This window comes from Pan paniscus, chromosome 1, assembly GCF_029289425.2.
Source record: "Pan paniscus chromosome 1, NHGRI_mPanPan1-v2.0_pri, whole genome shotgun sequence".
Lineage (NCBI taxonomy): Eukaryota > Metazoa > Chordata > Mammalia > Primates > Hominidae > Pan > Pan paniscus.
The window spans coordinates 102167318-102228436 of record NC_073249.2 but is presented as its reverse complement, the minus strand read 5'-3'; the positions used below and the strand labels follow the sequence as shown (position 1 = coordinate 102228436).

Genomic DNA, 61119 nt, shown 5'->3' with positions numbered 1-61119 from the left:
TCACTTAAGATGCTCTCTGTACATTTTCATTATGGTTTATTTTTTCTCATTGTTTTGTAGGTGTGATGCCATTTGAGTAAACAATCAATCACATGTCAACAAATTTGTCTTCTTGGGATTTTCCAACATCCAACCTATAGGGCTTTTTCTTCTTGGTCTTCCTGGTCATTTACCTGACTACTCTTCTGGGGAACAGCCATAATAAGACAAGACTGACCCTGGTAGCCACTATAATAACAGCCACCAGGGTCAGTCCTGTCCTCCACACTGCAATGGGTTATTTCCCCAGCAACCTGAGGTTCTTACACATCTTCTGTATGTGCACCACTGACCCAGTCTGCATTGAATATTCCACATATATAAGGTCAATATCTGCTTCACCTTCTTTAATATTACAGGGTTAGAGATTTACAAATAAAACTAAGAAGTGTACCATGTGCCCTACAAGAGGGGATGTCAACTTTTAGTACTTCAGTCACCCTTTTAGGAGTGCTTTATCCATTCTTATAACTTTAAAACTCTTATGTCTGCAACTCCCAAATTTATTTTTCCAGTCTATACATCTCTCCTCGGCTTAAGACTTAGAGATGTGACTGCCTCCTTGACATCTCCTCCTGAATGTCTAGTAGGCATTACAAATTTACTATGTTCGAAATGAAGTTTTTGGTTTTCCCTGCTCTTTATCTGATCCCCTATTCATCTTCCACCAATTCTCAAACTATATTCAGCATGCAATCCGTGACCTAATGCTGTATTTCTGAAGACTATCCCTTCTACCCTACCACAAACCTGGGCAAGCCACTAACAGTCTTTGCTCAGATTCCTGTAATATTTTTCCCATGGTGGTCAGGCGCAGTGGCCTGTAATCCCAGAACTTTGGGAGGCCAAGGCGGGCAGGATCACCTGACATCAGGAGTTTGAGACCAGCCTGGCCAACATAGGGAAATCCCATCTCTACTAAAAATATAAAAGTTAGCCAGGTGTGGTGGTGGGCACCTGTAATCCCAGATACTTGGGAGGCTGAGACAGGAGAATTGTTTGAACCTAGGAGGCAGAGGTTGCAGTGAGCCAAGATTGTACCACTGCACTTCAGCCTGGGCAACAAGAGTGAGACTCTGTCTTGAAAAATATATATATATAGAGAGAGAGATATATATGTGTGTGTGTGTGTATGTATATATAATGTGTGTATATATACATATACACACACACACACATATATATACACACACACATATATATATTCCCCTCATAGGTTTTTCTGATTCCACTTTTACGTCATTCTAATTCATTTTCTACAAGGTAGCCAAAATGATATTTCAAGAATATCAACCGGAAATCACATCACCAACATCAACACCAACACCAACGCCACCAAGGTACATTATAATCAAATTGTTTAAAAAGAAAAACCTCTGATAAACAAAGTATTGAAAGCAATCATAGGAAAAGACATTATATACAGAGGAACAAAGATAAGAATTATCACAGAGTTCTTGTCAGAAACAGTGCAAGCCAGTAGGCAATGGAATGATATATTTAAAGTTCTGAGGGGAAATGGTCAGCCCAGAAATCTACATCCAGTGAAAACATTAAGCACTTTGGGAGGCCAAAGCAGGTGAATCACCTGAGGTCAGGAGTTCAAGACCAGCCTGGCCAACATGGCGAAACCCCATCTCTACAAAAAAATACAAAAATTAGCTGGGCATGGTGGCTCGTACCTGTAATCCCAGCTACTAGGGAGGCTGAGACAGGAGAATCACTTGAACCCGGGAGACAGAGGTTGCAGTGAGCTGAGGTCATGCCACTGCACTCCAGCCTGGGCAACAGAGCAAGACTCTGCCTCAAAAAAAAAATGCAGCTGTAGTGAGTTTTACTTGGAACTTTATTACATATTCTTGGTTTTAGGGCCAGAACATGCATAATTCAGTGAAATCACGTATGTGAAGTATTGTAGCCTACTAAGCCTAAAGTTCTGCAAACTCTCCTTCTCTCTACAATAGAGCCAGCAGATTTTGTTTTAGTGAGTAAATAAGAAAACAATACAATCTTATGTGTCTAGAGCCTCATAACATTTTTGAATTTCTTTACTTTAAAATATTCCCATTTTTATAATATTAAAATACAGCACTATTAGCCGTAATTTAATGAGCCAAATACTTTGAAAGCACTTCCCCCAAATCATCTCATGTACTCATCAATAATAAGTTTGTGAATTTATTATGAGCTCTCATAGAAGGCATTTCGATGTCCATACTTAGGCATATGGGCTCTGTCCTGGAGATGAAGTTCAGAAGCACTTAGACTGTTAGTAGCCTTATTATCTCACAAGGTTAAGTTAGTGAAATTTAGCATGATTGTAACTGAGCTATGTTCTGGCTCTGGGGGGACTCCAGATGATTCCTGAGGTTATTGTTCCTCCTGTCTGGTGCCTGCAAGCCTCTCAAGCCAGGGAGATAATTCCTTATTATAAATGGTCGAGGTACCTGCATTCCACCAATCAGAGCTCCAGCTTCCTTCCTTTTTGTGTGCATTCCAATCCATAGTGAAAGAAATAAGAAAGGCCAGGGCTGAGAATGGGGAAGATTGACTAGAAAGAGAAAGGAGGGAGCTTTTTGGGCAATGGAAGTGTGAGAGAGAGAGAGAGAGAGAGTGTGTGTGTATGTGTGTATGTGTGTGTGTGTGTGTCTACGTATATATAAAATACAACATATGTAATATATTATATATATTTTATTATAATAATGTAGCCCCAATAAAGTTGATTTTAAAACTATGCTTCTTACCTTAGGTTGTAGGGTTCTATATAATCTGGCTCCTGCCTCTGTCTCCAACCACTCCTGTCTCCTGCCACTCTCCATCTATCTCATACTGGTCTTCTCTTTGTTCTGTCTCAGTTACAGGGGGTCGCTCTTTTTTGACAAAGCAAGGCCTTTCTTGCTTCAAGGACTTGGCACTTGATGTTCCTTCAGCCTGGAGTGCTTTCTCCTAGCTCTTCCTATAGCTGGCTCATTCTCATTCTTAAGATTAATCTCAAATACTCCTTTCTCAAAGAGGTTGCCTTTGCCATTTTAATATAGCCACCCCTTCCCCCATACCACTCCTCCTAATGCCTTGCTTGGCCTTCACTATCATGAAGATGAACATGTAAATATAGATCTTCCAAACACGACCAAATGATTTTGAGACTCTGTTTATCAATAATTCGTTACTTTTTAATGCTGATTAGTATTCCATTGTATAAATAAACCACACTATTTTTATCCATTCACCTTTTTTGATAGAAATTTGGGTCATTTCCAGTTTGGGACAATTACAAATAAAACTACAATAAACATTTGTGTGTTTTGGGGGACACATTTTTCATTTCTCTTGCAACATTGTCACTCAGAAAAGACAGATATTTGCAAAGTTTCTCATGTTACAGAACACTGTTACCATATTCTGAACTGCCAAGTACTTTTGATGGGAGATGCTTGTCTTTAAATAACATTAAACAAATAATAATATTTGAATATCCAAGAAATATCCAGATTGAAATGGTGAAAGACAGAATAATTTATAGACTTCGTCATTTTTCCTAGAAACATGACCTCACAATTTTAACTGTTAGTATAACCTGATAGTATAAACAAGCATTTTAAAGATCACTTTAAATATCATTTTAAAGTAACAGTGTTCCATATGGATATCTACAGAAAAATACATAAATTGTGGTATATTCATACAATGCAATATTAAATAAGATGTGAACAAACTAAAGCTACATGCAAAAAATATAGATAAATTTTACAAACATAAGAGAGATCATGTGATATTTCAGGTTCACCTTATATTTTTTCACCAATGGTATACAGCATATAAAGTTCTCTATTTTCAATTAAAGAAATGGCACATCTATAGGCACTAACAAAGAGGTAGCTCTAAACAACCATATTATATCACATGACCCTTCATCCCCCACCACATATTTTGGACAGTAGATGTGTGTCTGACCCAAGAGCAGTCAATCCATAATTAAAGCAAACACATGTAATCCATGCTTAGTAAAATGAAAACAAACACAAGCAATTTGCGCCCAGTGGACTCCATGCTTAGTACAAACACTAGAAATAATAACAAGTTCTGTCTTGAGAAGTTTCATAGAGAAGATGTTTCTAAAGGGGCCTTGAACAAAGGACAAAAGAAACGTAAATATGACGGAGGCTGAAAATGAAATATATTGACTCACATCAGTAAACTAGCAAAAGGGAAACAAAGTATACTTCAGAATAAAACATATAACCAGGAATAAAGAAGGGTATTTATAAGGACAGAAAGGTCAATTCTTCGAGAAGTTATACCTAAGCCTAAATGTTTATGTACTTTAAAGAGCATCAAAAACTGACAGACCTGAATGAAGAAACAGATAAATCCATAATCATAATAGCGATTTCAACATCCTTTTTAATCGCTGATAGAAAAACAGGTGATGATAGCTTTAAAAACTACTACAGAACACCAAAGGCTGTGAGTATTCCAGCTACCAACCAGTAGTGGATCTTTCATTCCCAGCAATGGGCTGGCGATCCAGTTCCAAAATCCTTTTTAGAGTCTGTTTCCTAGGACTATTCTCAATATTTACTATCTTAAGTCAGGTTCCTCAGGAAAAAGTCAGACAGAGATTGGTGTTCCCAGAGACCCATCTCTGGAACATCATGGTAAAGGCAGTGAGACAGGTAGGGTTGGGCAGACAGAGATGCAGCGCTGAGCATCACTCCACTGTGATGGAGCCGCGACAGAAGCCTCTGCTGATCCGACATGGAGCTGCAATGACTCTTCAGAGTTGTCTCAAACTGAGGCAATGGGGCTGGGCCTTTTTTCTGTCACATCAACCACGCATTGGAGAGGAAGTGCCTCAAGTAAGACTGTTATCTTAAGCAAGATAGGTCCCTGAGGGCAATTCTTAAAGAGGGACTTTGCTGTGAGCTGGCAGAGAACTGCCTCAGTTCTGAGGGGGATGTGGCCAGCACATCACAGCAGTCACTACATAAAGATCTGAAGTTTAGCTTTATTATGTTTGAAATGCCTATTAAACATCTAACTAGAAATGTTAAGTAGCCAGTTGAGTATAAGAACTTGGAGCTCAAAAGAAAGGGCTGGGCTAGAGACAAAGTTGCAGTCAACAATATTTGGGTGACACTTTCAAAACCTTGAGGCTAGGTGAGATCACCAAGGGAATTCAAAGAGAAGCAGTTCAAAACCTGAACCTTGGAGCACTTCAAAGTTAAGAGTTAAGGAAGAGTAGGAGCCACCTAAGGTAAATGAGAAGGAGGAGCCAGTGAGGCAGGAAGAAAGCTAAGAGTACGGTGACCAGGAAGCCAAGTACAAAAAGTGTTTCCAGAAAAGAGGAACAATCAATGATGTCAAATGTGGCAGACAGGTCAAGGGAGATGAGGACTGAGACTTGACCATTGGATCTAAACATGTGAAAGTCACTGGCCGTCTTGACAAGAACAGTTTTGGTAGAGTAGTGGGGGTGCAAGCCTGACTGGAGTGAGTTTACAAGAGAATGAAAAGAGAGGAATTGGAAGTATTAAGAATAAATGAGCTGCTGGGTGCCGTAGCTCACGCCTGTAATCCCAGCACTTTGGGAGGCCGAGGCAGATGGATCACCTGAGGTCAGGAGTTCGAGACCAACCTGGCCAATATGGTGAAACCCTGTCTCTACTAAAAAAATTTTTTAAAAATTAGCCAGGCATGGTGGCAGATGCCTGTAATCCCAGCTACTCGTGAGGCTGAGGCAGGATAATCGCTTGAACCCGGGAGGTGGAGGCTGCAGTGAGCTGAGATGGCGCCACTGCACTCCAGCCTGGCGACATAGCAAGACTCCGACTCAAAAAAAAAAAAAAAAAGAAAAAAGAATGACTAAGCTGGTTGTGGCATTTGCTCTAAAGGGAAGCAAATAAATGTGATGTAGCTGGAAGGGGAATGAGATTAGAAAAGAAGTTTTACAAAGGATAAATAACAAGAGGAAAATAATTAGTCAAAAGAAACAAATTGATAATGTGGGAGAAAGGGGATAATGCTATAGTGATGGCCTTGAGTGGAGGACAGTGTATGAGATGGTGCATACTTGGAGAGGTTGGTCTAGTTAGGGGCATAGACACCAGGTGGGGAGGCAGAATATATGGCAGTTAGTAGGAGTATTGGGTAAGTTCTTTGATTACTTTGATTTTCTCTTCAATGTTGGAAGCACTAGGATCAGCTGAAAGTGAGGATGGGGAGGTGTTGGAGATTTGAGGAGACGAGAGAGAGTATACAATCATCTTGGAGAGTGAGAAAGTAAATGGAAGAGAGATATAGTATGATAGGCGGGCAGCTTTAGGCCCACTTGAGGTTTGTGGTCATTAATTGAAAATGGGAGGAATAAGCATGATTGTGCTTCTCCACTGCAGTTATTCATCTGTAAAATGGGGCTATCAGTGCCTTTCTCCGTGGGGTTGTTGGAGGATGTGAGGATTAAACATCTTAGTACAGGTAACATGCCTGGTACATATCACTTAATGAGTGTTAATTATTGTCCTGTAGAGTACATTGTTATCTTGTGTACATATCTCTGTTTTGATCACAAATAAGTGGACTCATAGAACTAAAGGTTAAAAATCATCGAGTCCAACCACTTACTTGATAACCTGAATTTCATCTGCATCCTCATTCGGCCTTTGTTTGAGCTGCTTAGGGTAGGGCACATATTCTGTCCCAAAGCAGTCATTTCATCTTTGGACATCTCAAATAACTGGAATGGTCTTCCTTCTTTCATAGTGAAATTTGCCCTGTGGTAACTTTCACCAAAACTTACCCATTGGGCCACACTGAAAAAATCATCCTTGTCTATGGTTCCATCTCTCCTACAAACGGTCCTCTTCATATTTGACTATAGAGCAGACAGCATTCTGTGCAGCCGGTCTCAACCTTTTCAATACACCCTCCAACCTTTCCTTCCTTATCAGTATCATTTGCATTTGCAGAAGAAAAAAAAAGTCTATTTTTCAATACTTTCACCCCCTGGAGCCACATTCTTGTTAAAGTGTCTGACTTTGTTACCTTGCTTGTTTCTGCAGAGAAAAGTGGATAATCTGCTTTTTTCTAGTCTGGAACAATTTTCCTTTACTGCGTTTTGTAGAACACTGTAAGATTCTCATGATTGTTTCACTTAAAGACGGTTTAACACAAGCAAATAATTTTGAAAAACTGTAGTCAAAATTGCAGTTTTCTCATGTTGAAATAGCTAACATGTACTATCAATTCCCAAAAAGGTAGCTGTAGTGCATTTCCTAAATGTATTTGTTAACAAAACATTTTGTTGTTGTTGCTGCTCATTTCTTGGAACTAGCATTCCACAGAATAATCTTTGGGAAACACTCATTCAGAAAAACGTCTCTTAAACTTAACTAACACATGACATATAAAATGTTGGCTTATATTACATGTATTATAAAGTTGCATAAATACGCACAATCATAAAACTAGGTGTTAACGCCACTCTTTATGCTTATAGTTCTTATATAAGCAACTATATAACTATAAAACCAAATCAATTTATAAAATAAATATAAGTAAAACAAATGAACTTCAAATCGACCACATTAAGTTAATGTGATATGTAATATTGCTTTGTTTAAACAAAATCACCAATGCAGAGTTTATTGATAACGACATAACATATTATTAACTTGGTTCTTTTTTATTTTGTACATGATACACTTGCATTTGAATCAATAATATGATTGCTGATCATTTCAGTTTTTTAAAAAGAAACTCATAACCACAAATTTATTTTTGGATAGGTCAATCAATTAAGGATTCACTTCCAAATAAAATACTATAATTTTTAAAAACTTTTTTAACAAAAAAAATTATTGTATATTTATTTTCTTCTGTTGAACTGTATCAAGTTGGTATGAACAAAGAATACAAGTAAAACATTTAAAATATTAATACCATGTGAATGTACTCACTATATGCACAGATTCTTTTTTTTTTTTTTTTTTTTTTTGAGACGGGGTCTCTGTTGCCCAGGCTGGAGTGCAGTGGAGCAATCTTGGCTCACTGCAACCTCCACCTCCCAGGTTCAAGCGATTCTCCTGCCTCAGCCTCTTTTGTAGCTGGGATTACAGGTGCCTGCCACCACACCCAGCTAATTTTTGTATTTTTACTAGAGATGGGGTTTCACTGTGTTGGCCAGGGTGGTCTCAAACTCCTGACCTCTTGATCCACCCGCCTTGGCCTCCCAAAGTACTGGGATTACAAGCGTGAGCCATCGCACCCAGCCAGATTCTTTAAAGTCTGACATTTCTATTCTTCTGTCACGTGGTTGTGACAGTCGTTCTCCCAGCGCTTTTACTTTCTTGACCTAGTGCAAAACCTTCATTCACAGGACACTCTAGGATATTATTTAGACTTCACTTGGCAGAAAATATAATAATAGACGCAAACTCAGGCACTAAAACTGGGTGACCATACTCAGTTTTTAAGATAATTATCTATAACCCAGAAAATTTTTATATTATTTTCAGAAATTATTATAAAAGTGGAACCAATAACGGGAAAATAGAGATGAGGAGCTGCTGAAATGTCCATAATGATCTTTGTAGAGAGAGTGGATTGGCAGCCTCTCTTTTTTTGCACAGGGATGAAGAGAAACAGCTCAGCCGAAGTCTCCAGCACTCCCTTTTCTCCTCTACAGTTCTCCACCCACCCAGCGGCCCAAAACAAACAGGAAAGAAAACTGTCAGGTATATTTTTACATTCCTCACACCAGTGTGTTTCTTCCATTTGAAGCTGTAAGGCTTTTTAATCTATTATTGTAGAAGAAAGGCTTTTCCTCTCATTAAAGAGAATTCAAGTTCAGACTCCCTGGACTGATAGAGGATTCTGGATTTGGGGCTGGAGAAGATATATAGTGTGATTTTCTCCTTAGAATTTAAGCTATAGTTAGGGATAAAATCTAAGCTAATGCTAATCTGAACTCTAACCTGCATTTGCAGGTGTAGGGAGTGTGATCTGCCACAAGACACCCCAAGTTCCTTTTTCACAGTGCCCTGTCCCCTGTACCAGAGTTGGCTCCAGCCTGGTGCTTTCTCCCTGCTTGCCTCTCCTGTTTCCTCTAGGGGCCCCCCCTTAGTCCTCCTCTTCTCACCCTTCACCCTTCCTGCCCAAGGAGGAAGAAATTCCTCTAGGACCATGCTTCTGTGGAACTGGGAAGTGGTGGGCTGGCATGAAAAAGAAATGAAAGGAACCTCATCTAAAGAGAAGCTCAACTCCTAAGAAATAACATGCTTGCTTTTTGTCTTTCAACTCTTGGATGATAATAAACACACTAGGACGTTGAAGATTACAAAACACAGAACGTGGTCTCCAGGTCCACACTGATGATCTTTAACTACAAAAAAAAATAGTGGGCAACTCTGGTTCAGCTAAATGGGAATATGTCTTAATGGTTTTCTCTGGATAGTAACCTCTTTCATTTACCTGCATTTCCTAATCTGAAAATCTCTAAGAGGTCAATATTCCACTGAAGTCAGGCATGGAAGGATTCTTGCCTCTTCTTCAAGAAAAAAGAAGGAAAGATAAATAAAACTGCACTCTGGGACTAAGAGCATGCAACTCAGATACTTGATACAAGGCATGCTCCGAATTCCTTTCTGTATAGTAGTGTTCACAGTTTTTTCTTCTCATTTTTACTTTTTAATTTCTTAACTTTTTTCTCAGTTGTTCAACAAACATTTATTAAGCCCCTTTCATGTGATGGGCTCCCTGCTAAGTGTTTCCGGATTTAAAGAAGAAAAAGATTGGTGCCTGCCTTCGAAGGACTTTCAGTCTAGAGACAGACACTATACTATAAACTATAAATAGCCAAGTTAACAAATAATTTGCAATACATAATCATTCCTTAACTTGTTCAGAGCTGGTATGCCCATCTACATTTCCTTTATTTTTTATTTTCTATTATAATCTCCACAGAGCAAGGCTCACCCTGGCCTGCTCAGGTTCTGCAGAGCTTGCTTACAATCTTTCAGAGAAGGGCATTCAGCATAGCTGCTTTTGATAATGAAGATATGGAGCTTTATATAATGACAACTGATCCATCTATAGATTGCAAGCTCTTTGTGCAGGCCTGTGTCTAATTGTCCATTTTGTATAGCAGCTAATCCACTGGGAAAATACCTTAAGAGTTTAAAAAAAAAATGTGTAGCAATATTCCCCTGCTGCCACCTGGTGCTTTATTTACACTAAGTTACACTCTGAATTCTAGGTAAGGCAGCTTAAAATCATTTACCACACTCAACTATAAAATGAAATCCCAGCCCCTCAATACACACGCAAGCACATACAAATACATACTGATCACACATACATACACTCCTTCATTCCTTCCATCTCTGCTAGCCCAGAGCAGACATTTCTTCATGTTTTGAAGAAATGCTACCATGATAGCCAGAATTGAATCTTGAGAACTATGTTCAGTTAAGACTAGAGAATAGGACTAAGATAGTGTAATTGAAAAAACTTTCTGCTAGGCCGGGTGCGGTGGCTCACGCCTATAATCCCAGCACTTTGGGAGGTCAAAGCAGGTGGATCACCTGAGGTCAGGAGTTTGACACCAGCCTGGCCAACATGGTGAAACCCCATCTCTACTAAAAATACAAAAATTAGCTGAGCATGGTGGCATGCACCTGTAATCCTAACTACCCGGGAGGCTGAGGCACAAGACTCCCTTGAACCCGGGATGTGGAGGTTGCAGTGAGCGAAGATCGCACCACTGCACTACAGCCTTGGAGACAGAGTGAGACCCTCTCATAAAACAAACAAACAAACAAAATATAACTTTCTTCTTTCTTCTGGATGACAAAATTGTGTGCTATAATGACGAGCCTGTGTAAAGAGTTAATGAAGCAGGCCGGGATCATCAGCTGTCAGTTAATTCATCATGAAATATTTTTGAAGACCCATAATTCAAAGCTCTGGACAATCAGTGGTGAGCAAGAAGAATACCTTCTATGCTCAAAAGGAAGTTATATTCTAGTGTGGAGAGTGCTGTTAAGCTCCTAAACAAATTTTTAAAAATCAGGCAGGAGTAAGGGATAAAAAATACATAAAATATGGGGCTGTGACTCAGGCGCTTCTTCCGTTAGTGGGGGCAGGGATGGCCCCTCAGAGGAGGTCACATTTGGGACTCGAGGCAATATTGATTATGAGGAAGACAGCTGTGTTAAAATCTAAAGGAAGAGCATTTCAAGCAAAAAAATGACAGCACAGGCCCCACGAAGAGAAAGACTTTGGTATCTTCAGGGAAGGCGGGAAGGCCGGGGTGGCCAGAGCAATGTGAGATGAAGGAGGGGTGGGTGGAGAAAGACTGGCTGGTGAGCGTGGGAGGGTTGGAGCAGGAGTGCCAATAGATTAGGGATTTGATTTGGTTCTGTAAGCAAAGGCAAAACCACTAGAGGGATTTAAGTAAGGGGGCAACACAATCTGTGCTGCTCTTCTGAATAATCACTCTGAAGGATGAATTCCAGGGGGAAGAGTAGAAGTCCAAGACCTGTTAAGAGGCTATGGCTGGCTGGGCGTGGTGGCTCACGCCTGTAATCCTAACACTTTGGGAGGCCGAGGCAGGCGGTTCACAAGGTCAGGAGTTCTAGACCAGCCTGGAAAACATGGTGAAACCCCGTCTCTACTAAAAATACAAAAATTAGCTGGGCGTGGTGGCACACACCTGTAATCCCAGCTACTCAGGAGGCTGAGGCAGGAGAATCACTTGAACCCGGGAGGCAGAAGTTGCAGTGAGCCAAGATCGCACCACTGTACTCCAGCCTAGGTGACAGAATGAGACTAGGTCTCAAAAAAAAAAAAAAAAAAAAAAAAAAAGAGGCTATGGCTGTCATGTCATCCAGGTGGAAAGAGAGTAATGTGTTACAGTAGCAGACAGTAGAGATGGAAGAAATTGTCAGCTTTGAGATATATTTTATAGGTAGAGCGAAGGGGTTTTTGGAAGACCTAGACATGGGGATATAACTGAAAGAAGAAAAGTAAATAGGGCTCCTAGAGCAACTAGGTACATAGTGGTACCATTCACTAAGGTGGGAAAGGCCAGGGTTGGGGAATAGACCTAGGAGGAATGGGGAATAAATAGCTCTATTTGGCCATGTTAAGTTTGAAATAGCTGTTAGATTTCCAAATGGAGCAGACAGGTAGATACTAAGTCTGGATCTCAGGGAAGAGGCCCAGGTCATATGTGTAAGAACTGTCAGCATGTAGGTGGCTCCTAAGGCCATGCTTGTTCACCTTACTCTACCTTAAGCTCTAGATAATATCTTTTCCTAACACCTCTGTCCCAGCTTCACTGAAAGGCATGTTCCCATCAGCAAAAATCTCAAAGACTGAATGGAATGGTAAAACTCTGCCATTCTAAAGAATCAGCTCCATGCACATGCATAAGACAGATTTGCAAGGCCTCTTCCACCAAACCCCTCATTTACCCATGATAAGTTTGGGGTGCAGAGAGGTGAGAGACCCAGTGGTGTCAATGCCTAGCATTACCAGGGCTTAAACCCGATGTGCTGGTCCACAACACAGCATCCCTTCAGCAATCCTGTTGCCACCAAGATGGCCTGATTATAGTAGGGCTGTGGGATATGAACAAAGTCAGGTACGTGCACATACCATGACTAAATTTAAAATTACAATTTTAATCTATGGGGAGGGTTCATTCTTTATCATTCAAAGGTGAGTGAGAGTCCTAGGCATGGTATAGAACAAACAGAAAGCAAAGTTTTAAAAATAATAATCCTTCTGAGGACCAATGAGGCTCACGTCTATCTCCAGGGCTCCTCTGAGCCCTGCTTGTCTGTAATTCATGGTCAGTGAATGTGAACAGGCATTGAGGCCCCAGGTGCCCTGGCAGTCTGCATCAACCCTTTGTGAATAACTGCCCTGGAAAGGTTAGGTACCACTTGGTTCCTGCAAAGCACCACTAGAGGGCTGCAGACACTAGCAGTGGCTGGTACAGACAGCCACTGAAACCGAATTTGAGAACCGCGCCATCGCCTAGTGGTCCAACCCTCCCTGTAGGTTGAGGAAATTAGAGCCTCAGAAACATTAAGTGGCTCTCCCAAGGCCTCCCGGCTGGTTAGTGGCAGAGTCACAATTCCACCACAGTTCCTCTGATGCAAAATTCAGTGTGATATAATGGAAAGTATATGGGTTTTAGAGCCAAGAATCCCATTTTGCTGTGTCTTATCTTGGGTGCTCAGTGAAACTTCCTAACTTCTCTGAACTTCAGCATCTTGATCTGTTTTATGGGTGATGAGTGCTTCTGCCGTGCCATGTGTTCTGTTGGTACGTTGCCATAGTTGAGGGGCCCGGCACTTAGTGAACACTCAGCCAATGCTGTGGTCTTCACCTCTTTCTGCTGAGGCCAGGTTCTTCTCTAAGATGGCTCAACCTCAAGAAGCAACTTTCAGGAATGAACTCAAATGATGCAGTCTGGTTACAATACTTTGCTGCATGTTGGAGTACACATAAAGAGAACTATATATTGCTTTAAAAGACACAACAAATAAATACAACCATAGGAGGTATATATAGCTTTAGTTGAACAAGGAGGCATGGAAATGAAAGGGGCTTCCTTGCTCTGTCCTAAGGTTTAGATTCCCAGCATGTCCTTTCATGCACCCCCATTCAGTGGATGTTTGTTGAGTGCCCATTGAAGGAGGGACCTGGGCATTTGGGGAGGACACACACGAATCCTACCCTCAGCAAGAAACAACAATTTCATGCCAGGCTTTTCCCTGTAACTTTATTTATCTTACCTCTTGGATTCTCACGATAGTCACGCCAGTGATTATTAGTCCTTAAGGATTCATCAACAGTCCCTCATGATTTTAGAGATGAGAAAATTGAGTCTCCGAAAAGTTAAATAACTTGTCCAAGGTCTTTCAGAAAATACGGAGAAGCTCTGGAGTTTAAGCCCAGCTCTGCCTGAGCTTTCACAGCACTGCCTGTGCCCTATTCCTGGAGGTGTAAGGATTGAGGATGTGGGAAGTGCTGCAACAGGAAGGCTGCTGGGAATTCTGAGCAGCGGCCCCTAACTGAGGGGATCCAAGATGGCTTCAGGGGAAGCTCACACTGGCCTGGGGAGGTGGGAAGAAGAAATTCCTGCCACAACTGTATATGGTAAATCAGATGCATCAAAACATGGTGTGTTTGGTGGATGAAGGAGAACACACACACACACACACACACACACACACACACACACACAGAGTTAGGGCTGGTTGAATTCCATAAAAGAATTCTTCCTGAAAGGAAGTACAGTCAAAAGCTGAAGTAAAAAATCTAAAGTTAGATTTGTAACACCAGTATACCTCACTACCAGCTTGCCCAGAAAATTAATTTCATGTTGCACTGTTCTATTAAAAAACTCTGACTGAAATGTCTTCACAAGGTAAACAATGGGAAAGGGTCCAGGAACTTCCTAAAGCATTTAACACAGCCAAAGGCTGACCTGACCTAATTGGTGGGAAGTAGGAGGGAGGCCAGGGAATCCCAGCTCCCTTCCGCCTACCCAAGGCCTGGCACACTGCCACTTAAAAATACTAACTAGCCCAGTGGCCACGTTCAGCAACTGCAGGGCCGCCCCATCTGGCCCCTTGAGGTGCTGCCCACCAGCATGTTTGTCATTGTGAGCATCTTCTGAACATGAATGTCCAGATGCTCTTCCAAAGCAGTTCTAGAAATAGCCAGGCGCCTGAATAAAGCCTGACACAGGAAACATCTTTCCATCCAGGACAAAGCACACTCCTCCAGGGAAAGGAGAGAGGAAGTCATAATTAGAATCATTCATTCATCCAACAGAACTGAGCCTCCAGCAAAGAGCCAAATGTAATTTTTCACTCTGACTGCACATTGGAATCACCTGGGAACTTTTAAAAATACCAATGCCGCAGCTCCACCCTAAAACAATTAAGTAAGAATATCTGGGAGTGCAGCCCAGGCCTTTGTATTTTTTAAAAGCTCTCTGGATGATTCTTATGTAGTTGAGAACTACTGCGTTAAATATTATATACAACAAAAAACAGAGTCACTGACCAGGCCTCAAGGAGCTCACAGTTTCACAGAGCCCTACAGTTTGCAATATGTTTATTCCTGCCAGTGACCTTGGTTGATAGTCACAACCAGTCTGGGAGGGTGTTGTTATTGCCTGTTTTGCAGATGAGGCAGCTAAGCCTCAGAGAGAGTATACAGCCACCCAATATTGCACAGCAGGTAGGCAGCAAGTGAGCACAAGAACCAGGTTTTCTAATTCCATGACTCCTGCTCTCACATCACAGACCAACATGTAGAGGAATCAGACCGAGGAGAGGCTCAAAACACTTCATAACTGCAGCATGGCAAGAGTCAAGAGCCAAAGGAATAAATCGAGGAGAGTCTTAGGTGGACCTACCTGCCCTAACTAATGTCCACCAACCAGCTGATGTCCATTAGTGTTCCTAAAACTGTGCCTGCGTTGATCAACTACTTATTTAACTCTTCTCATTAAGAATTTTCTAGGCAACAGAACCTTGTGGATAGAATTTTAAGCAGACACTTAAAAGATCACCTTGCCAGGCTCCACAATTGGCCTTCGGATATGCTAACAACCCCTAAGAAGAATACAATTTATTGCATAAATTCTGAGACTGTGAACAGTAAGTACTTAGTACAGTGTCTCAACTGATTTGTTGGCCATTAATTAATGGTCAGTAGGTGTTAGAGGGAGAGCCCATGTTAGTAAAAAGAAAAAGGGAAACAGGTGCAGCATGTGGCTAAGCAGTGGGCCAGAACTCAGAGGCTTTGAAATCTAATTCCCTTCTGGGTGGCTGTTTAGCCTTATGTAAACCCTTGCCTCTTTAGGTTACATACACAGTTTTGCCTAACCCGAAGTGGGCTGTACATTCCCATGGCCTCAGAGATATTTAGTCTAGTTTCCCAAGTGCTGGTCCTTTGGGAAGCAGGAATTACTCTTCTCAAACAGATTTTCTACCCCTGCCCTTTCCCCTTCAGCAACTGTGATCTGGCTCTTCTCTGTCTGCTCTTCTAACCCCTTTTCTTCCTCACTCCTGGTGTTTGTCAAAGGGCAGTTTCCCTGTTCACCACTTGGAAATCACCAATAAAATGCAACCCTTCCATTTTGCAGATGAAGAGACTGACATCCAAAGAGAGACCCTGGCCAAAGCCACCTAGACAGTGACAGAGCTAGGACCAGCCCAGCCTCCTGGTCCCACCCCAGTACTCTGTCAGGACAGAAACAACCAGGACCATAAAGCATTTGCGAGTGTAGGTTCCATTCCCAATGCTAACTAGAGCAACTCACAGTTACTAGACTCAGCTTAATGGCCTTTGGATATGGGTCCAACCGTGGGTAAAATCACAATGAAAGGAAATGTAGTCTGATAACCCCTTGCCTCTTTCAGGTCAAGATGAAAGTACTTAGATGGGTTACTAATGTATGTTACTAACACCTCAGTATATGCAAAATCCATATCTGTTTTTTAAAAGAGGATCCACCGGGAGAAGAACCCAAAGAAGTAAGTCTCTGATAACAGCATTTATGGTCTGTGATATCTGGATTCAGTTGACCTTCTTGGTTCCTTCCATAACAGTAGTAAGGATAATAATAATAATACCCTACCTACCATTTACTGAGTGCCCAATATATTCCAGTGGCTCTGAAACAGGCTTCATGTATCATTTAATGCTCATGTGAAGCAGGTCTTATTTTCTCCTTATACAGTTGAGGAAAGTGAAACTCAGAGTGGGTAATAACATGCCCACGTTTCCACAGTTTGTAAGCACCTGAGCCAGGGTCAAGTCTGGGTCTTTATACCACATACATAAACCCCTCCTCAGAGGACCTCAGTCCTAAACAAACATCCAGAAATTTTGGACATGGCAAAGGCCATACATAGATCCAAGGATGCATAAGAGAGAGAAATATCAGTCCTCAAAGGCTGAGCATTCTGCAGTTGGCTTTGAACTGGTTGCCCACCCACCCCCTGGACCATTCATCTTCCCCTCAGTCATGGACCCTGGAGGCTGTGAGGGAAGCAAGCAGCTTGAGCACTGTCTGGTCCAACACTGGAGGGAAGCCTGATGGCTGTGACATTCATCAACTGGTTAATTTCAGAAAGGCATCCATTTGCACCAGCTGCTTAAAAAGCTCCTGGCCCTCAGGAGACACTCAACCAATCACAAAGCAAAGGCAGGGAGTGTTTCTGGTAACCATATTCAATTGGGTGTCTGTCTGCTGCTTGATGGGTTGTATAATTTCAGCAAAGCAAAGGACAGTGGAGAATAGAGCTAAAATGAATGATCTTATTTCTTTTAAATTATTATTTTTATATTTATGACTCACATTTGTCCTTAATGCACAAGTGCCCTATTAACCTATCATGATGATGATGGTCATGATGAAAATGACTGCTGTTGCTCTTTACACGGCGAGAGATGCTTGGCTGTTTCTGACAAATTCTCCCTAGGTGGCTGCATCTTGTGTGTGTGTTTGGAGGGAGAGGTGAGGGAAAGTCACCACAGGTCCAGGGTCTCCTCCTGAACTCAGTCAGTTCAAGTTAAAGTCTCAAGTAAGAAATGTCTTATAAAAATGATTGGTAAACCAGAAGGCAAACACATTCACATAGACAAGGAGAGATTTCCCACCACTTCCCAGAGTTGGTGTTGAGGAATGGGGCACTTCCTCCTAGTTGTCAGTTCCCCTCATGAGAGCAAACGCTCTATGATCACAGATTTGAAATAAAGTGCATGGGATGTTCTTAAGAAACCATTTCTCCTCGTTGGGGTGAAGATGAATGAAGAGAAAAGCAGTATGATTATTTCAATCAATGCATAAAATGGATATGACAAAATACTGCTCCCTCTTATGATAAAAACTCACAGCACACTAGGAATACAAGGGAATGTCCTCACTCTGATAAGTATCCACAAACAAATTAAAACTAATCATATTAAGTGGAAAAACACTGAACGTTATCATTTCTATTCAACATTGTACTGGTCTGTGCCATATACTGTTAATGTCAGAAAAATAATTAAAATGCATTGCAATTGGAAAGGAAAAAATAAAATAGTAATTATTTGCAGTGACATGATTGTGTGTGTTGACCCTTCACAGCCTCACTCTACAGTTAATTCTTATCGGGACCTCTCAATGTGGCAAACACTGGACAACAATGATCTCACTTGGTCCTGCACTGGTTATCTCTTTCATTTTACTAGTGGTGAAGGAGAAGCCTAGAGTGGGCAGTACCCTCATTCAACTCCAGGTTTGTCTACCTACAAAGCTGAAGCTCTCAACTGCCCCCTTTGTCCCATCTCTGTAGGTTTAGAGCTACTTAAAGAGTTAGCACTGTGTGTCTATACTCAAAAGTACCTTCTCCCTCTGTAGTATTGAGCACTTCTGACTAATTTTTGCTTACTCATTCCTTTTATAGTCTCTATGTAATCAATCCACCAGTCTGGCTGCATTTGAGAGTTTATATGTTTGTTTTAAACTCAATGGTTTATTAAAGTTAAGAATGAAGACTCAGTCCAGAAAAATAAAATATATATACACATATATATACACGTATATATATACGTGTACATATATACACACGTATATATACGTATATATACACGTATATAGATACACACATACACACACAATAGTAGAAAGAAGTTGGGGATTATGGTAACAGGGCAAGTAGGTAGGAGAGGACAGAACATAAATCTGAAGATGCTACATTCACTCATTCAACAATAAATAAGTGTGGAACATTTACTGTGTGCCAGCTACTGAATGCTTAGAACTGACAATAAAAAGATGAGGTCTCAGCCTTAGCGCCATCTTCTTGGAAACCTCTGTGCCATGAGAGCCAAGTGGAGGAAGAAGTGAATGTGCAGGCTGAAGCGCAAAAGAAAGATGAGGCAAAGGTTCAAGTAAATCACTAGTCTGTGCACCAGTGGAGGCCGCAGGAGTAGAAACATGGAATGGCAGAGGCTGGAAATGCTGGTACAAGTTGTTGAACTGCATGGATCTAGAGCTTCTCTCAATGGATCTAGAACTTCATCGCCATCTGATCACCGAGACTACCTCTGAGGCTCACCTTGCTCATAACAAAAACTGTCCATGTTGGTCCTTTGCCCCAGACCTGTGACATTCTGGACTATTTCTGTGTTCACTTGTGGCTGAAAGAGCCATACGATAAATTACCTCTTACTCTGTCTTAGCTGAAGAGTTAACAAAAAAATTAAAAAAACAAAAAGATGAACAGGACTAAGCTATACCCTCAAGCTTCCCGCAGCATAGTACGGGTAGAAGCGGGAAATAGTTATGATCCAATGGGTATTTTGGAAGCAAAGGAAAATGCATGACCCGACTGCCAAAGTCCCTGAGTAGGGAAGCAGGGCTGGGAAGATTTCACTTGCCCTTTAAAATTATACATAATATCTTCTATTAGCTCATTAGTAGCACCATAAGATGAAAAAAAGTTCATTTTTTTAAGTCCATGCTTAGGACAAAAAAGTCTTAACACAAGTATTTAGAAATATCGCCTTATAAATGAATAATGAAATATGCTGAGGTGGAATAAAAAATAATAATAAACTAACTATATTAGTCCATTTTCACACTGCTATAAAGAATACCACCTGAGCCTGGGTAATTTATAAAGAAAGGAGGTTTAATTGACTCACAGTTCCACATGGCTGGGAAGACCTCAGCAAACTTACAATCATGGCAGAAGGTGAAGGAGAGGCAGGCACCTTCTTCACCAGGCGGCAGGAAGGAGGAAAGAAGGGGAAACTGCCATTTATAGAACCATCAGATTTCATGAGAATTCACTCGCTATCACAACAACAGCATGGGGGAAACTGCCCCATGATCCAATCGCCTCCCACCTGGTCCCTCCCTCTGCACCTGGGGATTATAATTCAGATTACAATCCAAGATGAGATTTGGGTGGGGACACAGAGTCAAGTCATATCACTAACATTTATTAATGCAGGCACTAGTCCAAGCTCTTTACATGTATTAACTCATTTAAGCCTCACTAGAACCCTAAGGGATAAATATCAATACTATTCCCATTTTACAAACTAAAAATTGACTCACAGGTTGCTACACATGGCCAAATAACACTTATTATCTATTATGTAACTGATCCTAAAATGAGGTAGCAAGGAGTAGAGAGAAGAGAACAAACTTTAATTAGAACAAGGCTCTGCCACAGTTAGCTCTGTTGATTTGGGTCTTTATGGGTAAGCGAGTGGGTTGGTAGATAACTTATGAGGCTCTTTCAATTTCAAGCCTTGAAAATCCTTCTTAACTTTATTTTCTATGGGAATAAGGTAAGGAAGGACAAAAGATGAGCAGAGGTGAGAAGCAAACTGAAGCCACCAGGGCTTTGGAAAGTGTCACTGGAACTGCAGCAGAGTTAATACAACAGAACTGATGCCCAGTAGGTGGTCAGGAAATAGATGCTGAACAAAATGAATGTATGAAGGGAATAACTAGTGAAGGAAAAACAAAATCTTCACTCAGAGATGTTAAAGATTGATGCCATACAATATAGCAGAAAAGAATGTAAACACTGTGTTTATAATAGAACCCCCAGTGGGACTGCAGAGGAAGAAGAATGACAGACACTGATCCTGTGGTTTCATGGCAGGGTTGTCAAGAGCATGAGTTCTGGCATCAGACTACTTCAAGTCCAGACTCTGCCACTCTTTAGTGTGGCCTTGGGCAAGTCACTCAATCTCTCTGTACCTTGTTTTCCTTATGTATAATTCAGGAATACTATTAGCACTTTCATCATAGAGTCGCTGAAAGATAAATTGAGATAATATACGTATAGCCCTGGCACATGGTGAGCGCACTATTAATTTAGGCATTGTTATTAATTCTGAATTGGTGTGAGTGAGACAGACAAGTAGGAAATAATGATTGCACCAGTATTGGTATCTTCTTATCATATCCAGCCTGATTTCTCCTTGAAAGAAGTTGTGGCAGGGGCAAAAGGATGATGTAAATATTTGGTTAATGAGATTACTGACAAACATGGAAGGAAATAAGACTAGGAATTGCAGACAAAGGGGGCTGAGGCATTACATGGATTGGTGCATAAAGGGCTCCTTAAAAAAGCCAGCGAGGCCGGGCACAGTGGCTCACACCTGTAATCCCAGCACTTTGGGAGGCCAAGGTGGGCAGATCACGATGTCAGGAAATCGAGACCATCATGGCCAACATGGTGAAACCCTGTCTCTACTAAAAATACAAAAATTAGCTGGGCATGGTGGCACATGCCTGTAATCCCAGCTACTCAGGAGGCTGAGGTAGGAGAATCACTTGAACTAAGGAGTCAAAGGTTGAAGTGAACCGAGATCACGCCACTACACTCCAGCCTGGTGAAAGAGCAACACTCCGTCTCAAAAAAAAAAAAAAAAAAAAAAAAAAAAGACAGCGAACTGGAGCTCTCCATCTCCTCCAAGGGCAGGTCCAGAAGAAATGAGCTTGCTTCCCAACAGAGGGGAAGACTGTCCTAATAAAAAATTAAGAATAGAGTTCTAAAGGAGGAAGAAAGGTGCCTGTTTGCTACTTTGTGGAGCTTTATAATGTAAATAGAAACATATTTTGGAGCTTTACATACATTCTTATCCTACTGAAATAAGGACTTAACTAAGGCCAAGGATGAGTTGGAACGAATCAGTATTCCAAGCCTCAGGCCTAAGAACCTAGCATTGTTGGCATTCTTTTTTTTTTTTTTTTTTTTGAGATGGAGTCTCGCTCTGTTGCCCAGGCTGAACTGCAGTGGCGCGATCTTGGCTCACTGCAAGCTCCACCCGCCGGGTTCACACCATTCTCCTGCCTCAGCCTCCCGACTAGCTGGGACTACAGGTGCCCACCACCATGCCCGGCTAATTTTTTGTATTTTTTAGTAGAGATGGGGTTTCACCGTGTTAGCCAGGATGGTCTCGATGATCCGCCCACCTCGGCCTCCCAAAGTGCTGGGATAACAGGCGTGAGCCACCACGCCCTGCTGCATTGTTGGCATTCTTGCCATAGCTCTGGTTCTACTTTGTCACATTCAGCCCCCACTCGCTGAGCACCTACTGTGTGCCAAGCACCCTCCAAGGCCTCACACCTGGTTTATATTCCAGACCTCCTAGCTGGCCTTTCTAAAGCACCATAATTGTGTACATGGGCGTGCAATCCCCATTCAACCTTAATTCTCCTGCTCTTCTCCAGGAGCTGATTTCTGACTCACAAACTCATACCCAAGTCCGCCATAACGCCGATGTACTTCCCTGGTGTGTGCGCTGAAGGATGGGTTGGAGGAGGCAACAGTGACACTGGTTCAGATATTGAAAGCCTCCTTAGGGTCTGGGCCTCTGCCCTCGCACCTAGCAACCAGGGCCACAGAAATCATTAGCACAGTGCACTGATTTCCTTCTATTTCTCGGGTGCTGAGAAATGAAGGTAAATTAAAGAGAAGACGCGTATAAATAGGCCACTTTAACAAGTGATCATATTCACACCCAGGAACCACAATAACAAATCAGAACAACAGAGAAACATAGCGCGCTAATGAGACCGGAAGGCTGTTTCAGTTTCTGGGCTCTGCTCACTTGTGTTTTGAAAGGGCGAAGCAACTCAGTTGCAGGAATGTCCTGGGGAGAAAATTCCACCAGGATGGACTATTATCAAGTTGTCACGGAGGAGGTGGGAAAAGGCTGCCAAAGAGAGTCTGACTCGTAGACTGCTCTCAGAAGGAATCAATGCTGGGTCTGATCAGAGCTCATCCTCTTTCATGCTGCCTGATTTTTTGAGAAATAATGCCCAGGGTTACACTGCATCATTGCAAACTCACCAGCCAGCCCCAGTCAGAGCTAGAGACCAGGCAGGGGAGAGCAAATGTAATCTGACCCTACCACCTGCTGGCTGGCTGGCTGGAGGGCGGGTAGGGAAGGCAGGCCATGTTTGAGAATCTTTGTTGAGGCTTTGCTTCATCCTCCTCCCTCCCCCATCCTCCCACAGAATTGCTTATTCCTCTGGCAAAACCCTGATTCTCAGTGCCAAGCTTCTCCATGCATAAAATAAGGATGATAACATTTGTTTTCCACTTTTTCAGTGTCTTGTGAGACTTCATCTGCTAATATTTATAAAGCAACTCAAACTTCTTCAGTGAAAGGTGACAATCTGTAAGCACCTTGAACTGCCATTGACAACTGACATTTATTGAGCATGGACTTCGGATCAGACCGTGTACCAGGTAATTTATATACATGTTATTCAATTCAGTCCTGGTACAACAGCCTGGTAAAGTAGATGTTGCTATTCCTGTCTGGCAAAGAAAAGGAAACCCAGAAATGTCAAGTAACCTTGCCTAAATGCACACAGGTAAAAAGAGTCATGATTGAGTCTGATTCAAAGATTTCCCAATATGTGGCTCAGCCTCTCTCATACACTTTGCTTTGAATCTCCTTTGATTGTGTGTTCATTTATCCAATGAGCCGCTATGTGCCAGGCATTCTTTCCCTATATTTCATCATCTACCCTTTTCCATGTCTCTGTGTGTATGTATGTTTCTATGTGTCTTTCTCCAATTTTTGTCTCACTCACACACACACACACACACACACCCTGAGCCAGGTGGAGACCAGTGTTCTCATCCTATAGCCCAGTTATAGGGCACCCAGCTTTTCTGGGCCTACGCCACAAGGTTTATTACTCTCCACTAGCAGGGGCAGCCCCATCTCTTGGCACAAATCCCAGGGACCCCCATACCTGGCGCTGCTTAGGGGTCCAGTTCATCTACCTGAAACTGAGTGAGCTTTCCTTGGCAAATTCTGAAGAAGTTTTTTCATTCATTGTTTGCTACAATTCATTTGACAATAAATCATATATTGCTTTGTGGCAGCTCTTCCATTGTTGCCTTAAACAACTGTTCAGCACTTAAATTTTTCTCATGTCTATGTCTTGTTCCTGGAAGCAAGAGTTGTGTCTTATGTCTCTGTTTCATCTGCAGTCCCCACATGCTTGACACGTGAGAGGCATTCAAGAAACATTTGTTGATTTTATATTCAACTTCCTCCCGTTCCTGGGAATGGGTCTGCCTAATTACCCTTCCTGACAAATTCTGTGCCTTGCTATATATTCCTATCTCCCCATACCCCATCCTTTCTTTCTATTTTTATTTTTTTCATTCCTTCCTCTCCTCAGTTAACTAAGCAGAAATCATGGAGTTATGTTTATTTGTTAAATTATCTTCCTTGGGTCCTATAGGTGGAAAGAAAACAAAATTTGGAGTCTGACAATCTGAGTTCGGGTCACTATGTGACAATAGAGTTTACTGGCTGTGTGACCTCAGCCTAACTACCGAACTCGTCTGAAAATCCATTTCGCCCAAAATTACTATCTCCAGGTCTTCCTCATCTCAGACCATGCTCCTGAAACATACCTTGCAAAGATCATCAATGTCCTACCTACAGCCAAATCCAATAGACTGTTTTCAGCCTTTTTATTTTGACCTCAGCACATTTGTCTTTATTTATATATTTATTTTTTGCAGAGACAAGGTCTCACTTTGTTGCCCAGGCTGGCCTTGAACTCCTGGGCTCAAGAGATCCTGCCATCTCAAGTCTCCCAAAGTGCTGGGATTACAGGCGTGACCCACTTCACCTGGCCCATTTGTCCTTATTGACCAGTTTTTTCTTGTCTCAACACTCTTCCCTCATGCCATCACCTTCATCTCATGTTCTTCTGAGTTCTCTACTTGGTTTTTTTCATTGTTATCATTCTTCTTACTAAAACATGAGCTAACCTTAATTGATGCTTACTATGTGCCAGAATTGCGATAAACTTTCTAGGTACTGCTCCATAAGGTAGGTGCTATTACTGTCCTTGTTAGAGATAAAAAGACCATGGCTCAGAGAGGTGACCTAACTTGCCCAGAGACATATGGCCAGAATATACTCTCTCAACAGAACAACATGCTTCTTCAACTCCTTTATGGGTTCTCCTTCTCTTCTTTTTACTTTTGAAGTTCCTTAGAGCTCTATCCTGGGCCTGTTTCTCCTCTGTCTACTCTCCCTGGCAATCTCAGCTACTTCTTTGTCTTTAATAACCAACCATGTGGCAATAGTTCCATATTGCCATCTTCAGCCCATGCTCCTCTCCTGAGATCCAGATCTTTGTCTTCAACTACTTACTGGACAGTGTGATACATGATGTTTCCGACATGACATGTCTTGAACTGCATTAGTCATCTCTCCCTCAAAACCTGCTTTTCCTCTCAGGCTTCCTACCTCAGTAAAGTCATCCACCAACTGCCATCCACCAACTGCCATCTGCCAACTGCCCAAGTGAGAAAGCTCAATGTCGTCTTCTTTACCTCTCATTCATCCTTCTTAACATGGCTTCCAAGACCCTTCAAGACTCGGTTCCTTCCTCTTTCCAGTTTCATTTCTTCCGATTCATCCCCTGACATTCTTCATCCAGCTGTGGTCACCAAAGTGTGGGTCCTAGAGTAAGGCAAATTCACTTGCTTGCTTTCTCTGACTTTCTCTGACCTTCTCGTGTCTGGGTCTGCAATAAATTGTACCTCTAGCTGTAACATGCTTCCATCTCTTACCCCTCACCTAAGCTCATCTTTACTAGGTCTCATCTTAAATGTCGCTTCTTTTGAAAATACTTGCCTAGACCACCTCAGATCTTCCTGCTGGCTGTGCCCAGCTACCCTTACCGAAGCATAATCCTGTCAATGGCAATTACTTTTCAACTGTTGATATAGTCTTGTCTATTGTAGTATCTCCAGTATCCAGCACAGTGCCTTGTGCATAAAAGGCTCTCAAAATATGTTGAGCAAATGAATGAATTATAAAATAGAGTTAGCTAAAACCACTTCTCAGTAACATTAGGTAACTGTGGAAATTATGAGATATTATGTGTGATTATACTTTGTAAACTGTAAAATTCTAGAACAAACTCCATAGTGATAAAAAGAATTATGCATGGTTGATCTCCCACACTTTTCCAGATTCTTCATCCCCTTTCTGGACCCACTATCTCCTCAATAGCCAAGAGATCTTGATGTATCAAAGTCCCATAAGGGGACTCCAGCTGAGATTCGCCCCAGGTTCTCTCACTTTGAGGCTTCTTTCTGATCCAGGAGCTACTTAGGTAAGTTGTCTTCCATATCATCTCTGTCAGTTCCATGCTGAACTTGGCTCTATCAGCAGCTACTGACAAAACCACTCTTCCATACCTATACCTCTGCTCTGGCCCAATCCAATTTGGTTCTTTAAGCTGATTCTCCCCACTCACTTTACCCTCTAATCTGCCAGGACACTTAGTGACTGAGGATTAGACTTTTCACTGAGGATTAGTGTCTTGCCCTACCACCCCAATGGTCCCTCTTGCTTTCACTTGCTACAGAAACTTTACGAGAGAAGGACATCCTAACCTAAGGTTCTCCTGGCCATAGAGAAGCTAATTTGGAGAAGATTAGTATGTTGATACATTTTTAAAGCAAACCCTCAATGAGTTGATTACTGAGTGAGGGAGGTTGATGTGGGTATGAGGAAAGGGAGACAAGGAGAAACAAGGAGTATCTGTGAGGGTACGAGAGTTGTTGGGGGAGGAGGAGCATGAATTCGATCCTCCCTGGTGATGCACTGTTTCCTCAGTGATAGCCCGTCTCTCCAACAGCAGGGTAACTTCTCTGGCTGGCTCCCAGAGAATGGGTGTCCCATTCTCAACCAGCATCACCTAAGACACACTTGGATACAGGGTTGCTTATCCTGAACCATCCCTGAGTTTAGAGGCCCAAATCGGGGATAATCTCAGTGATTTTTTTTTTTTTAATCATCACCAGGGATATTTGGGAAAGTCAATCACTGTATCAGCTAGTGGTTTCAACTTATAAAAACAACCACAATTGCAACAGCAAAAACCTCTGATTCACTCACATAAAGAGAGTGTGTAGACGGGCCTTCCTTTCTACTTCAACACCTGCTCCTCAGACTCACCCCCTTTGTGACTTCTTGAAAAATGCCTTGGGTGTTCATTAACCTGATGTAACCAATATAAATATGTTAGAGGAAAGCACTCAACGTTATCTGTCCTGGACCATCCTTGCCAGAGAAGGACAAGCTCTTAATACCATAGGAGATTGTTTATCTGAAAAATCTAACCACTGGAAGCATCCAAGGACTGTTTATACGCTAAATTTATTTTCTTTTTTTTAGGCAATATGTTCACACGTGGAATTAACATTATCTAAATTCCAGAGAAAGTGCTGATTGGACATTCAAGGTGAACAGTCCTCCTTTACAGTCCCTGAGCTCAGGCACCTTCCCTTCCCTCAGGCCCTTAATGTCTCTCTCCCCTATAGGCTCTTCTTCCCTTCTGGCTTCTGTTGCAGCACCTCTTTCTACCACACACCCTCATCCTCAGCCCAACACAGCATTGCTTACAAAACACTCAAGGTGCTAAACTTACCTGCACCTTTGTGTGTTTTTACTGCGTAATTTAAGGAAGTGACAGAACTGTCATAATGTGTGAGTTTAAGTCTCTGAGTTTTAAATTCAACACAAAAGTAAAACAAGGGGCTCATGAAGATGAGAAAGGTAGCAGACATATTTCATAATTTTTCAAGATATTACTCCTGGAGCCTTATGTTTTCTTCCTCCCGAAATCCTTGCATAACAACTAGACAGAATGATGAGCAGTGGCACCTTGGAAGGCAGCCAGTCTCACAGTATTAGAGAGATAATACAATTTTAGAACTGGAGGGGACCTCAGACCTGATTTAGTCCAACATTCTCATGTTAAGATTAGGACAGTGGGGCCCAGGGAAGTGTTGTGATTTGCTCAAGGTCGCATAGGGGATTTGGTTGAGCAAAAGCCCTCTGGGCACGCAAGGCCATACTATGCAGATTCAGGCAGGGCTTGACTGGCAGCAATGGCGCCTGTGCAGAGAGCCAGAAAGAGGCAGTGATAAAGAAAGTGAGGCTGCAGGGTGCCTGGGGAAAAGAAGCCGGGAAGGATCACACAGGAAGATGCCTTTGAAGCACAATTTCAAACTAAGTGGTCAAGCTTGCAACATTTGGAGCATGAGGTTTACCAGATGGGCCTGGGATGGGCAGCAATCAGGCACTGGGGGATTCAATGGGAGTCAAGGCAACCACAAGAAGCTGAGTCAAAGAGACTGATGTGCAAACCACATATGGCTCTCCATATAGTAGCTACAGCTGCAAACCCAAGGTCAGTGTTTAGATTTACAGGTGTGTGGATAAGACTTTTGGTTAGGGCCGGGTGCAGTGGCTCATGCCTGTAATCCCAGCACTTTGGGAGGCCGAGGCAGGTGGATCACGAGGTCAGGAGATCAAAACCATCCTGGCTAACACAGTGAAACCCCGTCTCTACTAAAAATACAAAAAATTAGCCTCGCGTGGTGGCGGGTGCCTGTAGTCCCAGCTAGTCGGGAGGCTGAGGCAGGAGAATGGTGTGAACCCGGGAGGCGGAGCTTGCAGTGAGCCGAGATCATACCACTGCACTCCAGCCTGGGTGACAGAGCGAGACTCCATCCCAAAAAAAAAAAAAAAAATGACTTTTGGTCAGCATCAGTCACCTCAGCCAGGTCCCTGAATCACAGCCAAGCCTAGATGAGTGGTATTATTGACCATGATAATGGGAGGATGAATGGTGGCTATGACTGCCTGCTGCAATCAACCTTTAGGATGGCCAGAAATTCTGATTTGGCCAGCCCTTGGCCCAGACAGCAATGTCCCCAAGATACAGTGATCACTGTGAACAGAAGCAGCTTCCATGACAAAGGCCACATACACAGCCCTGTGATCGAGGAGACCACTTTGTCATGGGTCAGAGCTCAGGTTAAGATAGACCTTTGGGGGTGTGGGGGATGGAGACAGTGAGGAGAGCACAGAGCTGCAGAGTGGAGACAACTGAATTGACTATTTTCAAATCTTATGGATTCAGAAGCTGTCGATGGGGCAGTAGCAAAACATTCGTGCCACTGATACTAAAATGGCAAATCTCTCAACAACTTTATTGCCAGTATATTCAGAAGGTTTTGTCAGAAATCTTGAGTAAGTGACTTAACTTTGCTGTGTGTCAGGCTAAATCAATGCAATGCAAAAACATCTGGATGAAAATGAAGCATCTCTGTCAGTTGTCTGGGTGTTTCGTCTACCTGACATCAAACAGCTGGATTCTTGTAAACATTTGGATGATGCACTACATTTTTCATTTTTCATTCAGATCACAAAATCATAGACTCTCCAGCTTGACAGGAACTTAAAGGTCATCTAATCCCTGATATTTGGCATAGCCTCAAATGACCTATTTTGTATTATCATGCAAATCAAACACTAAGATAGGGGTATGTGTTCTAATTACACACATTGTATCTTATTTGAAAACATGTTTATTTTAACATTTGGTTCTCCTTGGCTGTTTAATTGAATTGTAAATGAATCATTTACAGGGGAAACTAGATTATTATATGTATAAAAATACAATGAAATCCTATAATTAGGCCAGACCTGATCTACAAAAAAAGAAAAAAAACTGCAGGTGTGTAAATGCTTGTGAACTTTGGTGCTATGTTCAACACAAAGCCAAGAGGCTATGTGAGTTACCGTCACTCATAGAACTACCTGCTTAGTTTCACAAGGAGAGCAGTTTGCAAAGAAGTTTGCTTTAGCTCTTTTTCACTTCTTACTTATTCCTGCCATTTAACAAGCTTACACCAGGTGTCTGTTTCTAGACTGAGACAAGCAAAGTAAGGGCAAAGGACTGTGAAATTCATTAACTCCAGAGATCTGTTTCAGCATCTGAATCTTTCTCATCCAGATGGCCAAGGCTTCATCCCACCCCAACCCCCTTTCATATTCAGAGAGTTCCTTTAAAAACATTCACCCAATTACAGCTTCATAGAGAAGACAGCTAAGGAAGCTTTCTTACCCATAGATTGAGCTCCTGGTCTAAAGTATGTGTTTAATTTCCCTGAAAGTCTGCACAGAGTTTTTCATTTTTTACAAATTGTTCTTTGAGCTATTGTCTCATTTATACTAGTAGGCAGCATAGAAATGGGGACAGCCAAATTAAGATATAGGAGCAAATAGGAAGTATTTTCCAAAACTAGATAATGTGCGCATGCTGAGTGAAAAAAAAAATGGTAATCTGGGGAGAAAAACAAAGTTAGAAGGTCCAGAAAAAGGAAGAAAGGGTGAAATGAGGTGATGAGTCAATGAGGCAGGGAGATCTATGAAGACTGTTCTGGATGGCAGGAGATGTAGAAAAGAAGGTTCTTACATTTGCAGTGATGAAAGCTTATAATGGGCAAGGGGGAGGCATAGTAAATCAGCCAGCCAGCCAGCAGCATGTGCTGGGTGCCCACAGTGTACAGAGCATTCTTGGTACTAATAACTGCAAGGCGTTATCGAGGTTGTAAAAGACCTTCCAAGATGAGCTTGAAAAGTAGTGGAGGAGAACATCACAGAAAAACCACACCTCACTAAACTTCAGAGGAAACCAGAATCATATTGAATAATGAAGATGGCTATTACCTAAGCAGGCATCAATACAGCCACATGCACAAAAAATAATTCAAGCAATCTAGCTAGTATAGATTTAATATATATGTATGTCAGAGTTAACATTTATGGAGTGCTTACTATGCAGCAGACATTGTATTAAGCACTTTATACACATTACATCTTATATATGGGAGATGTGGACAAGCCTAGAAAATCTAAACATGTAATGGGTCTGTTCATTTTGGTATGAAATGAAATAGATGAAAGGATATGGGTAAAGATGTAAACACAGACTCCAGCATTTAAGGATTTGACATAACTAGCTATGACTATTCATGGGCAACCCTTGAAGTAAAGGGGTTAAGTTGTAATTTTCTCAGATTTGGATTGACTTATGGTGGGCAATGACTCTCCTTCAGCTTTGGGTAGAGAATTGTTCACTACCACTGTCTACATCTCTGTACACCTTGATTGTTCTATGTGTTTCATTGAGTTTGTCTTTTTTTTTTTTTTTTTTTGAGACGGAGTTTCACTCTTGTCGCCCAGGCTGGAGTGCAGTGGCGTTATCTCGGCTAACTGCAAGCTCCACCTCCCAGGTTCAAGTGATTCTCCTGCCACAGCCTCCCCAGTAGCTGGGATTACAGGTGCCCGCCACCATGCCTGGCTAATTTTTTATATGTTTAGTAGAGACGAGGTTTCGCCATGTTGGGTAGGCTAATCTCAAACTCCTGACCTCAGGTGATCCGCCCGCCTCGGCCTCCCAAAGTGCTGGGATTACAGGCATCAGCCACCACGCCCGGCCAAGTTTGTCATCATTCTTTTGAAGTTATGCTTTTCTGAATTATAGGGGGACAGTATAAACTATTCTTTAACCAAGAGTTTAAAGATTTGCAAATGTCTTCAGAAGTATAAATATTCACAAAGGGAAAGTGTCTCCTGACTTCAGAGAAATGTAGAAGTACCCCACTGGGTATGAGTAAGTTCTCCAGAGTCTCTCTTTAATCTAGCTCTAGGGTAGGATAGAGGTGGAGCCAGAAGGGTCTGTGTCTGCAGTTTTGACAGTGTTACCCTTCTTCAGCCTCCTGCACAGTGAGTGACCTCCAAGGATTATTCAGGGTTTGGGAACAGAGAATTGTAAAATATATTAGATGGGCCAACCTTTTCTCAAAATCCTCTTCAAAGGAAAATTAGCCTCTTCCTCACCATTGCCTTCTGTGCTGAGGAAGAGGATCTGCTGCTCCTTGAAGGAGGGTGGCCATTTCGATACCACAAGAGCCTACTCTGCCCTTTGACTGGATGCCTGGCCAACCCCTGACATTAAGGCAGCAAGCAACCCCAGTACTGCACAAAGTTCTGCAGCAACAGAAGTGATGATTAAATAGGGCAATGGGTTCTCTTGGGAATATGAACTGGGAAATTCCAAAAAACAATCAATCAGTATCATGAGAAACATCAGGAAGAACACAGGACAGCAGCCCAGGCATGCTCGTGGTGAACAGCACAGAGATGAAGGGCCACCTCAGTGTTAGATCCTTCCAGTGTCCATATGACATTTCACTCACCAGGATGCCACTGGTGCCAGATGCTCCTGTGATGTGCCTCTCTCTCTCATCGCCACAGGTATGCTGCAATAAGCCCCCACTGACTAAGGTAGCCTGAGGGAGTGTCAGCTCCTGGAAAACAAAAAATCACCATACTGTCAGAGCTGGTCACTTAGTCAGTGCTACTCAAAGTGTGGTCCAAGGACCAGTGGAATCCACCACTGTTCCAGTGTGCAGAAACAAAGCATAGAAACAAAATATGCATTTGGAAATCTTTAAATAGGAATTTGACCTTGCCCCAGCATCCAATTTTATGTCTGTTAAATCTAATAAAAAGTTGAGCTTGCATTTCATAAGTCTATGGGAGTTTTTTTCACTTCATTTTTCTAATAATTTATTTTTATTGTGTTTTACAAAAGCATCAGTCAGTATGTGAAGGACTGAAAACTGTCAAATATTTAAAAACTGGTGCTTCACAACAGACAGTTTGAGGAGCACTGATCTAGTCCCCTGTTTACAAACTGTGAATCCTTGACCCATTCGTGGGTAGTAACCCATTAAGGAGTCACGAAATTAATTTGTGTGGATACCAGCATTAACAAAGAATAGAATAAAAAGTATCAGGGTACATTGCATGAATACAGGATTAAGTTCTTTTTTGTGAAATTTTTATTTTAAAAAGCATGTGCAAATACATATGCACATACACACTTGTATATTTTTGCATGTATATAAAACAGAAAAAGGAACCTGGGATGCCCATGTTTTATTGTAAAAGATACTTCTGCTTTTCTAATAGTTGTAAGGAAAATGTCTGCACATATTTGGAAAACTATGTGTTGTCCATCACACACCCTTCTGCTATCTTTTATCTCATTTGGATTCTATGGGAGCTATTTCACAACTTTGTAAACTGTAGCTAGCTGATAGCATTGCAAAATAATTATTCTCTGTAAACATTCAAGTTTTGTCCTTTCTGGTAGAGGTTCAATTGATTCCCACTCCCTCTGTGGAAGCAGTCAGTTTTGCCCTTTTTTTGTGCATTCAATATTCTTGATCTATACATGTTCTTTGTATTCTCTTTTGATCCAGTTATAATATCTGCCTAGTTCTCTCATAGATTGAGTTAAATAAAATCTCTAACACATGTTCATGTTCAATCTATATGAGTCATGATTCTACGTTTCGTTTTTTTTTTAAATTACCTTTTAACGTAGGTCACAGTAGAGCTTTCATGCATCAGGTGGCAGTGTTTGTTCAAACTTAGGTCAACTGTAATGAAATGGGATACCTCAACAGGAAGGCAAACCTGGATCCCTAGCAAGGCAGAGGGACTTCCTGGTTTAACTTTGTGCTGTTGCCTAGAGGAATCAAAAGGAAGGGGAGAATTTTATTGTGAAAGACCACATGCCAGCAATGATTTTAATTGCTGCTCTGTAAGATCCCTCCCACGCCTTGTTCTCATGATGTTTCAAATACACATCTCTTTTACTACAGTTCAGAAAAATCTGAAGATACAAATGAATATGGACTAGGCAAATTAGAAGTATGAGGTCTCAGACATGGCAAGAAAGAACACCAGCCTGAGAACAAAAAATTTAGGTTCTAGGCCCAACTTGATCCCTAATTAGCTGTATGATTTGATTTTAAGCATGTGACTTAGCTTCTCTGGGCCTCTTATTCTTTATCTGTACATTAATTAAGTTGGTAGTTTTCGATTCTTTTTCAGGCATAACTACTTTTTTTTTTTTCAAAACAAAGCTTGTACACAGTTTTAATGTGCAAAACAAGACAACAACTCTGGTTTAGTAGGGTGTCTGCTTGGTTTCAACTCCTCCACTATGGTGGCCTCTAATTATAGGGGCCCCTCAGAACTGTGAGGATTCCAAGATAGCACGGTCTGAGAAGCATGGAATCCAAGAGCACTAACATTCTTCCTAACGCTGCGATGTTCCAGTCAATTACTTTGTCTCTGGTTTAAGAGCATTCAAAATCTTTTCCAAGTTGTTCCACCACCCTTTCCTTCCTTGCCCCATCCCCACCCTGTTGAGTATTTCCAATTTTAGCTCTGACCTTTAGAGTCCTTGTTCTATCTTCATTCAGTTCCTTCAACTGCTGGGATCCACCCCACAGGTTTGGTCCAAAACAACCTATAGGGCGTATTCCACTGTATTCTAATTATCTGTTTAATTATCTGCTTCCCCAACCAGACTGAATTTCCTGAGAGTGGGTGTCTTGTCTTCTCACCTTTGTCTCCCAGGTCCAGTGCGGTGCCTCGCCCTCTTCTCTATTCTCAGTACACACTGTCTGAGTTCTTCTCTCTACCTTACCTATGTATGTTCTACCCAGATCTCTCTCCTCAACTTCAGCCTCTCGTGTACAACTACTTTCCAGACAATTCCACTTTGCGTATCTCATAGGCTCTTCAAAAGCAGCACATCCAGTTCTACAGCTTCCATTCAGAATATTTACCTCCTCCTCAAGTCCTATCTCAAGAAAAGATGCTGCAACCTACCTGCTGCCCAAGCCAGAAACCCTTGACACCTCACTTTCTTTCATTTCCACTTCCACATCCAACCCTTTAATTCCACCTCCTACCATTTTTTTATCCATCTACACTTTTTTTAGAGATGGAGTCTTGCTATGTTGCCCAAGCTAGACTTAAGTGATCCCCATCTCAGCCTCCTGAAAAGCTGGAGCTACAGGTGTGTGCCACAGCACCAACGATCTGTCTTTCCATTTCCACTACTGTTGCCCAAGTTAAGATCACATAGATAATAACAGATCATTTTGATGGTGCTTCCAGGGTGCCAACTGTTGCAAAAATGATAAAACCCTTTTCATACATTAGATCCTTGAATGTGCATATCTGCTCTGGTTATTACTGTAGCCCCATTTTACCATTAAGGAAATTGAAATTTAAAGAGAATAAATAACTTACCCAAGCTGGTAAGTGTTGGAGCTGAGAATTTAGTCCCTGTCTCTCCAATGCCAATACTCTAGCCCTTACCTATAATATAACAACTGAAATATTAACTGGTGTTGTATCCCTACTATCAGCTTTGCCTTCTAAGTCTTTTTTTTTCCATTCTACAGCCCAGAGATTTTTTAAAACTAGAACTCTTACTGTGTCCGGAATTTATTCCTTCTGGTGGGTTCTCGATCTCGCTGTCTTCAAGAACAAAGCCACGGAGACTCCCGGTGAGTGTTACAGTTCTTAAAGATGGTGTGTCCGGAGTTTGTTCCTTCAGATGTTCAGATGTGTCCGGAGTTTCTTCCTTCTGGTGGGTTCGCGGTCTCACTGACTCCAGGAATGAAGCCGCAGACCCTGGCGGTGAGTGTTATAACTCTTAAAGGTGGCGCATCACAGTTCTTTGTTCCTCCCGGTGGGTTCGTGGTCTCCCTGACTTCAAAAACGAAGGCACAGAACCTCGCGGTGAGTGTTGCAGCTCACAGAGACAGCGCGGACCCAAAGAGTGAGCAGCAGCAAGACTTATTACGAGAGTGAAAGAACAATGCTTCCACAGCAGCAAACCCGACGGCAGCGGGTTGCAGTAGGGGCCCGAGTGCTCCGCGTGGCCAGCTTTTATTCCCTTATTTGCCCCGCCCACATCCTGCTGATTGGTCCATTTTACAGAGAGCTGATTGGTCCATTTTACAGAGTGCTGATTGGTCCATTTTACAGAGAGCTGATTGGTCCATTTTACAGAGTGCTGATTGGTCCATTTTTACAGAGTGCTGATTGGTGTGTTTACAATCCTCTAGCTAGACAGAAAATTTCTCCAAGTCCCCCACTCGACACAGGAAGTCCAGCTGGCTTCACCTCTCCTTATCATGTGTCCTCCACTTAAAATTCTTCATTATTTTTCCTTTGCCCAGGGATACAATAGAAATGTGTTAATATCTCACTATGCCCTTCATAATCTGTATCTGGTGTCTTTTCTTGCTACTGTCACCCTTGGCTTCAGTCATACTGAACCATTTATGATTTGGGGGGCATATATTGCAGTATTTTCCATTCATCCTCAATATCTTCTTTTTCCTCTGCTTGAGAAATTCTTTATTTCCCCCACCTCTTTACCCAGCCAGCTCCTAGTTATACTTCAGTTCTCAGCTCAGAAATGTTCAACTCTAAAGAAACACTCTGTGACCATTCCTGTTCCCAGAGCACCGTGAATCTTCTGAAGCTACCATTGTGACTCTACATTATAAATGCTTGCGTATTTGTCTGTATCCTACCCCAGTACAAGTTCCCAGAGGGAGACTACTTCTGATTTATTCAGCATTGCCCATTGTCTTAACCTGGGTTCCTTAGAAGCAGACCCTGAGATGAGAATTCTTCTTACTCAAGTGATTTATTGAGGATGAAATTCATATGAGTGAGGGAAACTGGATAGGGCTGGGGAGATCAGTCAAGCTGTGGGTCTAGCCTCAGCCTGATTCCAGGGGGCACTTTGGAGCTTGAATAACATCACAGAGTCAGCCCACTTGAGACAAGGGGACTGTGCTTTTACCCCCATCCCCAACAACTGGGCATTGGCTGCAAGCTGCTCCTAGAGTGTGTGTGTGGGGGATGAAGGCAGCATAATCTCCCAGGCATAGCTGGGGGGAGTGCTTCCCTGCTTCAGGGCTCCAGAGAAGGGTGCAGCTGTGAGTCCTTAGTAACTGGGGGATGCGTGCTCCACCAGACAACAGGGGTCTACTACATACCCCAGCTGCTAGAACATGTCCTACCACATCATACTCAATACATGCCAAAGAAAGAAATGAGAGAATTTTTTCATTCATCTATTTCTCATTTATTCCCAGCTGAATGATTTTTCTAGTGGATTAGATTCTCTAATATTCCCAATCTTGATTTTTTTTAAAGCCTCTCAATTTTCTTCCACCTTTCCTGAACACTAACCACTTTATAAGATTTCCAAACTTGGGTAACTCTAGTTTCTCACCTCATGTGCTTCGTTTAGTTCTAGTTTCTCACCTCATGTGCTTCATTAAGTTCTAGACAAACATGAGCACGGCCATTAATATTTCTACAACTTAATTAGTTGTTTAAGGTCTGACTGGTTACCGGTCAAAATGTACACATCTCCTCAAATTGAGTGGGACTTATGGGGAGAAGGTTTCTGTCAATTAGGAGAAAATTTGATTTTTTTTTCTTTTTTTTTTGATGGAGTCTTGCTCTGTCGCCCAGACTGGAGTGCAGTGGCACGATCTCGGCTCACTGCAAACTCTGCCTCCCAGGTTCACGCCATTCTCCTGCCTCAGCCTCCCGAGTAGCTGGGACTACAGGCGACCGCCACCAAGCCCAGCTAACTTTTTTTGTATTTTTTGTAGAGATGGGGTTTCACCATGTTAGCCAGGATGGTCTCAATCTCCTGACCTTGTGATCTGCCTGCCTCAGCCTCCCAAAGTGCTGGGATTACAGGCATGAGCCACCACGCCCGGCCGATTTTTTTTTTTTTTTTAGTTTTTTTTTTTTTGAGACAGAGTTTCGCTCTTGTTGCCCAGGCTGGAGTGCAATGGTGTCATCTCAGCTCACTGCAACCTCAGCCTCCCGGGTTCAAATAATTCTCCTGCCTCAGCCTCCCCAGTAGCTGGGATTACAGGCATGCACCACCAGGCCCGGCTAACTTTGTATTTTTAGGAGAGACAGGGTTTCTTCTTGTTGGTCAGGCTGGTCTCGAACTCCCAACCTCAGGTGATCCTCTCACCTTGGCCTCCCAAAGTGCTGGGATTACAGGCATGAGCCACCACGCCCAGCCTGGAAAATTTGATTTTTAAACCATTTGTCTAGAACAATTTGCTCCAAAATATCTACATATATCCTACCTGGGGGGTCTACCCAGAGAGATCTGTGAATTCTCTGTAATCCATGAATGCATATTCCAGGCTGTGTGCCCTTACCTATGGCAGTCAGCTGCCACCTGCTCAGATGGATGGACACCAGCAGCCTCCTCCCTGATTGGGAAGTTGGACCACATGGAGGGAAGACGACTTCTTCCCACAAGAAGGTTCCCTTCTACTCGAGTGGACTGGAGCCCTGAGCTTATTCCTCAAGGAAATTTTCTCTCTGGAAGAAATCCAATCCTATCAGACTCAGACAAAAGGTAAAAGCCTTAAAGGTAGAGATCAGGTCCTGTTCTTTACATAAAAACTAACAATATCTCACACTCAACTGTTTAGAAGTGCTTTCACATATTGTATCTCATCTGATCCTCAATAAAATCCCACCCATGAGAAAACTGAGACACCTAGCAGTCAAGTGACTCACCTAAGATCACGTAGCCAACAAATGGTAGAGCCGTGATTCAAACCCAGGATCTCCGATGCCAAATATGAAGGTCTTTTCAGAGTACCTTGCTGTGTAACACAAGGCCTGGCTTACCATATGCCCTCATTAGCTTTTCGTTGAGTTGAATTACCTACGGCTTCTATTATTCATGTCCAGTGCACCCCTTCTTTAGAATAGATAACAAAAAGTAGATGATGGGCTAGTCTGTGTCAGCTAAAGCATTGTGCCAATGAGGTCCAGGTCATTGGTTCAAATCCCAAAAGACCAGTTACCTTTGTCTCAAGATGGCAGTAAGCTTAGTTCCGCTGATACAGGCCACTGCCCTAATCACTCATTTTGCCTATGAGTCAACATCAGAGAATGGCAAAAGGATTTGGATAGAGCAGGGCAAGTTCATTACTAATTCTAGAGGGACATTGGGAAGAAAATCTTATTGCTTTTATTTTTGCCCAGGAGAAGGGATAGTGCATCATTGGACTTAGCCACATAAGGCTCTGGGTTGATACATGTGGAGTTGAATTCAGTGACTTGAGTGGATCTGACCCAGGAAGGCATCATGAGGAGGGGGTGTGCCAGGCTGAAGTGAGAAAAAGGGCTGGGAAGAAATGACCAGCTGGAAAGGCCAGTCCAGCACCACCAATGTCTTCAAACAGAAGGCTGCAGAGATAACTTGAAGACCTTGAGGAGTAGGAAAGTGTCATGGTTCTGGAGGTTAAATTTAAAATCCAGAGCCCCAAATAAAACCTTCGCTCAGGTTCTCTTCTTCCATTCCTATAACTTAGCCTATGGTGCTGACAAGGAAGCAAATGCTTAAAAAGTGCGGAGCTCTTATTATCTATAACTGTTATACCATTCAATGCAATGAACACTGACAGGCCTGTTTTGCATCCACTGCTGTACAAGGTCCTGGGGTTGGGGTTCATGAAATCTCTGACCATAAGTTATTACCCAAGGAGTGAAATGATTGTAGTATATTATACAGATCAAGCAAAAATAAGTTCTATGTAGTGACTGCTCTGAGAGTTTAAAGGGAAAAGTTGGCTATGGTCAGATTCCTTTAGAAGAACTTCTCAGGAGGGGACTGAGTTAGTCTTTGACGAATTGGCAGGATCTGAATCTGAAGGTGGAGGGAGGTGGAAAGAGGATTCATCCCCTGAATCCAGTGCCCCACATACCTCCTTTGGGCCCACCTTATTGTTTCAGCCATTGCTGTAGCAACCAGCTGTGAGCAAGTGAAACCTGGCCACACCGTGTCTTTGGATGCAGAGAGCAGTGTTCACCTTCTGTTCCCGGTTTCTTTGCCACATCTGCCTGCAAGAACCTGCTTGGCCATTCTGATACACATGCAAACCTGAGAGTATGGGGAAGTTATCACCCAAAGGACAATACTGGATCAATGGGAGCAGACACTGGTAGATTAATACTTCCCTCTTCCACCCTGCAGGCTGCCAAGTCTGAGATGCATTCTACAGGGGCTTCATAGCCTTCTAAGTAGGATTGAGCTCTGGTTGCCCACAGTGACGATCCGATAAAGTAACCATGGATTGGCTTCTCCTTCTTCCTTCTTTCAGCCTTCACAGACCCCAAATGTCCCAATCCTACTTCTTAGCGTAACTCCCCCAATTCAACCACCTGTACAAGCCCTTTTTTGGGAGGAACATGGAGTAAAGTTAAAAATGGGCTTGTTGCTTTTTCCCTATATCCCTGAAAAGTAGCTGTTCCAGAGATAGGAGAAAGCCAAGCAATATGGCACAGGGAGAAGGTGCAGATTCTCTTTACTACACCTCCCAAACCCACAACTGGCTCCCGCATTTGATCAATCCTATGGGGACTTCACTTAGAGCCACCAGGGGTCTTTAGAGAGCTCCCTGAAGCCTGAGTGATGGGAAGCCTCACACCCATGTGGTAGGGAACATTTCACTGAGAGTGACATAGCCAAGCCCTCCTCTCCTTCCCCAGTTCCTTCAGACATCTGTGAAAGTTTGAAAAGGGTTCTTGCATTCCCAGGCCCAGGACTGCAGGGAGGGAGGAAGCTGACCCTCAGCCTCCCTGAAACATCCTTTGTGGGACTCCCATCCCTACCACCTCTTTAAGTTCTCAGACCTCAGCACTGGGCTGGGATCTTCCCAGAACCACCAGCCCACCCAGCCCCAGAGTGTATTCACCAGAAGCCCTGCTCAGAAGTTGGCCTGATCTTAGTAATAGTCCTGACTCTTTCCGAACATAGACCATGCTGAGTTTTATGCCTCACAAGTGAAGTGTGATAACAAGAACTTGGAGAGGATCTAAAGCAACCAAAGGGCAGGGCATGGTGGCCCATGCCTGTAATCCCAGCACTCTGGGAGGCTGAAGTGGGAGGGTCACTTGAAGCAGGAGGATTGCTTGAGGCCAGAAATTCATGGTTACAGTGAACTACAAGTTGCATTACAGCCTGAGTGACAGAGCAAGATCCTGTCTCAAAAAAAAAAAAAAAAAAAAAAGTAAAATAAGATAAGCAACCAAAGGGATATGAGTTTGAAAAACAGCTCTAGGCTGCACCCTTAGAGAAGCAGGGCAACTTACCTTCTCGAAAAGGCAGGAAGTACAAGGGTGCCCACTCAGTCCAGAGGAGGACATGATATGAGAGACTGGGGCAGGACAGAACTTTCCTCTTACAAGGATTGTAGAAGGCCTTGAATTTTGTGGGGAGGTAAGAGGAGAAAGATAATTGGAGAGCGTGAAGAAAGGATTGTTAAATAGTTTTTTTCTGGCAACATTTTTAAAAGTGCAGGTAGTTTAAAGATGGCTGAGGCAATGCTTGGAGAGAGCGGTGGGGGTGGGCTTTTTCTTCGCAGCAATCTCTCTGGCCCTGAGTGCCCCTGTCAGATTCTACCCTTGTACACTTGAAGGCACATGAAAGTGATAAGGAGAAGAAGGGAGAGGGGACAGCAGAGAAGGAAAGGTGAGAGAATGACATTGGTCATTGCTGTGGCGCGCTTCAGGTCACCACGGCCTGCCCACCTGCAGGAATCCTTACAAAGTCTTCCCGGACCTGTAATATGGGACTCTCTTCAGGGAAGCAGTACGGCCTAGGATTAAGACCATTAGCCTGAGAGTCAGACCCAAGGGTCCCAGAGCTGTTTATAGGCTAAATAACCGTTGCTCAACAAATACTTAACTTCCAGGGCCAGTGTTTCCTTATCTAGAATAGGAGCTCCATGAAGTCTGCCTTATTCTCTACAAGAGCCCTAGAGCCTCGTATTGCACCTGGCAATACATATTTGCTGAATGAATAAATAAATCTATAAAATTAGAATAACCTTATTACCACTCCAAAGGAAGTAAAATCATGATAAGGAACATGGATGCTGGAGCCAGACTCCCTGGATTTGAATCTGGGCTCAGTGGCTTCCATCGCTGCCACTTTGGCAGGTTAGTGAATCTTTCTATGCCTCTCTGTGCCTCAGTTTCCTTGTCTGTGAAATGGGGTTGATAACAGAACACCTACCTCAAAAGGTTAAAACAAGTTAACCTTTTTGTGGGGTTAAAATAAGTTAACCTTTTGTGGGGCTTAAAACAAGTTAATGTATGTGAAATGCATAAAATAGTGCCTGACTATATGTCAGTTCACTATTGTTATAAGGGTTAATTGACTAAATCCAGAACAAATGGTGAGAATTTCATGTTTTTTTCTATATACTTCTGAACTATTCAAGTCTCAATCTCTCTCCCTCTCTCTCTCTCGCTCTCTCTCTCTCTCTCTCTCTCTCTTTGAGACATAGTCTTGCTCAGCCACCTCCCTCTAGGCTGGAGTGCAGTGGTGTGATCTCGGCTCACTGCAACCTCCACCTCCTGGGTTCAAGCGATTCTCGTGCCTCAGGCTCCCGAGTAGCTGGGACTACAGGCATGTGCCACCATGCCTGGCTAATTTTTGTATTTTTAATAGAGACGGGGTTTCACCATGTTGGCCAGGCTAGTTTCAAACTCCTGACCTCAAGTGATCTTCCCCCCTCGGCTTCCCAAAGTGCTGGGATTACACACGTGAGCCACTGCATCCGGCCTCAAGTCTCTTATAATAAAATGTAAACAGGCATTGTTATTAAATATTTTTAAGCAGTTAGCTCATCACCTGCCACATTGTAAGCTCTCACTAAGTGCTGGCTGTTGTTGTTGTCAATGAAAAAAAAAAATTATTCTGATCTTACTAGGTCTGACAGTTGATGATAAAGCCAAAAGTTTGTCCTCAGGATCAACTTAGAATAGGAGCAGGCAATTGCAGGCTTTAACTGAAGAAAGATCCTCAGGAAAACTGCTATTGGCACTGAATAGGATGAGAGTAGTGGGAGCTGAGTTGATTGTAATGTTTAGCTGCAGGCTAGAGAAACAGACTTGAACAGGAGAAAAACAGTGCCTTGCAGAAGCACATACACTGAGTGGAACTTGTTGTAATATACCAGACCAATTTCTTTTTCTTTACAGTTTATTTCCATTTCTAGTCAGGGAGCTGGTTCAATTCCTCAAGAAGTAGTTACAAAACTTCTATTTTTTTTTCAGCCCTGTCACTGGGGTTGTGGGAAAAAGAAAAACCGTACACGGCAGCCCTAACTCTTGCAGAGAGAATATGTTAAATCATAAAGCAAGATCATATATGATCGCATCTCAAAGTGTGCAAAACAGGTAACTGCTACAGTAAGTTAAGACAAGGGAGACCTCAATTCATTTGTTCATGCTCACATATATTCATTTACTGACTCATTATCTAAAAGACACTAAGCACCCACTGCACCGAAGGCCATAAGAAACAGGGAGCTTGGGATGGGTTCCCTTCCCTCGAGGAACCTATGCTTCATTGATGTTGGTGTCAATCTGTATGAGAATAGCTCCAATACAGGGCAGAATGTAATCATGCTTTATGAGGCCACAGAGCTTGCTTGGGGTGAGCATTATCAGAGTTGCCTGGTTGAGTAGTCTGGTACGGCTTTTTGAGGGTGGTGGGACTTGATTCAGACCTTGAAGGTGTGGTATTAGCTAAACAGATGGGAGTGAAAGATGGCATCCCAAGCAAGAAGACACTAGGAGGAAGTTCACAGAAGCAGGGATGAATATGGCTGTTATATTATTGATTCATCAATGCACTGAACAAACTTTTTTTTTTGAAATATTTGTTATGTGCTTGAAAGATGAACACATCATCATTCTTTCCCTCCAACAGTTTGTAGTTTAATGGGGGAGGCAAACTCATAAAGAAAAACGTCTATTACAGTGTGATAAGTGTATCAGCCAAGGTAGGTGTAAAGTTGCATGCAGAAGGTTCTCCCCGGGAATGAGCTGGGGGCTCAGTGGGTGAGGAGGGAGCCATGGCGCTGCAAGCACAAAGGGCTGCAAAGGCCCTTTAGGATGCACATTGGAGGAAGGGGTACAAAGGCCACTGGAGAGTGATGGGAAATGAGGTAGTTAGACGGGTAGAGATCAGATCATAAAGGCACGTTGAGTACATTCTGTGAAATTTGGGCTTTATTCAGAGGACAGGGCAATCACTGAAAGATTTCATATGAAAGGACATATTACATTTGCATTTTAGAAAGATAATAAATAATAACATTGTCTTACATTATTTACACTATTTAGGGCCAACTATGATTTAAACATCGAGCCTCACAATAATGTCTATCATCTCCAGAGAGATGCATGCACTGTTGCCCCAAGTCAGTTGAGTAGTAAGGAGCAGAAAGATGCTCTGTCTCCTGGGCCAAACTCTTAACCCTTATACTCTGCTACCTCTGCAGCGTGGAGGAGGGAGGCAAGGAGATGGTAAGGAAAGAGGCAGGAGCCGAAGTCAGAATGAAAAATAATGAGGCCAGAACTAAAACAGTAGGGGTGAGAATACAGAGAAAGAAACAGAATCCAGAAATATTGAGTAAGTAGGCTCTACCGGATGTTAGGATTGATTAGATGTAGGGAGAAATGTGGAGGGAGGACTGGAATGACTCCCAGGTTCTGCTCCTCTAAGTGTGTCTCTTGTGAGGCTGTTATCAGTGAGAGGAACTATAGGAAGTAAAGGAGGTGAGGAGATAATGAGTTGAGGAAGCTGTGGGACTCCATGGCAGAGATCCTAGTGGGGAGTGGGATAGACCCAGCTGGAGCTTCGGAGCCAGGAAAGGGCTGGAAGAAGAGACTGGGAAATCTGATGGATTGGCTGGGGCAGGGAGGGCTGATTAGGCTGTAGGAAGCTAAGATGACAGGATAACATATGGACTTGAATTTGAAGACTGTAAGGAGTTGCTAAGGCCTTTTGATTACAGAAGCAACATGGTCAGTAACAGCCTTTCAAATGTCAAGCCTCAAACTAAAATATCCAAGAACTGACATGGAACTTTATTTCCAACCTTCCCTCCAGTCTCTGGTGAAAGCAACACCTCAGTAAGGATGGTCCAGTCCCCCATGCTCAGGGTGAAGACCAGGTTCTGGGGGGCTTAGCGGGCACTGGGGAAGGGAGCTGGTCCTTGACCACTTTCCCCCTCGTGCCCCTGGGACATCCTCATCCTGTAGGTCTGCTCCACAAGGGCCCCAGCCACAGCTCCTCGTGAGGGTTGCAAGATCTTTCCTGGTCTGGAAGTGGTGAAGGGCTGGAACCCCTGTATTCACAAGCACTTGTCTCTTTGCTTTGTCCCTCATATTACCTGATGGATATAGGATGAAAGATGAAAAGGAATGTTGGGAGATGAAGCAGAGGTGGGAAATATTAATAATATCTTGAATATTACCCTGCCATTTAATTAAAATCATATTTTGGGAAAACCAGTTCACAGCACTGGACAAGGTCTAATGGAGGAGGGAGAGGACAGGGGAACAGGCAGACCAACTTAGAGACTATTGCAGTAACGGCAGTGTTGTGCAGGACTGCGTAACTTACAGTGCACTTTGACCGCTCATTTGATCCTCACAGTGCCTCTGCAAGTTGGCCTTACTAGCCCCATTTTACAGATAGGGCAACCAAGAGAAGTTAGCTCAATGAGGCAAAATCATCTGGCTAGCAAATAGAAGAGCTCAGGCTTAACACCTTGGTCTTCCAATAAAAACCTTTAGGAGAAAAAATAATCCCTTCTTCCAGTACATTCATCACCTGCTGCACATCCCACAACACCAGGCTGCCTCTCGGGAATAAGGTGCTCTAAACATCAGAGCCTAAACGTGCATTTGGAGGCTCTGTCTTCAGAGAAGATCCCACTGGGAAACAAGTCTGCACCACCTTAAAGGATTCCTCTGGGCTTTGGAAGGGATTTCCCACAGAGAGCTGCTTCCAATCATAACACATTGAGCCTTCTGCAAGGTCCCTGTGTAACTTAACTGTAGAGGCACAGTAGAAAGCCCGCTCCAAAAACCATCCTCTGTTCCTGCCTAATGAATCCCTGGTATACGCTGTCAGAATTTAAGAGGCAGGTGTCGCTCCCCTGACGCTTTGGATAGGAACTTGTTCAAATCGTGTAGCCTCTCTAGGAACAGTTTTTCAAGAGTGGTTTATAATTTTTCATCTGCAGCAGTAGTGAGGGGGTGGATTCAGAGGAAGAAGGAGGAAGTACCGACGGGGGAGGCAGGAAAAGAAATGCCATCCTGGATCAGAGCTGTGAACGTCAAAGGAGAGGGGTGATCCTCACCTCTGGAGATGAGAGACTGGAAGAGAATGCCTGTGAAGGTAAAGGAAAGAAAGAACTTAGATGTGGTAGGTGGAGCCTTCTCTATAGAGAGACACAGAAGAGGTTTCTATTTCCCCAGATGATAGCTAGTAGTCAAGGCTTCCTGCCCTCACCATCATCCTCTGCAGGCATCTCCACGTCAACCAGGCCAGGCCGCTCCTCTTTCTGCCCCACTCAGCACCCTCCCTCCACCTTTTCTCTAGCTTATGCAACCCAATATCTATACATTTGTTCATCTGATTTACTCTTTCTTGATCACTCTCTACCCTTTGCTCTACTCCACTGATCAGAATCAAATTTAAGTGCCAAATGCCCTATAAGTCTGACCCGAAACTCCAGCCTACAGTGGTTCTTATTGCCTGTACCAGCAGTTCTCAAACCCTAGCATGCATCAGAATCACTCAGGGGGCATTTGAAAACACAGGTTTCCAGGACTCTCAGAGTTTCTGATTCAGTAGGTCTGGGCCACGGCCTGAGAATTTACCTTGCTAACAAGTTCCCAAATGACTCTCGCTGATGCTTCTTGTTTGGGAACCACTAACCTGTACCATTCGTTTAGCCTTAATCATGCACTGCCCTGTGCTGACACTGTAACTGAGTATCCAGATGCAGCTGTGAACATATCAAAGGCAGTTATGTTGTAGGTACTGGGCTGTATCTCCCACAGGACTTAGCTAGCATACTCAGAGCAGGTACCCAAACCCAATATAATTTATTAATTGTTGTGAAAACTTAGTATTGGTTTTAGGTAAAATTAGGAAGACAGTAGATTGTCCACAGGAACCTTCCACTTTCCCTCCTTCATTTCTCAACCAACTTCTGTGTCACTCACTCTTCCTCCTCCAAGCAACCCAGGCTCCCCTAAACATAGGCTTGTCCTAAATACCCAGAGCTCTCCCATTTGCCCCTCAAAGTTTACAGGCAAATCTCAGAGAAGCTTGACTGAGGCCGGACGTGGTGGCTTATGCCTGTAACCCCAGCACTTTGGGAGGCCGAGGCGGGTAGATCACAAGGTCAGGAGTCCAAGAGCAGCCTGGCCAACATGGTGAAACCTCATCTCTACTAAAAATACAAAAAAATTAGCTGGGCATGGTGGCGGGCACCTGTAGTCCCAGCTACTTGGGAGGCTGAGGCAGGAGAACCACTTTAATCCAGGAGGGGGAGGTTGCAGTGAGCCGACATTGCACCACTGCACTCCAGCCTGGGCGACAGACCAAGAATCTGTCTCAAAAAAAAAAAAAAAGAAAGAAAGAAGCTTGACTGAGAAGTTAAGAGACAGCTGAGCGTATGAGCTTATTTAAATACTGATGGAGAGAGGCGCGCAGTGGTGCCAGTGTGGGAAAGAGAGGGAATAATGGCAGGTGGGATCCACAGTGCAAGGAGAAGGATTCGCTTAGACAGAAGCAGGGGCACCTCTCCCACTGTAGATGGAAAAAGGAAAAGATAGGTTTAGATGCAAGAATAATGAGGCTTTAGATGCTAGGTGACTCCCAGCTCTAACATCTTGTGATTCCATGAAATTAAATTGCCACGGTGTCAGTGGCTTAATATGTCACCTCTCCCTGGCAGAGCTTTAACCCAAGGAAATGAATGTTTCATGAGAGGCTCTTAGGCTGTGGGAGGCCTGCCAGTGGGACAGCAGGGCCTTCCCAGTGGTCTTGAATACCTGTTACCCTGCTAGGCAAGGTGGGATTGGGAAAATGGGATAAATATATCCAACTGTGACAACGTAAGAACTACAGCAAGGCCACAGAGCTAATACATTCTGGAACCAGATTTAGAACTCTGTGTCACTCAAGCCCGCAGTCATCTGGTCCACCCAGTCATATTCTGACCACCTGAAATTGCAAGGGAGGGCTGGAAGTATTAGGAACAACTTCTTCCTAACCCTTGGGCTAGAGACTTGAGATGACATGCTCCATCCCAGACCCACACAGCCCCAGCCTATCTCTGGGGCTCTAAGAAACACCTGATAGTGACAGGAATAATAACAACAATAATAATTTATCTAATGCCTCCTCAATTAAACTAGCATGTAAGGTGCCTGGTACATTGTGCCAAAATCTGGATCATAGGAAGAAGTCAACAAATGTAAGCTGTCATCCTCCTCCTCCTCCTCCTCTTTCTCATTATCACCACCTTCACTGTGTGCCAGTAACCATATTAGGTACTTTATATATATTTTTAAGTATATTTTTTCCTGATTACAAAAGTAACCAGTGTTTAAAAATTCTAACAAGAAATGCATAACATAAAAAGTCCAAGTGTGGTGCACTAGAAAGAGAGGAAGCACATAAAATAGTTACTGACCCATGCCCTATATTAATAGTTACTGACCCATGCCCTATATTCAGTCACTTAAAAGCACAGCAGACTGTCTATGTTTACTTTCTGGTTCTTCTAATACTCACTGGGTGGTCTTATTTAACTTTTCTGTGCCTCAGTTTTCTTATTTGTTAAAAGAGAGCAATGATAGTTCTAACATCTAGAGTTCTTGGGAAATTTAAATAAGATGCGATATACATAAGGCAATGAACACAGTGCTCTGCACATAGTAAGCAGTCCATATAAAGTGGTTATTATTTATATTATTTTTTAATAAAGAAAATTCTCCAAGATCCACATGTCAGAAGTAACCCATATTGGCCAGGCGTGGTGGCTCATGCCTGTAATCCCAGCACTTTGGGAGGCTGAGGCGGGTGGATCACTTGAGGTCAGGAGTTCAAGACCAGCCTGACCAACATGGCAAAACCCTGTCTCTACTAAAAATACAAAAATTAGCCGGGCATGGTGGCATGCGCCTGTAGTCCCAGCTACCTGGGAGGCTGAGACAGGAGAATCGCTTGAACCTGGGAGGTGGAGGTTGCAGTGAGTCAAGACTGTGTCATTGCACTCCAGCCTGGGTGACTGAATGAGACTCCATCTCAAAAAAAAAGAAAAAAAAAAAAAAGAAAAGAAAAATAGAAATAATCCATATTGATAGCTTATTGCATACTTTTCAGACTAGATATATGTATATCTATATATACATTCTATGAGATCCAAAACATATACACTATTTTACATGTCTTTACTCATTTGACAAATATTGTGGATGATTCTTTTTTTTTTTTTTTTTTTTTTTTGAGATGGAGTTTCACTCTTGTTGCCCAGGCTGCAGTGCAGTGGCACGATCTCGGCTCACTGCAACCTCCACCTCCCAGGTTCAAGCGATTATCCTGCCTCAGCCTCCCTAGTAGCTGGGATTACAGGCATGTGCCACCACGCCCAGCTAATTTTGTATTTTTAGTAGAGACGGGATTTCCCCATGTTGGTCAGGCTGGTCTCGAACTCCCGACCTCAGGTGATCCACCTGCCTCGGCCTCCCAAAGTGCTGGGATTACAGGCGTGAGCCACCGCGCCCAGCAAATATTATGGATGATTCTTAAAATAATCTTACAAAGTACTTATTGATACATGGTTTTGTTTCTATTATATTTCTTCTAAGGTTGCATCTCCACCTCCCAAATGTTCAGAGGAAACCTCTGAATGGGTGGATGGGTCAGCAACCTTTTTTTCTTTTTGAGACTGAGTTTCACTCTTGTCACCCAGGCTGGAGTGCAATGGTGCGATCTCGACTCACTGCAACCTCCATCTCCCGGGTTCAAGCAATTCTCCTGCCTCAGCCTCCTGAGTAGCTGGGATTACAGGCACCCACGACCACGCCTGGCAAATTTTTTGTACTTTTAGTAGAGACGGGGTTTCACCATGTTGGCCAGGTTGGTCTTGAACTCCTGACCTCAGGTGATCCACCTGCCTCGGCCTCTCAAAGTGCTGGGATAACAGGCGTGAGCCACTGAGCCCAGCCAGGTCAGCAACCTTTTTTATGTGAAGGACCAGACAAAAACAGTTTAAGCTTTGCCGACCATACGGTCTCCGTTGCAGCTACTTAATGCTGTGGTTGTAGTGCAAAAGCAACCATAGACAATATGTGAATAAATGAGAGTGGCCATGTTCCAATAAAACTTTTTTTTTTTTTTTTGAGGCAAGGTCTTACTCTGTTGTCCAAGCTCAAGTACAGTCGTGCAATCATAGCCCTGTAACCTGGAACTCCTGGGCTCAAACCATCCTCTTGCCTCAGCCTCCTGAGTAGCTGGGACTACAGGCGTGCACCACCATGCCTGGCTAATTTTTAATTTTTTTGTAGAAATGAGGTCTTACTATGTTGCCCAGGCTGGTCTTGAACTCCTAGCTTCAAGTGATACTCCCACCTCTGCCTACCAAAACGTTGGGATTACAGGTGTCAGCCACCATGCCCAACCCCAATACAACTTTATGGAGATTGATATTTGAATTTCCTATAATTTTCAGGTGCCATGAAATATTCTTTTAATTTTTTTCCAACCACTATTTAAAAATGTAATAACCATTCTGAGCTTGCTGTACTGTGTAAAAACAGGTGGCTGGCTGGATTTGGCCTGTGGGTCACAGGGAGCAAACTAGCTTGCCATTCTGGAGCCAGGTTGAAGATTAGAGGGGCAATGAAGCGTAGAAGTAACATCTTAATATAACCTCCGTCCCTTTTCAGTGAGAAGCGCCTTTTCCTCTTCTTGAGATGCGTGATCCCACCACACCTGTTAAAATCCCCCTGAAGAATTAAAAGTTGCTGCCTCCTCAGAGTCCTCTCAGCACTTCTTTATAGTATATACTAAACACTGGGTGTCCCCCATACCAAAATTCCTATGAAGCCTCAAACTCCTTGTGTGTTCAATTTACTGCTGTTCATCCAGAACTAGCACAGTGCTTGGCAACTGAGAAGGCTTGGGTTGAACAACCAAGCTTCACTTTCACTCTATTGGTGCAAGCAAAAGGAATCCATTAGAACCAGTGTAGGGGGAGGGAGAAAGGGGAATTATTTAGAACTAGGAACATCTTAGTGTGCCTAAATTCAGGAAACCTTCACCAGGGCTTCGGGCTTCATTCTGTCTGTCTGTCTCTCTCTCTCTCTCTCTCTCTCTCTCTCTCTCTCTCTCTCTGGCTTGGGCCACATGGATTCTTATCTCTTTGTCTCTGAGTGGGTCTATTTCTTTTTTTTTTCCTCATCAGTTTTATCAGTTCAAGAACTAATAGAGATCAACTAGCTTCCGTGAACCCTACTTTTAAATATCTGGGAGAAGGCCAGGCACCGTGACTCATGCCTGTAATCCCAGCACTTAGGGAGGCCGAGGTGGGTAGATCTCCTGAGGTTAGGAGTTCGATACCAGCCTGGTCAACATGGTGAAAGCCCGTCTCTACTAAAAATTCAAAAATTAACCAGGCATGGTGATGTGTGCCTGTAATCTCAACTACTCGGGGGCCGAGGCAGGAGAATCGCTTGAACCCGGAGGCGGAGGTTACAGTGAGCTGAGATCGCACCACTGTACTCCAGCCTGAGAGACAGAGCTAGACTCTGTCTCAAAATAAATAAATAAATTTATGGGAGAGAGAATCTGATTGGCCAGGGAAACTGGTCATACAGTATAAATATAAGTGCAGAAGCTTAACTGAACAGGTAGTCTAGGGATTATTTTCCAAAAACAGAGGGAATGTGTTGTGCAGGCACTTCAAAATGCCTATAATACTTGCTGGCTTCATTTATTTCATGATGGCTGTGTCATGGTTACTAGTGTACATCTTTCTCTTTTCTACTATCTAGATGGAATGCTCCTTTAGAACAGGGAAAAAGTCTTCCTCATTTTGGTGTCCCCAGACCTACCACAGTCTTTTTGCACGTAATAGGTAATAGCAAACACTTATTGAACTGAATGAAAAACACTACCTTCTATTCAGCCTTTCATGCATCTTTCATCTTTATGAAAGGTACACATTCCATTGCTAGGCAAAAGACATGGTATAAAAGATAAATTTCCTTTTCCTGGCTTCAGTACTGCTTTTTATTAAATTGTCTTTAGCTCAGATAATTGCATTATTTCCATTTTAGGTTTTCAGAGGTCAAACAACCTCAGATCCAGATGTACTATGAATGCAACTATAATAGTTTCAGAGCAATTATCTCCATCCAGCTCTGTAGGGCAGAACAACTCGAACTCTGGAGCCCAGCTGGTGAGAAATCCTTTTATACATAGCCCTCTCAGAATCAGTCCAAACTGAATTCAAGATTAGTTTCAGCAGAGAATCTACTTAGCTGTGGCTAGTGGCCTAGGTAGCTGTTGCCTCTGCAGGCATCTAAGCAGCCCTGAGAACAGCTGAGTGCCCCAGGTCATACCTGAAACTCTCTGCCCATTAACCAAGGCCAGCGTAAGCTCATGTTCAACACCATTGCAGCAGCCAAGGTCAATCAGAAGAAGCAGTCTCTTTCTGGCGAATGAGTCACTGCAAATGGCTGGAGAGTTTCTCTCCATAGTTTATTACATCTCCTCTGATCTGCTCCCCTGGGGGAGAAGTTGGTTCATTGTTTACCAAAATCAGTTGCTCCCACTGGTGTCTCTGCTGCCTCTTTCTGCTCTGATGAGCTGCAAGCTTCAGGCAGAAGCATATTTCAGGGAAGGGGCATTACAAACACAGCCCATAGCAAATGCAACTTGTTCTAGTTTGTGCCTTCCTTGCTTTGGCTCACATCAATTCATAAGGCCTTTTTCAGAGTGTTCTAAGCTCCTTTCCACATCTTCATTAGAAGGAGTTTGGGACAGGACAAAGTGGCTTTTCTGTCCTACTGAAATGTCAGTTGTATTATTACACATATACCATGTTCATAATAGACATTCTAAGACTTTCATATCTGGGGTTCTAATAAGGTACAATCCTGGCTGCTCCTTCTGCAAGAGGAGCACTTGAGGATTCACAGTGTTCACAAGAGGAACACTGTGTGAGTGTTCACACACATATGTGCCGCATCTCTACATGAAATTCACAGAACTCCAATTTATCATTAGTTAATGCATTTAAATAACAATTACAAATACGAATGAAATGCATATGAACTCAAGCAAATTTCTTTGACTCGCCTTTATCAGTTAATCGGGATCCTTCTTAGGTCTTCTGCAACAATTAGAGTTTTTTCAGAAAGTGGTCCAGAAAAAAAAAAAAAGCTGTGCTTTTAAAAAATGTGTTAAGATCTTGGGCATTTAGTCTGTTGGCCAATTCTAGAATGGTCATCCTGTCAACCTACCCATATGTGAGTCCATCCTTCTGATTTATTATTGTTTAAAAAGAACAAAGAAACTGCACTCATTTATTCTGAAGGATAGGGGAATTTCTGTTCCTCACTACAGTGATGCCACCTCTCACCAGAGTTCAATAATGTGAATCTCTTGTTAACACATATTTATAAGTTAGTTGTGTTCCCTTAAATATTTTTGCTTATATAAACTGTAGTTCTCAATTTTCTACCCATCTAATATTACATATTTCAGTTTGTGGATTACCCAGATGCCTTGTTCTTTCTTCTATACTGGAGCTTTTGGCCACTTAATGTTCTCTATTGACCTGAAGCTTAGCTGAGAAGAGAAAAAGATGAAATTTAAATGCATAATTTTTAAGTTCTAAATTATGAATTTGTCACTGTGCTTTTCTGAGATGCTTGAACTCTACCATAGGTCACTTTGAGGGGACTTTTCAAATAGTATTTTTATTTTTTCCATTTTTTAATTTTTTGAGCTTTTCATTTAACTTCCTGTACTACGCTGATGTAGTATTTTTTATTTTTTTTTTAACAGATGTGCTCTCACTATGTTGGCCACAGTGGTCTCAAACTCCTGGCCTCAAGCAATCCTCCCATCTCGGCCTCCCAAAGTGCTGGGATTACAGGTGTGAGCCACCACACCCAGCCTCAAATAGTATTTTAAAATATTAACATCATTTCTCTAAGGTGCCCTGTGTAGAAAATATTTTCCTTGAGTGTTTGTTTACAGACTAACTGTTCAAATGGGAGCCTAATAAGGGCAAAACAAATGATGATAATTAGTATGTCCCTTCAATTACTTGTGGGTCAGAAAAATCCATAGCAAGATAGACAATATGAAACAGCTGAAATAACAGGGGCTTTGGGCCAAACAGAACCAGGTTTGAGACCCTTATAGTTATGAACTGTGTGACCCTGGACAAAGTACTTAATCTCAGCAAGCCTGTAAAATGAGAACAAATATAACATCTAACATTTGTTCATTACTTTTTATGTACTGGGCACTATGCTAATTATGTCACGTGCATTCATTATCTCATTTTGTCCTCAAAATAATCCCATGAGGAAAGTACTATTAATATCCTCATTTTACAGATGAAGAAATTGAAGCTCAGAAAGGTTGAGTAACTTGTCCAAAGTCACAGAGTAGCAGAGCCTGTAACTCAATGTCATGTCTGTCTGGCTCTAGAGACCAAGTACATAAACACCACTAGTAGTACTCCCCTTATAGGGTGAATTGCAAGGATTAAATGAGATAATGCATGTAAGGCACACGCCTAGCACATAGCGCTGTTATTCTTACTAAATATTATTATGTATTACTAGCTAAAATTTGTATAGCACTTTACTGCTTGTAAAGCTCATTTACATAGTAACTCATTGGAAACTGTCTCAGAAAAGTTAAAAGACTTGGTCAAGGTCATTTAGCTTGTAAGCACACTAATATCAGAACCTGGATCTTTTAATTCCAAAACCAGCCATTTTACCTTGGCTTTTAATCACTGGGGAGTGCTATGTTTTTCTATAGTTATTATTAGTAAGAGGTAGCTATTTTCAGATTAGGTGAGTTCTAATCTTGCCAGCCTCTAAATTGCTCCTTTATCTGGTAAATCTTGAAATCTGTTTCTTGATTTTCTGCTCGATTCTCTCCTTTATGTCAGATAATTCACCTTTCCAGAAATGTGGAGAAGTCTCATTTGTCCTACTCCTACATTCTTTTCCACAGTTAAATATATACATGTAGGTAGATGTCAAATTATGAATGGGCTATAGTTTGTAAGGTTATTTTGTAAGTTGGTTGTTTAGAAATCTGAGCATTTCTCCCATGTTTTGAATGAACATTAAGTCCCATAGGGAACCCATAGGAACCTATTATGAGCCTGTGCCAGATGCAGGAAAAGGGAGAGGGAATGTGGAGAATTATGAAGCTCCTTCAATTCATTCTGGGCTGGGCTAGATAAAAGTTTTGAAAGTCTTTGCTTTTCACATCTTCTCACCTCCTACAGCTTGTCTTGTTTCCTAGTGTCCCTTCTCTTTCTACTGCCCTGTACAGCCCCCAAATCAGGCCTGCCGTACACCAAGGAGTCTTCTAAGTTACAAAACTATCTACCTGCTCCTACTATTTTTTTCCTCTTCTCCCTCTACTCTAAATGGCTGTTTGATATGATATAGGAATTTGTAGAAAAGTAGGCTAATGAAATAATTCATGCTAAAGTAGGAAAGGCTGACTTCCCTTATCCCTTCTAGAGGTGTTTACATTTTTAAAAAATTATTAATAATGCAAGTGAATTTGTAATTGGTGAGAGCTGTAGCAGTGAAACAAAATAAAGTGAAAAATGGATATTATGTAGAAGGCATTTTGGAAGAGGTGTGTTGCAATCTGGGTAGAACAGCCCAGATAGGGTCTAATTCTTGTTCCATTCCTTAAACCCCCTCCAGCGCATTTACACACATACATGCCAAACACACCTCATCAGTTACCTTGGCTTCTAGTCTTTTTCTTTTTTCTTTTTTTTTTTTTTTTTTTTTTGAGACAGAGTCTTGCTCTGTCACCCAGGCTGGAGTGCAATGGTGTGATCTCAGCTCACTGCAAGCTCCGCCTCCCAGGTTCACACCATTCTCCTGCCTCAGCCTCCCCAGCAGCTGGGACTACAGGCGCCCGCCGCCATGCCCGGCTAATTTTTTTGCATTTTTAGTAGAGACGGGGTTTCACCGTGTTAGCCAGGATGGTCTCCGTCTCCTGACCTCGTGATCCGCCCACCTTGGCCTCCCAAAGTGCTGGAATTACAGGCGTGAACCACCGCGCCCAGTCTGGCTTCTAGTCTTTTCCTCATCAACCAGATAACTATTAGCATGATAGCATTTCAGAACTGGAAAGGGTTTTAGAGCTAATGTCATTAGCTTATTTTATAATTGAGGAAATAGGGTTCAGATAGCAAGGCTCGTGCTCACAGTTCCTCTGCCTAAGAATCTAGGACATTTTCATCTATACTCCATGCTTAGCTTTCATAAGTCTTGTAAAATAAACTTAGAAATGCTCATGCATTGACCTTGTTCACTTATCCACTTGGAATTTCTTTTTTCTCTTTGGAGTTGGTAGGTGGAAGCCATCAGTGCTGGAGGCAAGATAGTCTGACCTGGTGTTCTTACCAACATGTTCTGGCCTGGAGGCCTGGCATTCTCTGTCCTCTGCCAAGTGGAGGAATTGGAAAATTAAAGGTTGTTTGGGGGCCTGGGCACATGCTTTCTTCTTCTTTAGCTACTTATAGGAGATATCATGAGATTTAAAAATGCATGTGAAAGTGTTAGGATCATGATTGCCTCTTTCTTCTTTCTCTCATTGAGCATTTGTATTTTCACTCTAACAATTGGAACAAGTCTTTTTGCTGCCTTAGCAGTACAGCATAGTGGTGGGGATCCTGGTCTCTAGAAAGGCAGACCACCTGGGGCCATATCTCAGCCACTACTTCCTGGCTGGATTACCTTAACATGCTCCTTCACTTCTGTGCCTCAGCTCCTTCATCTAGAAAATAGACACACTGATAGTTTACACTGTATGGGGTTGTTTAATATATGGAAATGCTTAATAAATGTTAGTTGCTGTCATCATCATTATCATCAATATCTATGGGCCTTTTTAGTTTGCTTTTTTATTTAAAAAAAAATTTTATACTTAAGAAAGGGAAGCTTTTCTGGTCTTAGCTGCCTTTCTCCATTGCCTAGCAATCTGAAAATAGTGCAGTCATTGAAGGTTAAGTCGACCCTTTATGCAATTCTTGCCTGGGAGGCCTCATTGTGTATAGTGAGTCACCACCACTTAGAAGTGGACAGTGAGTCAGTAGCCTATTAAGGGGAGGTCAGAAGTTCCCCTGGCTCAAAATGAAAGGATCCAAACCCAACCCTGGGGTACAGAAAAAACAGTGTACTTATATGGCTGACTGGACTTGAAGTGCCATGGAGTACCTGGACTACTCCAGTGAGAAGGCATAATATGGCGGGTAAACGCTGGGGCTTTAGAATCACACAGGCCTCAGTTGGATTTCAGCTCTACCTCTGCCTTGCTGTGTGACCTCAGACAAGTTGCTTAACCTCTCTGTGCCTCATTTTTCTATCATCTGTAAATGGAAATGATCATAACAGAAATTACTTCATGATACAAATGAGTGTGAAAATGCTAAGAATCAAGTAAATACTTAAAAAAAGGTTATTATTATTATTATTATTACCACATCATCATCATTAATGGGAGTCGGGACAGACAGTTCAGGGATCAGGGATAATGGAGGAGCAAATTAAGGGGGAAAATAACAGGAACAAGTCTGTGTCTTTGATGTGGTGAGTTTTAGGTAGTGACACCTCATTTAGCTGGTGTTAAGTATGAAAGAAGTCATAATTTATTCTTTACTGCATACCTATGAAGGAATGAGTGATGTGTGTTCTCATAATTTCCACTTTGTAAAGGAAGATTCTGAGGAATAGAGTCTAAACAATCTTCATGAAAAAGTACAGATCTGATTCAGCAGCAGTTAGGAGCTAAGCTTCCATTCAGATCCTGTTGTATAGGGGTAACTCTTCTGGCCTAGGCAGAGGAGACCTTGTTAGGTCTGTGAGTCCACAGTATCTAAAAATATGAATGTCATATAATCATCCTGTCATTCTTCTCCCTGATCTCAGTTGGCCCTCCTGATTTCATGCCATCTGCAAATTTGCACATCCTTTGTGCTCCTTTTTGCTCACATTTTATGCCTTCTTTTACCATCTCATTTACTCTGCATGTTTCAATCTTTCTGGGCTTCCATTTTTCTTCTTTTTTTAATGCAGTGTTGTTTCTCTCTCTCTCTCTCTCTCTCTCTCTCTCTCTCTCCACTCCTTTACAGCCCCCACCTCCTCCCTCCACACCAATCAAATTCCTGCTTGTTTCTTGCCATATTCATTATCCTACCTCATTCCCCTCTTATTCCTAGAAAACAGCACACTCACCCTCCCCTCCTCCAACTCTCAGGCCCACCCTCCATAAATTCCAGCAGCCTGGCAATCAGTAACTTTAGCATCACACTTCACAGCTCTCCTAGTTTACACTACTTGTTACTACTCTCCTTGCTACTGCTCTCTAGGGTTTCTGCTAAAATAAAAAATAAAAAATAAATAAAAAAAGCTTCACTTTAAAAATATCTTGGGTACAAGTTGAACCTACAGTTAAGTTTACTCACACATTTACACATTTCATGATTTTATTTTAACTAGTAGCTCAAGTCCATGCTCAATTATGCAGTGAATGAAGGCTAGATCCTTAGGAAACAAATTTTTCTCTATTGTAAAGAAGAAAAATCACCTAACCACTCAACAGAAACCCCAGTCCTGGGGCCACTCACCCTCTTATCTCCCTACTCCCCCAATCTCCAGCTAATGGGACTTTGCTTTTTCCTTTGTCGGGTCATTTATTTCACTTTTCCTGGCGCTGAGATGGCCTGAGTCTGTGTATGTGTGCACACGTGTGTGGCCACTGCTTTTCTTCCAAAGGACTCACCTCTCTTCTGCCATTTTACTAGGACACAGGAGGCGGCTCTCTGCTCTCGCTCTCCCTCTCTTTTTCTCCCTGCCCCCAACTCAGCCTGGGCTTTTTCCTGTCTCTTAACTCCACCAGTGCAGCAGCAACTAGCTGAGCTGCTTGAGAGAGAGAGAGAGAGAGAGTGTGTGTGTGTGTGTGTGTGTGTGTGTGCCTGCGTGCGCAGCTAGGCCAAGCCTGCGAGCCTGCCTGTCACTGGAGAGTTTTAGTTTGCATTCAGAAGAAAGGAGGAGGGGAGACAAGAGGGGAGGAGGAAAAGGTGGAGGGGGGAGGAGTGGGGGGGCGCAGAGAAGGGAGGGAGAATGTCTTGTTTGTGGCTTGTCAGCAATTGCTTGAGACAAGCTTCCATGTGTGAAAGCTACTTGGCATGAATGCCTGGGCCGTACCAAGTGTCACCGCAGCAAGAGGGGGAGTCAGAAGAAAAACAGATCAGACCAGAGCAGACAATAGGCCCCTAAAGTGTTCCCCCTAAGTTGCTTTGATGTTGTCCTGGTGTCTTGATACCAGGAGGCCAGGGATTGCAGGAAAAGGGTCTTTTTTGTCTTCATTCACTTTCCCCCCTCAGTTTCTGAAATGATTCTCCAGAATTTCTCCTCATAAAAAAGGTAAGAGCCCTAACAATTCCTTCTTCGGTGGCAGGCTTGTTCGCCTGTGCCTGGAAGTGGGGGTCTCATTCCTGCGCTGCTCTGGAGGAGCGCTGGGTTCCTGCGATTGGAGCTCCTGCGTTGCCCCTGGAAGTCTTTCAAGGCATCCAGGACTGGGGATGGCCCCTCTTTCGAGGGAACCCCAGTAACACGATCTGTGCCTCTGGGTTGGTGGGGGAGAAGGGGTGGATGGAGAGGGCTGGGAGGAGGGTGTGAGGGTGGGAGGGAAAAGAGAGAGAGAGAGGGAGCGCGAGAGAGGGAAGCCTGGAAAAGAGGGAGAGAAGGGCAGAGCCTTCGTTCAGGGAAACCCCAGCCCAGAGCCCAGGGAGGCCTTGCAGGCTCCGAGCTGTGCATTCTCAGGCTGAGCAAGGGCCGGCCAGGGCTCCGCCGAGTGACTGCAGAGATTGCATCGAGCTTTGTGTGTGCCAGTGTGCCCGTGGGTCTGTGTGTGCGTGTGGACTTCCCACACACTGCCCTGGCGTGCCTCGCTGTGAAGGGGAGGCACCCCGATCCTTACCACCCCAGCCCAGACTCTCCGAGGAGGAGCGGCATGGCAGGCAAGAAGGGAGAGCAAGAGAACTCTGCCACAAGACGATCCAGAAACTTTTCCAGTCTCAGGGATTCCTCTGGTCGTAGAGACTGTTGAGTTGTGGGGTGCCCCGTGCCTCAATTTCCCCATCTGTAAAATCAAGGTTGCTGATCAGGGATGCTGTATGCCTCCCTGGGATTGAGCGAAACAGAACAGATCACTGTGTCTGAAACGCGTGGAGAAATCGTCAGCTAGAGATGCTGTGGAATCACAGAGTAGAAGTGTTATCATTATTCTTGATCATCATCATCAGGGTAATAAAAACATCATTAAAGACACCCTGAGACAAATAGACTGAGGAGCACAGATCAAGTGTCTGAGCATTTCTAAGGAAACAAAAAGCCTTGTTCCACCTGTTGGCTTCTGTCCTTTTTCTCTTGTGTCTTTTCGTTAGATTTATTGGCCGATTTGTACAGAGAATGGGGTGGGAGGGGTTGGGTTTTCCCCTTTCCTCCTCCTTGTACATATTTTTGTTTTAAAGAAGGTCAATGTAAGATGCTTGAGCGAGAAAATATGCCTCCTGGTATAGTAGTTTATTCAAGACCTTGTGTTTTCTGGGGCTGGCAGGGCATGCAGACGCATCTGTAAACTCTACCTTGGAGGTTAAAGATTTTTATTGTGGCTTTTAGAGATTAAATGAGATTTATTTACAATTGCTGTTTATCAGAGAGTAAATATCTTACTGTGTGTGTACGAGGCTAAGAATATGAAGGCTGTTTACTCGCTGGTGGTTTTGTGGATAAAACCTTTTGCTTTTTCAAGTGACATCTTGAGGGATGGAACAGAGGGCTAAAATCAGTGCCTAACATTCATCTTAAAAATTTTTTTTGAGGAAAAAAAATGTCTGCTTATTTTCTTGAATTGTGGATTTCCTTTCTTCTGTTCCTACACATTGATTGTTTAAAGGCTCTCAGTTGTAGCTCTCTCTGAATTCTCTGGAGGAGTTCTGCTTTCTTACCTAATTCTAGGTTTTCTGTGACTCTGCTACTTGTCCAAAAAAATCTGTAAAAGTCTAG

The 61119-nt window shown here is 42.8% G+C and overlaps 1 protein-coding gene across 1 annotated transcript; it reads left to right on the top strand.

The window, feature by feature from the left end:
* Positions 1-26081: 26081 nt before the first annotated feature.
* LOC129397457 (uncharacterized) lies at positions 26082-46431 on the top strand. Its single transcript, XM_055110604.1, has 6 exons — positions 26082-26254; positions 27322-27388; positions 35274-35378; positions 38070-38287; positions 43006-43128; positions 45990-46431. Exons 4-6 carry the CDS (start codon positions 38160-38162, stop codon positions 46429-46431), a joined length of 693 nt encoding a protein of 230 aa, XP_054966579.1. The 5' UTR covers positions 26082-26254; positions 27322-27388; positions 35274-35378; positions 38070-38159.
* The last annotated feature ends 14688 nt before the right edge of the window (positions 46432-61119 follow it).

Bases quoted from the DNA above. Each gene is read 5' to 3' on its own strand.
- LOC129397457 (XM_055110604.1), top strand. From the start codon at position 38,160: ATGGAGGGAAGACGACTTCTTCCCACAAGAAGGTTCCCTTCTACTCGA. The intron at 38,288-43,005 runs GTAAAAGCCTTA...TTTTTTTTTCAG, and splicing joins CTATCAGACTCAGACAAAAG to CCCTGTCACTGGGGTTGTGG. The intron at 43,129-45,989 runs GTAACTGCTACA...TTTCATCTGCAG, and splicing joins TCTCAAAGTGTGCAAAACAG to CAGTAGTGAGGGGGTGGATT.